General features: G+C 37.8%; 2 protein-coding genes and 1 pseudogene across 2 annotated transcripts; 1 reads left to right on the top strand and 2 right to left on the bottom strand.

Moving 5' to 3' along the window:
• Positions 1–12,779: 12,779 nt before the first annotated feature.
• On the bottom strand, positions 12,780–16,381 carry LOC147760195 (uncharacterized). Its single transcript, XM_086993985.1, has 4 exons — positions 16,231–16,381; positions 15,245–15,449; positions 14,919–15,015; positions 12,780–14,336 (listed from the first exon to the last, which is right to left on the bottom strand). Exons 1-4 carry the CDS (start codon positions 16,250–16,252, stop codon positions 13,434–13,436), a joined length of 1,227 nt encoding a protein of 408 aa, XP_086850111.1. The 5' UTR covers positions 16,253–16,381; the 3' UTR covers positions 12,780–13,433.
• Positions 16,382–26,596: 10,215 nt separating this feature from the next.
• LOC147760194 (uncharacterized) lies at positions 26,597–32,142 on the bottom strand. Its single transcript, XM_086994087.1, has 2 exons — positions 32,022–32,142; positions 26,597–31,907 (listed from the first exon to the last, which is right to left on the bottom strand). Exon 2 carries the CDS (start codon positions 31,742–31,744, stop codon positions 26,597–26,599), a length of 5,148 nt encoding a protein of 1,715 aa, XP_086850213.1. The 5' UTR covers positions 31,745–31,907; positions 32,022–32,142.
• A 1,974-nt stretch (positions 32,143–34,116) lies between these two features.
• Positions 34,117–34,266, top strand: LOC147760193 (U4 spliceosomal RNA; annotated as a pseudogene).
• Positions 34,267–62,029: the final 27,763 nt, after the last annotated feature.

Raw genomic sequence — 62,029 nt, 5'->3', positions numbered from 1 at the left:
TATATTGAATAAAGATCATATCGAAGGTCTGACACTAGGTAGGGCATGACACTAGGAAATGGATTTCATCTTCTATTTCACCAGAATGGCACTTTTTGCAAATTCTGTCAGCTTGGGGAATTTTTTCATGTCTACCTGTTTCAATACCTAGGTTGTGTGCACTTATGCGGAATCTGGTTAAAGTGGTGCATTTATCTCTATCTTTAATTGTATCTAAGTATCTTTCCTTCACACATTTGTTCTTGTATTGACAATAAACTTGTAATTTGGACTTGGTGTTGGTTATGTCTCTCTGCCATTCTGTGTTATTCTGTCCCTGATTCTTTCCCTAAACCGCTGGATAAAGTTTTTATCATATCTTTGGCCTAGCCACACATCACCAAGGCCATTCTCAAAAAGTATTTGTCTCACACCTTCGCACCATGACATGTTTTCCTGCTTTATCTCTGTAAGGTTGGATGTGTTTAAAAGTTTGTAATTTTCTATTTCATCTAGGTAGGCCTGTTTCAACAAACTATTATCTTCCGAGTTTAATATTTTTTGCCAAAATTTTATAAGTTGTGTTTGGATTTTAAAGGACACTGGTAGCCTACCAAGTTCTCCTCTGACAGCTTGGTTTGTACTTTTAGAATGAACACCTAGGAGTTCTTTACAAAAGCGTAAATGGATTTTTTCTACCGGAGATTTGTCGGTGATTCTAGAGGAGCCCCAGACTTCAACAGCATATGTAGCCACCGGTATGATCATAGTGTCAAATAATTTTTCTTCAAGTGAGGATGATATACTACTACAGAGTGGCATATAACTTTTCAGACTAAAGAGCGCTTTCTGTGCCCTTTCGTATAAGTTCAGTTGAGCAGCTGTGAAATTACCTGATCTTGTAAAGAGAATACCAAGGTACATGTAACTGGGAACTATTGTTAACTGACTGTTATAGAGAAAAAATTTTTCTTTGCACTGCACCTGGTTGTTCTGTACCTTTCCCTTGCTATTGAAGATAATAATTTTTGTTTTTGAAAGATTTATAGAGAGTCTCCATGTAAAACAGTAAGCTTCAATACGGTTAAGACTGTACTGTAAACCAGAGGCACTAGTTGACAGCAGTACAAGATCGTCCGCATAGAAGAGACCTGTGACGGGTTTGTTGTTTATTATGGGAGAATCGCTTTTGACATCATCAATGAGCTTTAACATATCATCCACAAATATATTAAATAAAAAGGGGCTGAGAGTGTCTCCCTGCTTGACACCTTTCATCGTTGGAAAACAATCAGTTAAGCCACTGGAAGTTTTTACACAAGCTGTAGCCTGATCATACATTGATCGAATGTTGGCATAGAACACTCCCCCTACATTGAGTTTCAGTAATTTATAGAGGAGACCTTTCCTCCATACACTATCAAAAGCTTTACTCATATCTACAAAGCAGGCATATAAACGTTTCCTAGATCTTGTTAACTTTGTGGCTATAGATTTCAGGACAAATAGGTTATTGGAGGTGCTATGTCCTTCCATGAAACCAGTTTGGTTGGGTTGAGGGACACTCTGTTGTGAGCATATCTTTTTCAGTCTTGAAAGCAGAATGGAATTATATAGTTTTCCTACACAACTTGATATAGAGATACTGCAGTAATTGTCTACATTACTGGGATCACCAGATTTATGGAGGGGAACAATGAAACTTTTATTCCATATTTTTGGGTATTGTTTACTCAAAAATACTGCATTGAATAGTTTATGCAGTACCTGTACTATGATTGCCGTACTCGCTTTCAGCATTTCATTGGTGATTCTATCTTCACCCGGAGATTTGCCTGTCCCTAGAGTTTTGATTTGCTTAAGTATTTCAGCCTGTGTTATTTCATGATCTAAACTGTCAAAATTTGCATTTTCAGCCTCTTTAACTGGCAACTGAGACTCAAGCATTTGTTTAAAGGTGTCGTCATATTTGCCTAAGTCAGCGCTGCTGCTGAGTTTTTTAAAATGTTCAAAAAATGTTAGCGGATCAACATGTTCTGTAGAATTTGATTTGTTTTTACTAGTGTTTAGATCTTGTACAGTTTGCCAAAAAGCCTTTGGATCTTTCCCTTCCATATTTTGAAGTTTTTCGAGGAGGCTCGCCTTATATTCATAAGAGGCTTTTTTGCAGGTTCTTTTGTATTTATTTAGGGATTTATAAAAAGTCCCCACCACAACTGGGTCATTTGGGTATTTACTTCTAGATTTTGCTAAAGTTTTTAGTTCTTGTTTCATTTCTAGCAGAGATTTTGTGTACCACACTTTTTTTCTTACTGGCCGTTTCCTTTTCAATTGCCTAGTGCAACAGAGTGATTTGTCTGCTGCAGATTTCATTATGGCGTTAAATCTAGTTACTAATGTTTCAGGGTTACTGGTTTCATAAAATTTTGAGATCAGTTGTTGGCTTTCTATGCTGGAGAGCGCACTTAAAAATTTTTCACCTGAGTCTTTTGACCACCTATATTTTGATGGTATAGGATGTGCGTTGCTTGTATGTGAATTTTTCTGGGTAATATGACAGGGTAAGATGTATTGAAGTAGGCAATGATCTGAGTAGGGGGTCAGGTCCTCTACTTTAAAGAACAAAATACTTCTAGCAAGTTCGGAGCTACACACCACATAATCTACTGTGCTGCACCCATTAGGCTGGTAACTAGTGTACCTTCCTACCAGATCTCCTATTTTTGTTCCGTTTAAAATTCTCACATTACAAGTTTTGCATAAGTCCAGAAGTTTCTTTCCAAAATCGTTCACCTTGTGAGGGTCCATATTGTTTCTAAAACCTGGTAAATCACAGGAGTAAAACCCATTAGCTATGGGTATATGATTAACAGAGTCCTCCTGCACAAAGTCTGGGTGAACATTTGTATAGGCATTAAAATCGCCTTGAACAATCACATGAGAACTGTTGGCAACTTGAGTTATTTCCTCGTGGAGAGAGTCAAACATGTCTACATTGGTGCGTACACTATAGCTAGAGTTTGCTGGACTGATATATACAGTAAGTAGAGTGATATCCTTGCACGTATGAAAAAAAGACTTTTTAAGTTTAATACTAAGGATGTTTTCACTTCTACATTTTAGTTTTTCTATACCAGCACTAATGCACTTTTTAACAAAAACTAAAATTCCACCCGAGTTTCGGCGCGCAGAGTTTGGCTTTGACTTTCTATAGCTATGGAACATAATATATCCAGGAAGAGATGGGAAATGTGTTTGATCAGTCCAAGTTTCAGTAAGAGCTAGTAAATCGTAGCGTGAAATATAATTGACGAAATCGGGGTCCTGGAGTTTCTGTCCCAGACCCTGTACATTCCAACACCCTATTTGTAGACTTTCCAACGAAGCTGTCTTTTTCATTTTGTCTTTTTTCTGAATAGATAACATACCCGGCGTCTCATTGACTAGTTTCTATCCTTGTAGTATCCAACTGAATATAAATGTGATCCCGTATGACACAACTTGTGTGTATGTGACCTATACTCGTTGACACGCTGAGACATCCTTGGCATTTTTTTTATATCTCAGCTAATTTAACACATATCGCTAATTTGAGGCGCATTTTTGTTGATCCCAGTGAGGGCTCACGAGTCAAGCTGTCTACACATGTCCATTTGTAGTGGACTTCTAGTTTTTAAGGTGTAAAGATCATGTTGAGAACACCTATTAAGCATTATATCTCATTACGTAACAATTACATAATAAAATAAGGATATGAAATGAAAAGCAGTTGAAATAAGCTTTCTATTGATATGTAACATGTTGGTATATCTTGGTCGGTTTAGAAGATAGCTACCCCTGTTATCTACATCCTTAATCTAAAATGCCTATTTACCTAGAAAACCTGTTGAGGGTGGCATAGTGGTGTGGCGATTTAAGAGGATGAAATAGCAGAAGCACAAATAAACTAGAACGCCATTTATTTTCAGCAACCTTAAGAACAAGGTATGGTGAGATATATCATACTATAACCAATATGATAGCACACCTACCGCATTGTAACAATCTTAACACCCCCACCTGATATCATATTACAAATAGAAAAGCACTCCGAGAGCGCAAACCTCCGCCAAGGCAGCAAAGTCTCCACCCAATGCCGTTTCACCCCTAAATTTTCATTCTATAATGATTTTTTTATTATTATTATTGATTACTAATTAATTAATAATCCGTATCACCACCAAAAATCATCTGTTCCTTGGCCCACTGCTGGCAGTTCCTGAAAATTTCATCAAAATGGGTCCAAAGCTTTTTTCTGTAATGTTGCTAACAGACAGACAGATAGACAGACAAACTAACGGTACCAAAAACATAACATCCTTGTCGGGGGTAATAACACTAGCTGATAAGCGTCACATCAAGCATTAAACCATGATAAGAGATTAGTAAATAGTAATATTTTAAAAAAGAAAAACGCAGAACTGAGTGGGAATCGAACTCATCTCGCCCTATTTTCCTTATATATATACAGGTAGACTTGACATTTATTATAGGATATTTCAGTTTCAAAGGTATACCTAGGTAAAATGCATTCTTTTTAAAAAAAACTCAGATCTCATGAGAAGTGTGTAGTCAGGTGTGTCGCTACCAATTAACTGACTACCATGTCTGTTACACTGCTGCATTGTGTAATATGCAGTGATTTAATTGGGTAGTGCTCCTTTGGGCTAGTCAGAACTTGGCTTTGGAGAAGCATGGTTCTGTCATTTAAGTAGCCATATGTCGGCAACTACTGCATAACAGAATTTTAAATTTTTTGCATGCAAGCGGTCGGTTTTGCAGTTCGTAAAATGAATTAAGCAGTGTTTTAAATGGTTGTAAACCTGTGCCAGATAGGACATGCATTGCAACTAATCAAAACCACCCAGTCGGTTCAGAATGAGGGGCAAATTGTCACCAAAACGCGTTTTACAAAGCTCTTAGCGAACACCAAACTGGTGTCAACAGGTTAGGATACAGGCGACCTCTGAGGAAGCTACTGTAAACAGCAAACAATCGTCGCCCGTTTTTTCTAATAAATTGGGGACTTGTATTATTTTTATTCCTGTTACACCTATGACAGTAAACACTTGACTATCATTTGATAGGGAGCACATTAGGACTAATTTTCGGTTGCACGAAGAGATTGCCGGTGTAGCAGTATAATTCAAATCCACCAGGAACCGAGGTCCTGGTAACGTTTATCCGTAGAACGACAGGTCCTGGTAACGTTTATCCGTAGAACCACCTGTACCATTACTTGGGATTAGTAGTCCTACTGGGACTTGGCTTCCTGGCTCATAATTATGGTAGGTAGGACTTGTATTCTTTTTATACCTGTTACACCTATGACAGTAATGTAGGTCCGGTCATTTGAAAGTCCTATCTTTATGCAATAATACGATTAAATAACATTATTATAAGTGTATATGGTAATCCTTCTTTAAGACAAAAAATAGACGGTTTGCAACTTCAGCTCGTCTGTGTAGTGGTCAGCGTGCAAGTCCATAAAGTAAGTATTGATGAATCGGCTTGTAACACCCTTTGGTTCGAGCCCTACCCTTGCCATGACCCCACCCCACTCCTCCCGTATTACTTGTCGTTTTATATGTCTGGTGTTTTACTGTCTATAAATTCCATGATCACTACACGAACAGTACACTAACAGTAGTTCTTCAGTGTTTTTTTTTAAGCGTTAAAGCGCCAATATAGCAAATGAATATTACAAAACATCATATATATTATAATATAAATATATTGCATTTTTCGATTTCTGAACTGTCTTGATTTGTCTAAAATCATCGGCCATACTATCTAAGAGAAACTTTCCATTTGAGAAAAATCAATTTGAGAACGGAGATCCCGTGTTTCGTGAAAAGTGATTTTTTCCTCATCTGAAGAAGAGATGCCTCGGATGGTACCTTATATTGTTAAAATATCGGGCAAAACAGGCTTATACATGTTGTGCGCGGGGGAAGTACGCCAAAAGCATGCGATAACACATAAAAGAAGGGACATGAACGAAAAAGCATTATTTCTGTCTCTGATGTCAAGTTTTAAAAACTGCCTAAAAAGACAACAAAGAGCAAGAGGGGGAGATGGGGAGAGGGGACAAGCCAGGTATGATTTTATACCCTCCCAAAACATCTCAATGCGTAAGATTCCCGTGCAAAGGACAAGCAACAACCGTAAGACTGCCCTACGTCTACTTGTTGTGTTCTGGTCCAAATAAGAACACTCCTCTAGGAAGCTTTTTCATGAATTTTTCAATTGTTTACTTGTGTCACCTTCAATATGTTCTTCAAATTGTTTGTATAATTCTACCGTATTTCAATACCAGGACAAGTGCGGTGTACGTGGCAGTTACATTCATATCCTTTAAAGCATAGACCCCAACTTGAGTTGCGATAAAATGTTAGACGTTCGGCTTTAAATTTAAAAAAGACTACGCGGATGCATTTCACATGTTGTTTAGTTGTATATATTCTTGTTTTTTAGGTGGACAAATGGATACTTCAACAGTATTATTGACCCCAGTCCGTTAGAAAATCGCTTAAGCTTCACAACAATCGACCCAGAGTTGTTCAGTTATGGCAGCTATACCGCTATTATTTTAACGGAGAGAGGGTCATATGACGCAGCAGTTGAAGACGCCCTAGCTGTTGAATTTGAATGTATACCTCCTTGAGCCTCAACAGCGAAATGTGAAAAAACGTGCATGCAAACATACGACGCGTTTTATGATATATTCACAGTTATTTTACTTTTATGTCTGTTCCATCCCAGTGTACTTCAAACTTTCATTGTCCCATTCGCAACAAGAAAGAATTGGCAACAGAGAATATCGATTGTTCGAGATTTGGCCAAACAAGGTCGCTTTTATTTTGTAACCCCTCTATCTTAATCATTTTAACAATATTATTATTGATACAAAGTAACATACACACGACAGAAAAACATCAATTTTACGACAAATTTTGACGGCCAACACATATGAAACTATTTCAATAAACAGATTGTCATATATGTTGTTCTGTTTGAAAACTCAATATATTTTCTTATGTATTTGCGACCCCCCCCCCCCCCCCCAGACTGCAACGTGCCGGTATGTTGTTATGACGATCGAGGCACATTATACCAACAACACACTAAGCATTGACTTTTTTATTTATAACCGCCCATTCCTATACTACCTGTATGGTTGATGCCAGCACATACCTACATGCGTGTCGTGTTTTACATGCATCAATAGCCTCTGTTGCGTAATACCCTTTATCCCTTTTTGGAGCCTCGATTTGAAGTTGGCAGGGGTGGCCATATTGGATTTTCGAAAATTGCAGAGGCTGTCTGTTAACTCGACTAGGCTTCATCCCTGGTTTGATATAAGCATTTATACCGACAGTAGTTCTTTTGGATAGTGAACAATGTCGTGAATACTGGACACGGTCAGCAAGGATTTCTGTGAAGTCACCAGTAAACCTGGTGAACAAGTTGGATGTAATAACGACAATGATTTCAAGTTTCATACTCAGACTAACGCGGTAGGCAGGACATATAGGACACTACTAGTAAAACTGTCATGTGGTTTGTTGTAAGCAGCTTGGCGTGGCGTTTATTTGTATTTTAATCGCGATTTAGTACTGTCAGTAACGGGGTATATGTACATCTTGTGGAACAAAATGCATGGCATCATGAGGGTTTATTGAATGTCAACACTGTACTCATAACAATTGTTTCTTACCCGACTTAGATGTACTCCTGATGTTACATAAGCATTAGGAGCAATTACAAGCATCAGTGATAATTCACATCGATAAAGCTTAAAGGGATATTAACTCTTCTTATGATATATATATTTCACAATAAAAACATTGTGAATAACTCATAGAAATATAATATATTCTGTTTTACCACAAAAAAACCGCAGTTATAGCTATTATTCTGATATCTGAGCTTGTCTTTAGACCACGTGACCTCCATTGATGGCTATACTCTTTACTGGCTTACTCTACCAAGCTTTTTAGAAAAAAACCAGGGACTAACTTTGAATGTAAAAATGGATTCATTAACCATTGGTAAGTATGGGAAAATTGTTGTTTACTCCAGGAAAATTCATTTTTTGGCCGAAACGAAGAGTTATTATCCTTTTAAGGATACGACGTACATGTGCAGTCAACTATAAAGATGTCTACGAGTATAGTGTTTTGATAAGATTAAGGATTATATCTAAAATATAACACAGATGAATATGATATTATTGAATCCATGTGTCATAGATTGTTATGTAATCTAACGATATCTATTTTAGAGCCATACTTTCATAACGGATCTGATTTGGTAGAAAGTTTATATAAGGAGAGCATCGCTTACAATTTATTTTATAATATGTATTAGCAACAGTAGCTGTACGAGCTATCCCGTTTTTAATCTCAGGGATGAGCCGAATAACATTCCTGTATTCATTCAAATTGCTTGGAACAATTCACATTTTTAAATGGAAATTAAAAAGTTATGTATGCGAGTGAGTTTTCTAAAAAGAATGTTAGCATCTCTTTAGATTATGGAGTAGGATAACCTCCGCATGTAAGAGAGGTAAAAGTTTCTGCTGACGGCCAAGTACTTGTAACGCGCCTGGATTTTTTATTCTTAAGTAATGTAAAAGTAACGTCAATACAAACGTTAATGAACATCACCGATTCGCTTTATTATTTCACATTTCAGATACAGATGTAGGTCAGATTAATTTGTATTTTTAGTGACGTCACAATTGACGGTTTCCACTTTTATTATAAATGTGTGTGAGCCATTAGCTTTCAGTGGCGCCAGACCAAATTAAAATGTTGCTTGACGAACATGGTAGACGGCAATGTTTTCCATTTTTTTTCTTTTCGGCAATTGACCTCAAGAAACCCCTCAATGTTATTTTTTTATGTTCCAAAATTGCCCACAGTGTGAAACTATATTAAACAAAGCACCAAACAACAGATCCAAAATTAAGTAGTTACATGCTATGCCAGTTTAACAAAATTAAAATCCGCCCTCTTGATCTGTTCACAGAGAGCCCTCACTCGTTCATCAACTTGTCAATTTTGTCTGGCGAGCAAACTTTTTTATTCATCATACGTATGTATGTATTTTTCTGTAAGTTTTTTCGATGTCTTCTTTTCTAAAGTAAATTAATGACTCTTTTCTAAAAATTAATGACTGTAGTCGTAACATCGACTGTTTTGCATGTTTTATTGCTCATAAAATAATGTGTGGTTATTTTTGCTAGGCATATTTTGCATTAAAATGTAAAATATTAGCTATCGTTTTCATTGTCAACAATTTTGTAACCCGTTTGTTAGCTGGTGTATTTAAAGTGTGAATAAATTTGTAAAATATTTATTTTTGCGTTGTGAGTGATTGTAATGATACTATTCCGACGGTTTTTCTGAATTGTACCAGTTTTTGCAAACATCATAAGAAATCTTTTGAAATTGAATGTTCTTCTCCAGAAGTTGACAAAAGTTAGTAGCAGACTCCAATTTACTCTTATTACCAATGCAAAATTCACTTAACATTTTTTGTAATAACATAGAGAGGGTCCAAGTCATAATTTTGGTCACGGGGTGAAGAGATGAATCGGTAACGTTACTTTTTGGGAAATACCAAAATGATGCAGGGATCTAGTCCCTGGGGTGATACTTTGTCAAAATATAAAAACAAATAATGTCCCAAATTATAAAGAGAAAATCCAAGTTTTAGGGTGGGTGGTTGGGTGAATAGAAGAATCGGTAACGTGCTAGACTGAGAACCACAAGATGACAGGATCGAGTCCCAGAAATCCTATATTTTAAACTTTATTTTGTGAAGTAATAAAAGAGCGTTACACTCAGATAGCAATAAAGGTTTGTTCCGAAGCACCCGCGGTTCTCTGTTGCAATAGCTCAGTCGGTATGACAGCCGACTCCAAACGTATAAGGTAGAAATGAAGGGTTCACAACTCTTTGACTGGTCATTTCTTTTTATTAAATTTGAAGTTGAACAAATGCTTTTTCAACAGTTCTATCCCCAAAATCTTAATTAACTCGAACATTTAAATTCAATATTGTGTTTTTTAGCTTATATAAGACTTATTCAATCATTTGGATAAAATTGATACAGTCTTTTGAAAAACAAAGCGTCGGACAAGTATAAATCAGAATATATTTTACACAATGCGGTGGAAATAATTTTCTTTTTCCTGCAACCAATTATCATTCTACAAAACTACTTGGAAATAGATTCGGATTTCTTAACCAGACAATCAAATAATATTAAGCCATTAATGTTTGCAGTCATCCGTGTGTTCCTCGGGCTACCTATCCTCTAATTTCAATCAGAATCATTAATGGGCTTGGTGACATTAAGTGATATATACAATACGAGTCGCCGAGCTGTACGTGAAATATTACAAGTGTATTGGCGAGCCGCAGGCGAGACAATACACGAGTAATTTTCACGTACAGCTCGGCGACGAGTGTTGTATCTGGCTTAAACCACGGCCTCTGATTGGCTACTACACTAGTAGTGCAACAGACCGTGGAACGCACTCGTACATGACGTGCTTGTATGTCGAATACAGCACGATCGAGTCTTTTGTTCTACGCGTTAGCCGTGGTTTAACTTAGAAATGTCAAGTACGTGTGAAACTTCAGATTCCATGCTTATTGCTTATTGCTGAAAGAAAAGTGTGAACGCTTCTCTGGCATAAGTTGTAACGCAGCATTTTTCGTACAGTTCGTATGTGAATACACCAATTATTTCTCAGTTGAATCCAACATGTGTAGATGAATGAACCTCCAATGAACAGTTTTACTCCAGCTAGGCCATTGTTACCAGACAATTACGCGTTAGAACTGTTATCGCATCATCCCGCAGCAGATACCTCCGTAGTCCGTTGCTTGTGATGGAAGCTGAAATTCAACAGAAAAAAGTATTTAATTATAAACTTGGCAATATAATTACAGTGCCATAATATATATTTATATATGCTCTATATCATAAATATTAATAATTATCCCCAAAAACCACCGGTTGAACAGCGCACACAACAGTATACTTACACATCGATTACCCGGTGTCCGAATATTATAATTATAACCTTCCACTCCTACTACTATGAGAGGGGCCAGAGCATACTTATACTTGTGCGTCTCGATTTTGAATTCTCCACCATCGGCATGTTCTAGATTGTACTATACATGCAAGGCTCAACTCACAGTGACAATTCTGAACAAAAGAGGGCGTCCACCATCATCAATCTAAATATGTGCTAGTAAATTTCATTAGAAGCAAAATACATATAAGAAATAATTATTCACAGTCTACATTGTGTAAACTTAAGCCAGCAGTCGCAAAGAGGTATCATACGATGTGCATCACACGCCCAGGATCGATGCAATGCTTTGTGCAACGTACATGTACGAGACCCGTAGCCAGGGGGTTCTGTTTTTCTGAAAAGAGTGCCCCTTTTACCACGAAACAGTCATGTACGGAGATAAACGTTACCCAGGGGCAACATTTTTTTCCAGCAAAAAGAGGGATCTTTCGACACCCCCAACCCCCCACCCCTACCCCTCCCCCGGCTCCGGCCTGAATTTGTCTGATTAAGGACCCAGATACAAAAAGAGAGTGACGCTAGTTCATAACGGATCCCAGTCTTCAAAGGCCGAGGAAGCGGCGGTTACGGAAAAGGCCGAACCTATCCGGAGGAACAAAATGTTTAGTGTTGAGGTCACTGTGAAACACAAATGGCCACACACCAAACTGTATATGAAACATGTACTTACGTGTGTAACGTTATGGTATACTGTATGTAGCAATTTTGAGCAGGTTATGCTGAACATGTCCAAGCACTTCCCCAGTATATCCCCAGGCAACGCCTTCCCATGTCAACATAACACGTGTCACCATACATGTATATACAAGTACCTGTAGCCTCCTAAACACATGTCACCAAGCACACATCTAGTTGACCTATATCCCTGTCTGTCAACAATCAGCATCTCTATGGCAATCAGAGAGAAATGACCGTCAAGTAATATAAACTCCGCTGACAGTAATAGAAACTCCGCTGACAGAGTTTGGAGAGTGAAAACTCGTGTCGTAACAAAGGATCGCCATATTCTTGAACATGTTAAATGTTCCCGTTGTTATTAAACTCTGCAGCATAAAATCTGACACAGTGCTAATGGCGTGAAGCAGTAGACAACGCTAATTTCCACGCCTCACAAAGACACAAAATAGCCATGGATTGTGTTAGTGAAGACAAATGTAGCTTCTCTGAGTTTTATTGAGTGGAATACAGGTGCCATTTTAGATGAGGTAATTGTTTTTTTTTTTTTATTGTAATCATCTTTCTAACTTGAAGAATGCTAAAAATGAAATACTTTTTTGTGCTAATTATTTACCTCAAATTTCAAAAAAAAAATTCGGCCATAAGGTAATGTTAAAATTAGTTTGATAGTGTTTTTACTGATTTGGATCATCCAAGTTATATTGGTTACATGTAGTGTTTTTGTATTACTAAAAATGCATTATCTTGTTTTTGTAAAACATAATAAGCCACATGGCGTTTAAGCAGACCTCTTCCACGAGCAGACCAAGTGTATTTTGAAATCTGACACCGGTTTAAGACCAAACAAACAATACGAATATTACATAAAAATTTTAGTATTAATTTCACAATTCTTCTAAAAATGGCAGCCAATGGAAAATAGATATGAACTTTCTGACAAATGGACTAAAAACACAAATGATGAGATTGTTTTTATTTATTTCAGTGTTAGTTGGAGGTACTATTATACTAGTACTTCGTTAGAAGGACCCGCCTCAAAACGATTAGAAAAAAGGCTTAAATTAGATATCATATTGTAAGTTTTTCTTATATGTGATTACCCTTTGTAATTCCGAAAGTAATAGATATGTAAATATTACATATATACCCGCCTGAAATAAGGTAATTATCTCCTTTCCAATAAAAACGAACAAACAACGTTTACAATTAGCTTAACACACGGGATGCTTTGGTAACATACCGGTAAATTTAAAACATAAATACATTAAATATATTAAAGGCAACAATTTCGAATTGTATTTCAACACTTGCGTCCTGAAACACATCTGTATAAAAAAGTAAATAAATACAAATACATTCATTCAGATCTAGCGTTCATTTTCATTCCTTAGTTCTCCGATAGATGGCAGTAGAATTAGCAAAAAAGATTAACAAGTACTACAGTAACTATTTCGTAATTTAAAAATCAACGGATAAAATTAACAAATATAAAAAAGACCCACGAATCACAAAGAAAAGGTTCAACAACTTGTTGGGATAACTCCTCCCTAACGAAAAAGTCCTATAGGATCCTATAGGAAATTGGGTCAATTTTCGTAAGGGCTTCAATATGATTTTATACTAGAATCTTCACGTCTATCTCATCGGAACCTTGAAGAAGGGGTTCAGACTCTGGTAAATGGTTTGGAAGCGAAGAACTAATTCTTGTATCGTTTGAACCATTAAATGAAAACGTCAATCCATTGTCCGAATCACTTTCGGTCATTTGTAAAACGACATCGTCATTTCTAGGGCTATCGAAAGAATTATCTACATCCGGGTCACTTAGTAACTTGTCAGTTTCACATGGTTCGATTTCTTCCTCCATCTCCACAAGAACACTATTCATTCGTTTTTGTTTTCCTAGGTGATTATTTGAAATGGAGTTGGTAGAAACGCGATGGGGGTTATTCCCTTTAAAGTTCTCTTTCACAATATCCACGCTAGGAAGATGACTATGCTGCTGGGGCCCCGGCAGGGAGTTCCGTTTTTCAGACCCCTTGAAGTCCATCATCATTTCCATTGACAGATCACGTGCGTTTGACGTCGCTGGCAAACTCGTCGTCCTCCGGATAGGTTCGGCCTTTTCCGTTACCGCCGCTTCCTCGGCCATTGAGGACTCGGATCCGTTATGAACAAGCGTCACTCTCTTTTTGTATCTGGGTCCTAAATCCGACAAATGTTTTTGCATTGGTCTTTTGGGATTCCTCCCTGGGTTGCCATGGTGATTTTGAACTGTTAACCTGTCTTTAGTCTGCTTATCTTTATCGACTAAAATTGACTTGAGCTTAACCTCGCCGTTAGATGTCGCCCCGTTCCGTGTCGGGGGTGACCGCGGGGAGGGCGGGGGTGCGGGAGGGACAGGGCGCGGGCTGTTTGGAGAGGGGCATCCTCCGCATGACGGCTTTCCTTGCTGACACGTCCTGTCGCTCTCGTACATCTCTATGAGTTGGTCCAGTTTAGATTCTATATCATCAACCTAGAGAATTCAAACACAAAAGTACATGTAAATCAGTCGTGGAAGTTTTAATTTACTTTTACTAACATTTATTAGCCATAAACAATTGTTGGACCGTGTGCTATTAAAGATAGAATGTACAATTTTATATAAATGATGAAAATAAAAAACATTTTATTTATAACTGATACGAACCTGTTTGTTAAACGAAATTAAAATTTAAAAACTTGAAAAATAACGAATTAAACAGCGTTAATATATCACATACATGTAGTAACACCCAAACTCATGTGACGCCACATATGGCTTAATACTAAATTTAACGTTTCGATTTCCATATTGTATTTTATGTTAATAAATAATAATAATAAACTTTATTCAAAGAGGGTAAAACATGTTACGTGAATACATTTATTTTACACATGGCCTTGTGTAAATTATTTGATAACCAGGATCCATAATAAGTTAAGGATAAAAAGAAACACATCTTCTGAAAATTAACTATTAATTGACTTACGTTCCGGTCTTTCGTGCAACCAATAAATGGACAATTTAATACTCAATTATTACATTATCTTATATTATTCATATAGCATAGCATACCTGTCTCTCTATTTTAACAACCCTGGAGGCCAGGCTAAACTTGGATTCATAAACGTCCTTTGCCTTTGATCCCTGCTTGCCGAGTATAGTGTCTAATCTGGAAGACGTAAATTGGCCCTAATTGATATTATGGACCAGCATCATTATCTTATGACCCTTGTTTTAAAATGTGCATCACGGTGACTTTCCACAACGTCTTTGACTTTTCTGACTTTTCACATATTTAGCAAAAGACTTCCGAAATTCTGAGCTGAACCAACATCTATGTGAATGTGTCATGTTGATACCCAGTGAACACTGTCTCACCTATCACAATCGCCACCTACCTTCCCTGCAGAGTTTTGATCCTGCCCAGCATGTCGGCGTGCCCCACCGAATACTGCTCGATGACATCCTTGACGTCATACGGCCTGAGCGCCTCTTTAAACTTCCGCCTGGCGACGAAGTATTTGATTTTCCGGATAGCACGGATGGCGCGTTTGTGGACTTCTGTCAACTCGGTGATTTGTCCCGTGCTTTCTAATAAATCCTCTGAAATATGGGTATGAAATAAGAATTCAATGTCATTTCTATAAGATATTTTTCTTTTAATTCAGTCATATGGGAATGATGTTAGAATTTTAGAAAAAAGTTAAGCAAGCTCTCTCTTGGTTTTCATTCCAATAAAAGTACTTCTTTCCATTCAGCCATATGGGAATGATATTAGAATTTTAGAAAAAAAGTTTAGCAAGCTATCTCTTGGTTTTTATTTCCTGCAAAAGTACTTTTTAATTAAGCTAAGACAATTTTTCTCTCAATCTCGGTCGATACTTCGTACAGGTAATTACACTTCCCTTAGCTGCGTTTAATCTTCGCAATAATAGTGAAAGGGGAAATAACGTATCCGACGCCTGTTTATTGCATTGTCTTCAAAACATATTGTGTGCGTGTGTGCTGGGGGGGGGGGGAGGGGCGAACAGGTAAGTTCTTTCCAGTAATAATATATGAAACGACCCTAAATTCTAAATTACATTTTCCGTATTACTATAAAGCCTACACCTGTGTGACAGGAATGGTAATCCTAGGAATGGAAGTGCAGGGTCCCATATGATAAGTTAAGGTAAGGGTTAGTTGGAGTATTGGGAGTGCAGTATATGGGACGAATGTTGCCTATAAAAAGTAACTGGGAACGGGCTACGGTTCCTAGCTGACTGCCATTTCTGTCACATATGCCTTGCGACCGCTTGAAAGACGAATATTAAACCACTCTTTTGAGAGGTCGTAATCCCACTGTAACAGGGAATCAAAATAATGGTTTTAATGTGATCCCTACCGTCAGATTCTTTCCTTGTCATCGTGTTTTCTCTGCTCAGGACGTTGTCACCGACTGTCAAGCTAATGTGGCTCCTAGAAAACGAAAGACGATGAGTCTACAATAAAACACATACTGAAGAAACCCAGACGGTCCGACCTCTACGTTAACGTCCTGCCGATAGATGACACGTACGTGTGGCGGATATAGATAATTGAATTAGGGACAGATTTCTTTTTCAGTTTTACAGGGGATTAATATTTTCTTCTCTGGTGGTTGACAAACGCATGAAATATCGAATGGAAATAGTCTTAACTCTTTAACCCTCATCCACAAGGAAATGGAACCCTACGTAAACCCTGAAACCGGGCCTCAGAGGCCCGGTGTACCATGTAAATTTGACTCCCCCCAAAAAACATTCAAAAATCTAATTTAATTTGAGTTAATGACTATGATATTGTAGTATGCATAATGGAGGACACATTGGCACTTTTTGTTAGTTTGCAGGTAAAAATTTTCATGAAAAAATAAAGAAAAATTAAAGATTTGTATTTTACCACCCAAGGACTCCCCTAAGAAAAAGCTATTTACTTGACATTTGATGACAATTTCAACATCTTTTCTTTGAGGATACTTTATGAGGAATATATTGAAAGTACTTGAAAGTTAAATGGTTAAAAAATTGGGTGAAAAAAAATAATAATAAAAAAACATTAAAAAATAAGAAAAATTAAAGATTTTTATTCTCACACCCAATGACCCCCCTATGAAAAAGCTATTTATTTGATGTTTGATGACCATTCTGACATCTTTTCTTTGAGGATACTTTATGAGGAATATATTGAAAGTACTTGAAAGTTTGATGGTTAAAAAATTGGGTGAAAAAAATAATAAAAAAACACATGAAAAATAAGAAAAATTAAAGATTTGTATTCTAACACCCAATGACTCCCCTATGAAAAGGCTATCTATTTGATATTTGATGATCATTCTGACATCTTTTCTTTAAGGATACTTAATGAAGAATATATTGGAAATATTTGAAAGTTTGAATGGTAAAATACTGGGTATGCTATATAAGAAGAATTCAGTAAAAAGGCGATGGGGCCAATTTCCCGAGGAAAAAAGGTAGCATTTTGACATGGAAGTGCAAAACCTACAGGTAGTAAGATGAATACTTGTTTTAAAAATATTCACCAAAATTTTCACCACCAAACCTTCAAATAATAACAAAAAGTACATCTCTGTGCAAACTATGTAGAAAAACAATGGTATGGTGACTGAATATAAAATAGGTCCTTTTCTTTATGGGAATCCAAGTCTCATGGGTATAAAAATGAAGATTTTCATGATTTATTTTTCATTCTTTCACTCACTATTTAATCATCAAACTTTTAAATATTTCCAATATATTTTTCATAAAGTATCCTAATAGAAAAGATGTCAGAATGATCATCAAATATCAAATAAATAGCTTTTTCATAGGGGAGTTATTGGGTGATAAAATGCACATTTTTAATTTTCTATTTTTCATGTTTTTTTTTAGTTTTTTCACCCAATAGTTTACCATCAAACTTTCAAATATTTCCAATATAATCTTCATAAAGTAAATTTAAAGGAAAGATGTAGAAATGATCATCCAATATCAAATAAATAGCTTTTTCAAAGGGGAGACAATGGGCGGTTAAGTGCACATTTTTAATTTTCATATTTTTTTCATGAAAATATTCACCTGCAAACTTAAAAAAAAAAAAGCCAAAGTATCCTCCATTTTACATACTACAATATCACAGTCATATACTCAAATAAAGTAAGATTTATGAACATTTGTGGAGGGGGAATCAAATTTTCATGGGGAGTCAGATTTTCATTATGAAAATCTGACTGGGGGAGTCAGATTTTCATGTTACACCAGTCCCTTGCTCGCTTTACCTCCACCTGGGTGCATGAGTATACACTGTGTATGGAAAATGCGGAAAAACATTTTTTTTTCTCAAAATGGAAAGTTTCGCAAAGGTAGCGCAGTCTGTCAGGTATGTAATAATGATAGATTTAAACTGATATCTGCATATCAGGTGACCATGCAAGGTGATCGATTACTCATAAATAATAATTTCTCCAGGTCTTGAATCTTTCACAGGCAGATTTCATTGACCATACTGATAGTCATAGCACTCATGATATTGCTTGTGTAAAACATTTTATAGCAAAGATATTTGAGGTAACATGGACTTATTTATCCCATGTGGAAGTAAAATTATCAAGCGACCGGGCCTCAGAGGCCCGGTTTCCAGGAAATGGGACTAACTTTTGGAAAAGTTAATTTCTACATATGTTGTAAATTATTTCAAAACTAATTATTCATCCATTGATGGGGTATAAGTTGCTTGAGGATTACATGAAAGGAACAGGCTCAAAACCTCATGCTAATGAAGAGAGAGCAAAAGATACATGGGTCCGGGCCTGCGAGGCCCCTGAAAGGTGATTGAGGGTTAAATAAGAGGAACATCCCCATCCTTGAAAAGATGGAACAACGCCAACGTTGACGCTCCTTCTATTGACGAGACGGTTAGAGTTGAGGTGGAAAGTTCTGAATTTATTCAAATAAAAAATAACACTTGTTTTGTGCTAAGTTATGACGCATCATCAAAAAAATACAGCTTATGCGCTAAACATCGTTTATATGTAATTGTTAAATAAAAAGCAAAATGGCGAGCTTTATGCAGATACATGTATCTTTCAATTACTGTATAGAATAAGCGAATATAGAACGTTAATATATAGCTCAATCTAAAAAGCGAGTGCAGCAGTATATATTGATTACATTTGAGATTATATTAAGACACTGTAACTGCATGATAATAGAAGCATATTTTTTTCATTTCGTATCAACTTTTTCTCTCTATTTAAAGGATTTGCTTCATACCGTCAGAATGGCTTCAACGGAACATATTCTTCAGAAAACATGCCCAACTAACGATATATTTATCCAAATACACAAATTAAAAGCTCATTTTGTAAATTTTTGGCTTTAAAAAACGTCCTATTTGCTCGGCCTGGGAGTTAATGAGCTACGTGGTCACGTGGTCCGATGACGACAATCGAGCCACTGGAGAACAGAGCGTGCTTAGCTGTCAAACTGAGCTGCATTGTCTACCTGTAAGATGACTTCTCTGGCTTCTGATAAAAGTTTATACTCATTCAAATCTCTTACCCGAGGGGTCTAAATCTTCGTGAAGCTGTGTAAAACCATTTCCCGTCTAGTCATTTCTTTAACAAGCATTTCATTATGGTTATCCCAAGTTGTATAAAACACTGCATTTGAATGTATATGAGGTCCATGTTATTTGTGAAATTCAATTTATTTTATTAAACCGCTGACACTCCGTCTTGCATACTTTTATTAAACTGAGGTAAACAATGCCCGTTACCTTTACAAGTCCTATCTTAATCATCCATCTAACTGGAACTTCCTTTACCTCTTAATTAGAGGGTTAAATGGCATTCAATTTGTCTTGCTTGTATCGAACTCTCTATCTAAGCTTTACTCCAGTTATCTCAGGTAAAAATCTACTTGTGCGTTAGTTACAAAGCGCAGCTCCCGTAGACCTGGGGGCACTAGATAAAATCTGAACACCAGGTTTATCGAGGAGCTAGAGAAAGAAAGGAAGAATTTTTCCTGCACAACTTCATAGGAATTTAACACGGACTTGATCCAGCTTAGACCTCCAAACTAACAGGGTGACATGGGCAATTTTCACAAACAAATCATAAAACTATATTTCAGTTAACCGCCTTTAAAATAGATATACCGTTCTGGGTAAATTAAAATAGTTATTAAATCGCGAGAATATTTTTGACTTAAATGATGATTTTATTATTAATGGAAATTAAGCTACTATATGAGGTACATTTGCTGTGATTACGCTGTCCTTCATGTTTTGCGTAAGTCTACATTTTGCTGTATGTGCTTGTAATTTTTTTAAATATGTGCGTACAATTTTTGCAGGTCTGGTTACCCCCCTGTTATGTGATGAGAGTATAAATTTGGCAATTAGTTCCTTAGCTTATTTGAATAGAATTGCGGTGTAAAATTTTCAACAAGATGTTGGCGAAATAGCCCATTACTCTTTGTAGGTATTTCCCCCGTCAAAGTTTGTCTAAAATTATCTTTCAATCTTTACTCTTTCAAAGACAGTATAAAGTTACCTGACATATTTTCGTGTAAACTTAATGACAAGCCAAGTGTCTCCAGTTCATTCCGTACTCAATTTTACCCAAGCAATTTTTTTTCTTGAGTAGATCTTTATAGCACGGTGTTATAAGCTTACAAATTTGCAAAAAAAAAATTGCGTACTGACGCAGAATTTGCGTTTCAAGTTATAAAATAATCAATCTTTTAAATTATTTAATATTTCAGATGAAATAATCTTCAGAAACAAACCCTCAAAGCATAAACGAATTAGGATAACGAACCATTTTATTACAGCAGTTCCCATTTTTTCTTTAATATAACGCTCTTTTTCCTGTTTTTTCTCAACACGTTTTCTTCCACGGAAGCTTCAAGATACCCTGAGAGCAATTTATTTTATTAATGTTCGCGACCGTGTTTGAACTTAATTGTTTAAGTATTGATATTTAACGTCATTTACAAATACCAATAAAACAACCCCATGAAATAAATGAGATATATTGAAAAAATATGAAAGCCCACCAGGACGAGTTTCATACCTGTTATTACCTGGCTTGGGAATTGCAGCGGTGCATAATTAACATGTTTTATTGTTAACGAGCTCTTGGTCAACTACAATGAATTTAAAAATGCATCAGCAATTAGTAAGCTTGCCAACTGATGACAGTATCTTAAAGACTATCAGCTTTTGATATGATCTAAATCACCTGAGGTGACCGAGATCGCGAGGATCGCAACTATTGTCACCGAAGTTAGTAAGTTAGTCACGGAAGACCGTCACAGATATAGAAAGATAGTCAAGGAGTGCTGCAATTTTGGTGAATCCCACAGCAACACACTGAGGCATAAAGAAAATTGCTCAACTCCGTTCAACACAACTTTCCAAAATTATTCTGTCTGTTTGCACCATGCAGCTCAGTTGAGTCTCATAGACCTTTATCCCAATTGTCGTCACAGTACCGCGTGACCCAGATCTGTTGCTTCATTTATGCATATTGAGGTGAGGTTTACTAAAACGCTTTTTTACTACTAATAGCTTGTTTTTATAATTTTTAAATGGCGGGGATCGATAAAAACATACCTCTTGTGTATAGATTGAGTGTTGAATCTTCAAAATTCGAGAAATGGATTTTTATATGACCATTGTCCTTTAATGGAGCACACAGTATACTGCGGATGGCGGAAAGTTGTGGAAAATTCTGAGGAGAAGCACACAATAATAAAGCAAATGCATTACGAAAGTAAGGGCGCAACTTATGTGCAGACTTATCATATTTTTTATATCATTTGTTTGGCATTATATGCCTTTGTATTTTGCATTTTCTTTCATGTCTCTTTTACCGTTTTAATGTGGTGGTCACATGGGAGTCACAAAGACTCTCCTCAAATTGCAGCAACGTTTCTTTGGCATCGCATGTCAGATGATGTAAAAAAATACATAGCTAGGTGCCATAGATGTCAAATGCAAAATCCAAAAGCTAAGAACACCTCCCCTCCTCTCCACCCAGTACCAGTGTCTAATTGTATATATAAGCCATGAAGCAAGGTAGTTACCCCTTTTTAATAATTACACATTAAAAATATGTAAAAAATGTTTAATAAAAATTATAGAATGGTTATCCATCAATTATTGTATATAACAGGCCAAAATTTAATGCACCCACAATGCCTTTTTCCCTTAACACAGATACTACTTTATTTTTATGTTATTATAAAATATCTATTACAGATTGGAATTGACCTTGTGGCAATAAAAGAATCGTACAATAGAAACAAGTACTTCTGTTCAGTGTTGTGCTATTTGGCAAAACATGCTTCGGCAAAACCCCTTAGGAGCAAATGAGCCACTGAATTGGCTTCATACCTCCTTGAGCTCATGATGATGTAAGTGTTTTATTCTATAGTGCTAAAACGTATTTTGCCTATGAACCATTATTAATGTATCTCGTCATTATTAAATAACACAGTGAGATAACACATTTAATGTTATCTTACATTTTATTTCGTAATGCTTTTAATTACCTGATTTAGATTTGGATTACCGAGTGTGATCATCTCTGACCAGGGGCTGGAATTCAACAACCCCCTTATTGATGAGATTTGTAAAACAACTAAAACAAGAAGGCAAGTAACCTTCCCATATCAACCACAGTCAAACGCCTTAACTGGTGAGTCGATCTGCCTCATTCCAACTAAATAGACGATATTTTTATTATTTAATCAATTTTGAAATTTCCCTATTAGTACCAGTTCGAATTTTAACGCAAATACATAGTAAAAGTAACATATTTTTTTCAAATTCGCCTTTTTATTTACACCTTTACAGTGTTTTATTTTTTTTTCTTAGTAAATTTGTCTTTATTGCTCTTCAAACACAGAGAGATTCAACCAAACCATTTAAAATAGTATGGCAAAGTCATACGACGACCCAAAAAGGTGGGACGAGACCCTAGAGGGCTGTGTATTTGCCTACAACACAGCAATACAAGAATCCACCTAGATGAGTCCCTATTTCTTGAGGTTTGGAGTGTATGCATTTTATTCACAGTAAATTGAAATATATACTGTTATAAATCAATAAAAGAACAATTTAGATATTCGCTTTTATCATAAGTTGCAGTTGTAAAAAATCATAAAGTTTTATAGTTTTATTTCTATGTGCATTAACTGATAGATCAAGAGTGCTTTTTTTCATTCTACGCATTGCTGACAATATGACAGATCAAATGCCAACAACAAATTTAATAATAACAACTGCCAATGCACTTCATTTCATTATTGATCATCAGCTGTCATTTCTTGTCTCGGATATCGTTCTTTTATATGAAAAAATGCATTATTTGATTAAACAAAGGTCTTAGCTGTGTTTTGTTTCTTTTCTTTCTGCGCAGGGTCAGGCTGGCAGAAATGCATTACAGACTTTCTTTGACAACGAACTGTAAACGTATTTTAGAAATAAATGAAAGTATCGCCTGGAATATATACTGTGGATGCATTGGTTTCAAACATTAGAACCGAGTTAAAGTGATAAATGTAATGCTTTTTGAACTGGTTATTTTGTTATGAAGAAAAAGTAAACACCTTGCCGCGACACCTTAAGTATAGCTACTGACATATGAAAACAGTTAAAGGTTGCAAAAAGAGGGCCTCGAATGCTGGTAGCTTAACCCCACGTGATCAGGTATATCAAGGCTGTTAATTAAGATAACTTACGGTACTTAGTGCGAGAAAAATAGAACCAACAACAAAGCAAAACGGCATAAAGAATCTTAACAATCTTTACCATGGTTTTATAGAATGGGCGTAGTACTGCAGAATTGTTTAATATGTTTGCGGACGAGTCACATATTAACCAGCTTAGTTAAATTGTACATTTGTGAACCAGGAAGGTTAAACCCGTTGTTCTTTATGTAAACAAGGACAACAATGTGCATTGTTACTTAACCTTCGGAACGACCCAATTCAGCGTTTTAATTGGAGACAAAATATCGAACAAACACTATTTACGTATGACCTGCAAAATGCGTGTGGCTGCAACGTGACAAGTATAAAGAAGGGGTAGCTACCATAAGCGTACTAGGAGAATGATAAATAATTTTTTCTTTAAAACTTTTTTGTCTTTAGAAATGCGAAATAATCCCTTTTCTTCAAACAAAGATTGTTTTATGATAATGACGGTTGGTAGAATGTCCCGATTAGAAAAAAAATTTACCCCATAACGGGAGGAGCTCTCCTGTCTGTGAGTGGTCCTCTAGCGAATCATAAATAAACTAGAAGGATACTTTAATCTTTATTGCTTCAAATAAATTATCCGTTTACGGCCTTATGTAGTTACCTGAACGATAAACGCATTATACAGTGCCTGCTTAGCTGCAGACGCTTGCGCTCTGAACCGCAATTTTGAGCTGTAAACTGTTGACGTTTAACTAAAAGAAAAAGGTGGGTGACATTATAACTATAGTTATTTATTTATTTATTTATTTATTTATTTATTTATTTATTTATTTTATTGTTCTTTGTGGTATTCTAATTTTTCTTGGATTATTTCTTTTTAACAAATATACGTTTGAATGGCAAAATTGTCATTCAAAGGACTTGGTGCTCGACATGATTGTCATTTAAATTATATGCAATCTTTACAGGATTCTCCAGCCAAAATGAACTTTCCTAAAAAGCAATCTCCTCTTACTCACTCGTCATTTCTCAAGCCATCTCTGCACTTGAATTGGATATTTTATTCTATTTTAATTAAGTCACTTATATAACCGATAATTCATTTAGGACGCCATGTCTTCACGTTTATTTCGGAATGCACCATTGGCGTCAGTTTTATATGAGGGGTTGTATAGATTTGAAGGTTTAAATTTGGGAAAAAGTAGCTTCTAGAATATATGGACATAGAAAATAGAACTTCGGGGGGGGAGAGGGTTAAAAAAAGGTACAGAGTACCTATAATCATTATATCATTTTTAACTTACTCACTAAGTTATATGTATTTAGATGAATAGTAGGAGGCTTCCTCAGTGCAAAAATGCTATGTATAGAATAATATCTTTAATAGACCCCAAGAGGCACGGTGCCCAAAGGTGGATGTACAGCACAGAAAAAAGGAAAATACGTGTACATGTTTTTTAGACTACCCCTAACTTTGAGTCCTTGTCCGCTCGAGATGGTAATGTCTTTATTTCTGGCATACCTGCAGTACCGTACAGCCCACGGGGATATAACACTTAACTGCTAAGTTTCTTTCCTCATAATGGTTGCAACTAGCAGTGACCTTGTGTTAAAAAGGCCTGTGTACCTGATTCCCTTTATGTTAACTACAATACTTGTCAATGAGGTACCGACAAAAATTAATATAATAAAATAAAACTAATAATAAAAGCACTGAGAGGACACAGAACAACTTCAAGACAAATAATTAACTGATTACTTATGTGGTTAATTAATTAATTAAGGATCAGCACCAAAATCTTATTATTTTAAGTTAGCCCAGCCCCGACATGAAAATTAATCAAAATCTATTTTTGATATTTAAACTGGTAATGAACAAGCTAACAATCAAACAAATAGAGGTGTAACATAACAACCCTGTTGATGTTCTTTGGCAACCTTGACGAGGAAAAAACATTTAGTCTATCTTTGAAAATTTAGGTATACTTTCTGTCGAGGTAATTTTCTGTGGAGAGCGATCCAGCATAGCGCTTTCTGGGAAATTTTCTCGGTCAGAGCCGGTGTGACACGTCCGAGATTGTGTTGAAACTAGGCTTCAAAATATATGTTAAACCCTAGGTACAGTAGATATGCAAAGTCCGGTTCCCATTGATTTGTACTACATAGCCTTCCCTCCTCTCCTCCATTCAACCTCTACATATCTAATAGGATTATAAGAACTCGTTAGTTATAAATCTTTTTTGTCAATAGTTTACATTTTGATATCATTGTTAAATGACTTATTGCATCGCAGCGCTTCCCATACGTTTTGGCACGCGTACTTACATCGTACATATATAGTACGTATAGGTGAAAAAGTGGGGAAACATACCTGTACATACACGGTATGTGCTGTATCTGGGGGGCAACGAAGTTGTTACGAATAAGCAAACTTCTTTAGTCTTTTTCACATCTATTTTATTTGCTTGTCATTGAAATTGTCACGTAGAAACTGAAATGAACAAAATACATCAAATTAAGAAATTATCCTTAAATTATGTTACAATTACAACTTATAAAGTTCTTATTAACTGTTTAAATTACTAAATGATTCATAAAGTCTTACCTCATTGCGGGAATTAGTGACTTTTAATGATCAGAACATAACTATGATAAGCGCGTGCTCTAGTAAAAAAAGTAAAACGCTATCTCCACCGATGTGCATAACAGCTAAGACGGGCCAAACCGTAACATGGCTCCCCTAAATTGTGAAAGCAATTTACACAATATACACTGTTTACCTTATCATTACGTATAAAAAATATTTGCTCGGAAATTATTAAGAATTACCGTACCTTAAACACTTTTAAGGAACATCAAAACTTACTGTTAATTACCGTATTAAAACATAAAATACTTTGCAATCTCATAAACACAAATAGCCCAACATGTAACTGTCTTTAGAAAACAAAGTGTTCATTAAATCTACACAAATTGTAGCATAGAATCGTAACAAACTGACATTATTGTCACAGTTAACAGTTATTTTGACTCCTCGACGGGGTCTTCTCCGGTCAATAAAAGAATCAACTTGTGCACTGGTCTCTCATATGTAGAGTCCCTAACTTTCAACTTGACCTTACGCACATATCCATCTGCACTTTGAAAGGTTTCTGCTATGCGACCAAGTGGCCACTGATTTCTTGGTGCACTGTCATCTATCATGAGAACAATATCTCCAACTTGTATATCTCTACATTGTTTGATCCACTTTTTTCTCTCTTGTAATGTAGGAAGAAATTCCTTTCTCCACCTGTTCCAAAATTCATTGGCTAGATATTGAACATGTCGCCATCTTCGATGAAGGTATGTGTCTTTCCTTATGAAATTCCCAGTTGGTGGCATCACGACCTTAGTTTTCAGGGTCAGGAGCTGATTTGGAGACAAAGGCATTGGAGAATCTGGTGACTGTGTATCAATGTAAGTCAAAGGTCTACTGTTAACTATGGCTTCTGCCTCAGTTAACAATGTGGACAAGGAATCATCATCTAAACGGTCACTGTGAGCTGTGAGAAGTCCTGATAAAGCATTTCTGGCTGATCTGATCATCCTTTCCCACACGCCTCCCATATGTGAAGCATGAGGAACATTCATTTCAAACTGAATCCAGTCACAATGGTCTTTCAGAAGTTCTCTCCTGATCTTGTCCTGATCCATATCCATAAAGGCAGTTTCTTGCTCTCCCTTAACTCCAATGAAATTGGTTCCACGGTCTGCTCTGAGTAGACGTACTGGTCCACGCCTGCATACAAAGCGTCTGTAGCAGTTAATGAAAGAATCTGTGCTGAGTGAATATGCAACTTCTATATGAATAGCACGTGATGCTAAACATGTAAACATAGCACCATATCTCTTCATCTGCTTTCTTCCCTCCTTCACATAGAATGGTCCAAAGAAATCTACTGCACTGTAGGTGAATGGAGGTGCTGGTTCCAGTCTGTCAGCTGGAAGATCTGACATTTTCTGACTCTGTGAGTTTGCTCGTAGCTTACGACAGGTCACACATTTCCATATATATGATCCAATCTTGGCACGGCCAGAAATTATCCAATAACCACTAGCTCGGACTTCGTTAAGAGTAATGCCACTTCCCGAATGTCCGCATCGTGTATGATAGTGGTCAATTATGAGATTTGTAACGTGATGATGCTTAGGCAGAATCACTGGGTGTGTAAGCTCTCTGGGTAGATTTGCTCTCTTTATACGACCACCTACTCTGAGTAGTCCATCTTCACATAAAAATGGGTCTAGGCGGTAAAGTGAACTGGTTTTCTTGATTTGTTCGTTGCGATATCTTGCCTGTTTTCTCTCTGTGTGTTCACTGTTATCTTCTCTGTTAATTGCTTTCAGTATTGCAATTTCCTTCTCAAATGTAGCAATCTGTGTTGACTTGAGAATGATCTTTTCTGCCACTTGTATTTCTTGAACATTCAACGGTTCATTGCTGGTCTCAACTGTGTTCTGCTGTGTAGATTTCCTGTTCTTAGCTTGTTTCAGCTTCTGTATGAATCGTAAACACCACGTAACAACTCGTGTTGCTCTGTTCCAGGAAGAAAACCTTTTCAATACATCAGACAAGTGATCGTGGTTGGTTTCTACTTTAGTAGCAAATACATTGACTTCAGATTTGCGTACTTCTGGGTCATCTGGTGCTAGTCTGAATTGGGTATTAGTGGTAGATGGTGGTTCATCAATGAGCAGGAAGTCTGGCCCATTCCACCACTGTTTATTCTGTAGTAGCTCTGTCACACCTGTTCCCCTGGAGGCTATATCAGCTGGGTTGTCACTGGACTTAACATGCCTCCATTGCGATGGCTGACTGACTTCTCTAATTTGTTGTATTCTATTAGCTACAAAGACATGAAATCTCTTAGCATCATTATTGACATACCCTAGAACAACCTTGCTGTCAGTCCAATACACATGGGTGATGTCCTCATACTCTAACTCCTTGGCAAGAAAGGTCCCCACCTTTATAGACATCACTGCTGCTGACAACTCTAGACGTGGGACTGTCACTGGTTTAGAGGGAGCTACCTTGGACTTGCCCATAACTAATGTGGTTGCTATTCTTCCTGTGTTGCTTTTAAGTCTCAAGTAACTACACTGACCTAGGCCTTCTACACTGGCATCTGAGAAGTGATGAAGTTCTGCAGTAGTCACTTCACCAAAATCATTTGGCTTATAGCACCGTGGTATATTCAACTTGGTTAAGTTCAGCAAATCTGAGCGCCATCTTTCCCATCTGCATCTAATACTCTCTGGCACTTGATCATCCCACTCTGCACCGTCTCTGCATAGCTCTTGGAGAATTTTCTTACCGGCAAGGATGAATGGTGAGACAAGGCCTAAAGGGTCAAATATGGAACTTACAGTGGAGAGAATTCCCCTTCTTGTTAATGGCTTATCATTGATCTGGACCTTAAACTGAAAACTGTCCGCTTCTACACACCACTGTACTCCTAAAGCTGGGCATATTGGCAATGTGTCTCTGTTAAGGTCAATGTTTCTCATTTCTTTGGCTCTCTCTGACATTGGGATTGTATTCATCACTTCACGGTTGTTTGATACTAGCTTGTGAAGTCTTAGGTTACCTTTGTTCAGCAGCTCTCTTGTTTCTCTAACAAGACGTATAGCTTCTTCACTTGTCTCGATGCTCTTGAGTCCATCGTCTACATAGAAGTCATTCTTAAGAAAGGCAATGATGTCTGGTGAATACTCATCTTGGTAGTCCTCTGCTAGTTTCCTCAGTCCATACAATGCGCATGCTGGTGAACTTATCGCTCCAAATATATGAGACGTCATTCTGTATGTGATGGGATTACTACGGAGGTCACCGTCTTTCCACCATAGGAACTGTAAAAACTTTCTATCCTCTTCTTTCACTTTAAACCTGTGAAACATGTTATCCATGTCACCCATGATTGCTACTGGCTGCTCTCTAAACCTCAATAAAACACCTATGAGCGAGTTATTCTGATCAGGTCCTTTCAACAGGCAGTCGTTTAGCGCAACATTTTCATGTTTTGCACTGGCATCAAACACCACTCGTAATTTCTCACGTTTCTTGGGGTGATATACACCATGATGTGGTAAGTACCAACCTCCATCTTCATGAGGTGATTCTTCTGCATAGCATTTATCTATGAGGTCCTGCATAAAACTGTTATAGTGTTCATAATACTTCGGGTTGTGGATTAGCCTTTTCTTTAGCTGCTCTAGCCTGATCTCAGCTGCTGGTTTGTTGTTTGGCAATGCTGGATGTCCATCTTTAAATGGTAGTGGCATCTCGTAAAAACCCTCATTGAAATGTATGCCCTCCTCCATAATCTTCATGAACTTCTGGTCTTGAAGGCTTAGCCTTTCATCTTTCCGTTGGTCGAAACCTTGGTCAAAGAGACTGCAAACCTCAGCGGGGCTGATCTCTGTCACTTGTGTTCTAAAGGCAAAGGCATGTGTTGCAAAGCTCTTGTTCTCATCTATGGGTCTTGATTTGTCCACTGGCCCTACTATACCCCAACCTAGGTTACATCTGTATGCATATGGCTCCTCTCCTCTACCATGTACGTATTCCAGACCTCTAATGGCTTTCATGCAGTTTAATCCCAACAGCAGTCCTACCTCTATGTCTGGGCGATAAGGAGTAATCTTATCAGCAATTGAGTGCAAGTGTGGCCATTTCTTAGCAGTTTCTGGTCTGGGTATCTGCGATCGCTTAACTGGAATGGAGTCTCTGGAGTATGTATCTGGGAGCTCAATCAATGTCTCTTGGTTAAGACCTCTCACAACAAGTCCTCCAACTTTCCTGCTCGGGACGGTTTTTTCTCCAAGTATGGTTGAAAGTCTGATGTCTACATGCTTCCCTTTACATTCGAGTTCACTGAGGGTCGAGGACTTTACAAAGCAGGCATCTGACTGCTCGTCTAGCACTGCATATACCACTGAATAAATGTCTGGATTATCCTCGTGGTGTACTACAACTGGCACTATCATGGAATGCACATTCTCAGAACTGTGGGTGGTATTGCATACAGCTGCTCCCACTACTTTACTAGTGTAATTGTCATCATGTAGAATTGTTGGATGATAAGAGTTACATTTTTGGCATTTCATTTTACTTCTGCATTCATGTTTTCTGTGACCATATGCAAGGCACCCAAAACATAACCCATTATTCTTTATAATGCCGATTCTTTCACCCATTGTCTTTTCTTGCATTTCTGGGCATTGGTGAAGTTTATGTTGTTCCTTGCATAATATACACTTGTGAACGTGTCTTTCGTTGCTGGATGCAGAGGTACTAGACAGTACTGTTTGTGCTGGAACTCTTCTCCTTGGTGCTGGTATAGGTCTCTCTGGTGGCGGTGGAACCTTTCCAAAAATGGGGTCAGCCAATTTTCGTGCTTCTTTCTGCACAAAATCGACGAAAACCTGAAAGGTTATCTTCTGTCCCCTTTCCTTCCTTTCATATACTATGCTTCTCCATTTATCATGCAATTTGAGCGGCAGCTTGGTCATTAGCCTCTTAAGGTTATCGGGATACTCGAGGACTGGAATGGCATCTATTTCTTTTACTGCATATTCACATTCCCTTAAAAATATGCCGTATTTGTCTAATGCGACATAATCATCATGCTTTATCACTGGCCACTGTAAGGCACGGTTTATATACGATGTCGCAATCTGTTCTTGGTCCCCATACCTTCTCTCAAATTCCTTCCATGTGGCCTTGAAACCAATGGATGCATCTAAGTGAGCGAATCCTAGCGTAATTTCATGAGGCTCACCTCTGGTGTATTGCAGTAGATAGTTCAGTTTTTCATCGTCAGAGTCGCATGTTTCTATGATTCTACTTTTGAACTGTCTCTTAAACAGCACATATTTGATCGGGTCACCTTCAAATACTTGAATCTGAATTCTTGGTTTACTGAGTTCCTTTGCTATCGTAGTTTGCTCACACAAAGTGAGTGGGGCACAAGATGTTAGTGCATTTTTGGGCGTAGATGTCTTTTTTATATTTGACTTTGTGAAATTAAAATGCTTTTCCAACTCACACATGGTTTGGTCTATATCCGACTCTACCCTTTTCAGTTCTGCTTGCAGCAGTAACATTTCCGCTTGTGTTGCCATCTTTTCTAAATACTATGCTGATCGTCTTTCACTAAATCGTCGCTCAGTTTCTATTATCTTTCACTAAATCGTCGCTGAGTTTCTACTGTTACGAATAAGCAAACTTCTTTAGTCTTTTTCACATCTATTTTATTTGCTTGTCATTGAAATTGTCACGTAGAAACTGAAATGAACAAAATACATCAAATTAAGAAATTATCCTTAAATTATGTTACAATTACAACTTATAAAGTTCTTATTAACTGTTTAAATTACTAAATGATTCATAAAGTCTTACCTCATTGCGGGAATTAGTGACTTTTAATGATCAGAACATAACTATGATAAGCGCGTGCTCTAGTAAAAAAAGTAAAACGCTATCTCCACCGATGTGCATAACAGCTAAGACGGGCCAAACCGTAACAGAAGTACTCTTTTTATTGCACTGTTTGCTTTATGATGACTGAAGAAGTTGTATTTGTGATAAGTCGAGTCACTGGGCTCGAATTATGAAATATTGTACGACAAAATAAAATATGGGATTATGATTTTAAACGCTTGGAAGTTGGCCTAATACTTAATTTGGCACATGATGTTGGAAAACAAGGCATCCATAAGTAATGGGTTGACCATTATTTTTTATTTGGATGACAGTTGATCTTTTATATCTAAATTCATTGCTATTTCTTTATGAACTTTAACCTAGCTCTCGTCCGTGAGAAATATGATGTATGGTGACAAAAAGGTCCATGAGACCGGAGTTATACTTCTTTTCTTCATATATCTACATGTACCATATACAGTGTACGTACTTCTACTGTCTTCTACGTGTATTATCACATCATAGACTAAAAATTGACTTATACTTTTAATGATTTCAGGTGTTGTACAAGACCTAAAGAATACCCAACATGGATGGAAATGCAGACAGTCTAATTCCTGATAAAGGTATTGTTTTGTTTGGAAACGATTTAAACTTAATCGCACGTGTGTGAAGGACAATGATACAGAGGTATCACCTACATGTACATCTCCGTGGTAACTATTAACTTTGATATTTGATTTTTTCACAAAGAGTATACAAATAGCCCCTAGACATGTTAATTACGTAATTAAAAACATACTTAGTATTCTGTATCTACCAGTACAATTTTTCCTGACGATTCATGTGTTACGTGCACGCGACAGATGACATTAAGGGAAAATTCCGTTATAAACATGATAATATGGAATACAATAAACAAAAATATGACAACCTTTTGTATGTGATCGAAGGGCATAATAAGGCGTTTTTTTTTCTTGGAACAAACAAACGTGGCAGCGATCTATGGTATTTTATTTACATGAGTAAGAGAATTCAAATAAATTATATTACGTATGAGTAAGAGAGACTCACCTTCCTGTCCAGGTGTCGTGTATGGGACATGATAGTCCCGTATGCTTGTTAAAATTGCAGATAGTGAGCGTGTATATGGTGTGTTACATATTCTATTCTTTATTTTATTATATTTAATTAATGAAGGTTACAATATTGCAAATGCATTCTGCTTCTAAGATATTATATCCATTTGCCTCACTCAATGGACAAAGAAAAAAATACAAATTTATAAATCTCATTACCACAAAGAATTTTCTTTCACTGCAGCTACAGATGATCTATGTAATTAGATGCACTAATCAAACGTATAGATCTTAGAAAAGGTATGTTTTTCAATGCATTTTCTCATATTTTAATTTTATATTTTATAAAATGTATTCTGCTTCTGGTGCACTGTTTGTCTTGGTAATGGATTAACAAAGTTGGTACTGGTGCATATCGGTAGGCGTATTTATGTTCCGGGGGGGGGGGTTTCGAAAATATATTTTTTCCATGGTTTCACCCTCCCCTTTCTGCTACCAGTAGAGAGGAATGAATTCAAGAAAGCTGGCCTTCGATTATTTTATCCCGTTTCCTACAGCCCCTTAAAACCACACACACATAAAGTTAGGCTAGTAAATGGGCCAGTCGATCATGATGATCTGACCTAAAGATACCATAATGGTAAATATACGTTAAGTAGGAAAGCAACATACATGTGGGCCTGCCGCATACACATGTAGTTGTCCCAGTGACGGCAGGCTCCACGCTCAGCGAGACTGCAGCAAACCAATACTTGACGTTAATTATTTCACTTTTCTCTAAATTTTGCCTTAGTAGAGTGATATTGTCAATTTCTCTCAATGTCAATTTTTAGCGAAAATAGTTTGCTGTCTGATATTTGGTTTTGTTACACTGTTTGATTACATTAGGGGAATTATAGACGTTTCTTCTGTTACCGTGTACCCATGTATAGCAACATTTTGCAAGGTAGGTCGCGTTTCTATAAATATGTAAATGAGCTTGCTATTACTTCAGCTTTGCACAGTGGCAGTGGCAGTAGCCAATGAGGTTTATACGAGGCGTGGTTATTGCTAGTTGAAAACAATGTGGACAATTAATGACCCTTCACAATGACTTGAATCTTTTAACACTATATAACTGTTGGGATATTTCAGTTTCATAGATCATTTATTATTGCATTACTCGATGTGCCAACGATCAATTTTGCTCACAACAACATTCAGCTTCGGACAGACATTGGTATTCGAGATCTTTCCCAGATGATAGCTGAGGTGCTCCGAATGGCCCTCGATGGTCTCCAGTCGAAACAGCGACCTTTTTTCCCCACCGTACACTTCACATAATATTCTAACGAAACTCTTGGCCCATTTTGCTTGTGTTTAGTCCCCGTTCATGTCCCGTGAACTTTTGAATGAAATATGTCCCAAATTCACAATTCTAATGAAATGACTTGCACGGCAGAATGGAGCGGGATCACGGTCAAGGCATCCGAACAGTTTTTGTTCACATTATTGCTGTAAAATTGGGCAAATGTATCATATTCTCACAACCGCGTATACAGATGATATCTCAGTGTAAAAGCGGTGGCTATACCCTGAGTGTCAGTGCGCAGTAAAAGCTAGCTTGTTAAATATTAAAATATACCTTGTGATGGGGTCGCTTTTACTACCTCTGACAAACAGCGACAGTGTACGATTTCCGTCAATCAAAAAGCTACACTGTTTGCTCGATACCACTATAAGGGCTGCGCAATGGCTAGACCAAAATCAGTTTTTAAAGCAAAATGTTGCTTGTGTTGTGGTACTGACCTACGACTGCAAGATATTCTTAGTTAAAACTTCCAACTCCGCGTCAGCCACTTTGCTTCTTGTCTCGTCTGCTCCAGGCGGCCAAACCTATGACGTACGAGACTTAAGACTTCCAAATATGGAGTTCTCAGACGGATACAGCTGTGGCGTACGAGACTTGTGACTTCCAAATATGGGAGCGCCTCAGGCAAAATTTTGACAAACACGCCCTCAATCTGCCGCTAGTGGCTAGAGTTTCGTATTGCTGATATGGGTTATATATGAAATCAAGATCGAGCTGGCAATACGGAAATCTAGAACCTTGGGTAATTGCTATTATCTTTAGCTTAATATTTAACCCTAACCGAGCCAATCTTTCCTGGAAGTGTGTCAATTGAGTAGTGCTTCTCTTCTGTCGATATCATAGATTTACATCATAATCTTACTTAATAACTGTTTATGCCATAATTGTATAATTTTACGGGGTCTTTATGGCGTTTTTTTTTTTTTTTTTTTTTTTTTTTTTACGCAATCTGTCTCTTAAAATGTCACCACGCGCCGTGAACGCGTTTCTTCATAGTCTCACATCACGAGGCTACTGTTAATTGACGGATACCAGCCCAGCACAATGGCACATCCGCATAATTCATACTGCGACACGTACTGTACAAAAATGACGTCAAATAATAAGGTTCAGAGGCGGTGATATATTCGCTCGTGTGAACGTGCATCAAATCTGCTCTCAGTGATAAGCGCCAAGAGAGATACATTTCGGTGTATAAGCATATGTCCAATCGATCTTTACGGTCGTTACGGATAGTTGCTTGCTTGTTTACGAAGATTTCGCTCTGTGGGTAACAGGACGAGAGATCAGGAAGTGACGGAATGCGGTGCGTGGTAAACGTTTGATGAGCTGGATGTGTTAGATGTGCCTTGTGGTGTGACAGCAATGGCACATTAATTAAAGCCTCGGTCAGAACCGGACGCTGGATTTTAGGACCGTACATGTATGTCCCCTACGAATTTTGGGTGCAGTGAAGGTCGTGGGGTTCATAGAGGTAGAGGAAAGTCTACCTTGTGAGTCGCAAAGGCCACATGAGGTGTCCTTTTAAGCAGTGACGCTTACTGCAAGGAGTGATATGGCCGTGGAAAATTTGTCTGGATTCCTGCATACGTGGCACACACTCACCACTTACGAAGGGAATGCAACGCACGTTTGTGGTGACGTACTGACGGCGTACGTCAGTTTTGCTTCCTGTTCTGCCATTCTTTCTTCTTACTGCTCCCTTTTTTCTGCTGTCTATGCTTATTTTATTAGACACTAAAATGAGCAACAATTTCAAAATTTTGTACACGTTACACAGTCGACGTTCATTGTAAAGACACGAGCGTGCGTCGTGAGTACGCCTTTTATACGGGGTGCTCTCGACTTTGTTCGTTAGTATTCAATTTATTTCTGTACTGGTACATAGATTATCATGACCTTGTACAATATAATATACCAAAGACATGGTGCATTACCATTTCTCTAGTTGGTAATTGTGTTGCCTGTTAGTGAATATATATATATATATATATATATATATATATATATATATATATATATATATATATATATATATATATATACAGACTTGACATTTAATATGGAATATTTCAGTTTTAAAGGTATATCTAGGTAAAAATGCGTTCTTTTTTCAAAAAAATCAGATCTCACATAAGATATCTGACTGGAGACGTATGAAGTCAGGTGTGTCGCTATCAATTAACTGACTACCAAGTCTGTTGCACTGTTGCATTGTGTAATATGCAGTGATTTAATTGGCTAGTGCTCCTTTGGGTTGGTCAAAGCTTGGCTTTGATGAAGCATGGTTCTGTCAAAAAAGTATCTATATGTCGGCAACTACTGTATCGAAGAATTTGACATTTTGCATGCAAGTGGTCGGTTTTGCAGTGCGTAAAATGAGCTAAGCACTGTTTTATGAAATTGGTAAGCTGTGCCAGTATGGCGCGAAAAAGACAGACATTGCCAGACAGATTATTGTGTAAAACGTAATGGTCTGCACAGTTTTATAGAGTTATGCCCAGACTGATGCACCTACACAGAGACCACGCCCAATGTATCGACATCTTACCACCAGAGTACAGGACTCATTGTCCTTCAGGATATGCTGCTACAATTAAACCAAAACCACCCAGTCCGTTTTGAATGAGGGGCAAATTGTCACCAAAACGCGTTTTTCAAGGCTCTTGGCGTACTCCAAAATGGTTTCAGCAGGTCTGGATATCAGGCGACCTCTGAGGAAGTCACTGTAAACAGCAAAACGGCGTAGTCTGTCTCTCTAATGAATTGGGGACCATGTCCGTTTCTGGGTAGAACACTGAAACTGCGTGGCTTTCTTTATTGAGGTCAGATTTCACCCGAGCCGCTAAACTGGTCAAAACAGAGTTTACAAACATCCTAAAGAGGTTTACGACAAGGCGTGTGACACACCTTAAATGACTAGGGTCATTGACCGCGTCAACTATTTGGAGTAGATACCACATTGGTGCCAAAAGACTAATGGAAGTCATCGATGAAAATCTGAACCAGATCAAATAAAGGATTACTCTGGGAACCACTTGGCCATCATTTGATAGGGGCCACCTTAGGAACAGTTTTAGGTTGCACGATGAGATTACCGATTCACACAGAGCACTTTTTTTAGCAGATAACTTACAGAACCAAGTGAATGAGCAGCTACCCTGGTCATCAAAATCGCCATATTTGAATCACATACACAATATGTGGGTAGGTCATTAATCTCTGAATTAACGGCCTGCATGTCCTGCGACAAAACTGAACCAAATTGGAGAAGTTTTAACCGGTGCCTGGAATTTTTTTCCAGATTAAACTCTAAAAACCAATCCTAAGGAATGCCTTGCCGTTTGAAAGCTCTGGTAGCAGCAAGATGAGGTCCGGCGTAACAGCGACCATTGCTGTGACTAAACACTGACATGAGGGGCCTTTGTAGGGCGTGTAACTCTTTTAAAGACGATAATTCGGAAAATATGGAGATCTTAAATATCGCTTTCCATGGTTTTCGTGTGACTCAAAATAGGCAATGCATTTTTGTTTGCTTCACTATCGAATTCAGTTAATGAACTGATGTCACAATGACATCGAACAGATTATCAAAAGTTTTTAAAACACGATTTTAATCCTTATTTTCATTTATCAGTCAGCAAAATAGGAAAAAAACTGATTAAATGTGATTTGGAGAAAATATTCCATATTAAATGTCAAGTCTGTATATAACAAGCGTGAGTGTGGAACAGAGTGCTCAACAGTCCGGAGCATTTGTACACAATTAAAATAAATAAATAAATAAATAAATAATAAATAAATAAACAATAGACATGCAATAACCCCGATTCCGTATTTTCAATACGCTAAGAGTTACCAAGCAGAGCAACCACTTCTTTTTTCCTTAAAATTGGAAAGGGAGACTAAAATATCTTTGCCTGCGCTGTTAATAACTTGGCAAAGTTGACTGTCTGGTGATCTTGTATCAGCTTTTAGGGTTGAGATTTTACTTAAAAAGGTGTCTCGGTCTGCTTTATACATTGGGCATTGGAATAGAAAATGGTATTCATCTTCAATTACCCCTTGGGTACAAAGGCTACAGATTCTGTCACACCTTTCAGTTTTTGGTCTGGGGTGCCACCCAGTTTCAATGTGGAATTTATGGTAGATATGACGTAGCTTAGCAAGGGTTGATAGAGTGCTATAATTTGTTATTTTATCAACATAAGTTGCCCTTTCAAATTGGTTAAGTATACGGAAGATAGCTGTTTTACTGTTGGCTTGAAGTTTACTATTACATATTTGGGCATAGCAGTCGATTTGTCTTTGTTTAAAAATTGTGGTGAAATTTTTTGGAGGTGACTGGCTAAGCCACACATCCCCAATGCCAAATATATGTGAAAAGGAGTTTTCGGATCCCGTCAGACCACAACATACAAGCCGGTCCAAGGGTGTGGACTGCAGGTGGAACATACGGTGTCAGCAATTTGTAACTATTTATCTCGTGTACGTATGCTTGTTTCATTAATGTATCATAATACATTTGAATAATTCTACACCATAGCTCTTTTGAAGCAGTCTGTTTTGTGGTATAGAGAAGAAGACGGCCAAGTTCAGTGTATACACCACAGTTTGATACATTTTGATGGAGGCCAAGAATTTAATAACAAAATGTTTTTGTAATTTTTCTGTAGGGCAGTTATCCGTTTACTCAGAGTAGCCCTATATCTCTGAGCAGTATGTTAGGATTGGGGAAATGAGGGTATCAAATAATTTCTCATTCAAGGTTAAAATTAAAGCGTAAGAGATGTGGACAGACTGAAGAATGCCTTTGTAGCACCTTGCATGAGGTTACTTTGGGTTTCTGTAAAGCTTCCTGATCGGTTTAAAAGGAGACATAGATACATGAAGTTGTTGACCTCTTGGATTAGTATTCCATAAAGAAACAAATTTTCAATGCGAGCATTTGATCTTGAGTTGAAAATTACTATTTTGTTTTATTGAATTATTATTCAAAATATTATTATTATTATTATTATTATTATTATTATTATTATTATTATTATTATTATTATTTCACATTTATTTTTAATAACTTTTGATCACGTTTCTCTAAGGTGGCAAATATATAGAAGGCAAACATGCCGGTGCGTATTACCTGAATCCTACTTATGCTGCACATCAAACGGAAACCAGTGCCCACGAGAACTCCTCGGATGATCCTACCTACGAGCAGCTCGAACAAACCGGCAAACAAACCCAACCAATCTACGGCCATATAAAACGGCCGAGCTATGTAGAACACTCTACGCCTCCTTCGGATATAGTAGCAATAAAGCAACACGGAAGAGGGAGACTTAACGCCATTGCTGTCGGCGTTGTTCTGCTGTTAGCAGCTATTGGCCTGGCACTCACGTTAATTGGTGTGTTTGTCATAGCTCCCCAAGGAACAGATGACGCAAGAACTGGTATCAAGGATAATGCTACTCGTGGTAAATATCATTGTCAAATTGCATAAAAGGAACTGCTCTGTTATAAAATTCTTTTATTTTACAGCTGATTTTGTTTGACTTAGTTTTAGCAATTAAATAATGCGTCGATGATATTAGGGACCTAAAACTCCGTATTTCATGCTGATAATCAATCAATCAGTAAATCATATCGAACGCAGTTGACCATGAATATCATCAATTAAACAACAGCATGAATATAATTCCGAATTTATTTATGGCCAATGCATAGGAGAAGGTTTTTAATTGCATATCATGGAAACTGGGTAACTTAAAAATGTTTGATGTGGCCACTTAAACACACTTTCATATGCACTGGCGGCCTTTTTGGATTTTTGCTCATTTGCTATGGGTAGATTCCGGTGGGAAATTATTTGGGTTATAATGGCCCAAACTGGACTGGATTCAGTTAAGAGACCTTCGATAACATTTTTCCAACTCTAATGGGAAAAATTTGTTCGTTTACTGGACTAATGTCTTTTATTACTACGCAAATGTAGTCACAGTAACGGTCCTTATATACTAGCCATATATTCACGTGTTTGTCTTTTAACAAAACAATACCCGTTGAATATTAATTCACTATATTACATATAATTCAGTAGCAATCGACGGCCAATGGTCGGCGTGGAGTGTCTGGACCACGTGTACAGAGACGTGTGGCGGCGGTGTGCAAACTCGACAAAGAACTTGCTCCGACCCAGTGCCACAAAATGGTGGATTGAACTGTTCTGGTTCATCATTGGAAAGTCGACCCTGTTCCAACGAAGCGTGTGCTCCGGGATCAGGTAGGTATACAGAACATGTTCGGAGAAACCAATTATCGGGAGAATTAAAATACCTTGAATGCTACACCTCAATTCTTAACGGCATCCTTTATAATATAATATAATTTATCTTAATATACACCATAACTATGAACCACAATAGTTTATAACATTCATGTTTCATTCAATAATAATGCTTGTCTCTAATATCAAGGAAATTCCGAAATTACGAACTTGTAGATACCAACTTGTAAATCACGGTAGCTTTCTTTTAGTCAAAAAGTGCATTTGCTAAATCAGGATGGGACAACACTCCCTAAAAATATCGTCACAGACCTATTGAGCAAATTGTTTGCTTTCACCGATAGTCTTGACTGGATTTAGAATCGTCTCTTTTTCTCTCCATAATTAGATAAAGTGGTCTTAGGTGAATTTAATCTCCTTTATGATATCAAGACTGATCGTATTTAAAACATTTGGGATGCTATACATTCCAGCCAGAGTTTAGAAATATATTATAATAGAAATAGTATGAGGCGATGGTCCTGGTTTTTAACTCTTTAAATCTTGAATTGATCGGTGCGTGAATTACAGAATCCAAATTCTCCCTCAAATCACATATTTTGTGTATAAAAATACAGATATCTATGCAACTGTGGCTTTTGAGTTGAAGAAAACAATAAAACAACAAAGCTGTTTAAAATATGTCTTGTCTCTTTGCAGTCAATGGGCCATTATGGTCTTTACATCTCTCCAAAACTGCAAGAGTTTTACAAGATTTTTTCTTGAGCTCCTTTTCAGTTTCTTTTCAGATTCAACACTTGCAAGAAAGTCTCCTTCTAGTTTTTGCACTGCTTTCACCTCTTCAGAACAGCCAGCCCATTTCCACCTTCCTTTCATTTCTGCTCTACTCTTTCTTTCAAATTGAAAATGGACCAGAAGACCACCACTTGCAAGCAGATTCTTTCTGGAAAGAGTTTGAACACAAGAACGTCCACCAGTAACTTTATTCCTGTGGTCTAGCTTTTTAATTCAGACTCACACACTTTTGAGCTTTTTTGTTCGCTGCAGATTGTTCTCGCTCATGTTTCCTTTTCTGCTGTTTCTTACAATGTTTTGGAACTGTAGAAGTGCACACAGTTTTGGAACACCCAAAGCAATAATCTTCGTAGAAAGCTTCGTCCCATTTGGCCATCTTTACTCAGGTTCATCTTCAAGCTGCTTCTGATATGCTGGGTCGTTTGTTCTAATATTGTAAGATTGATTTGTCAGTGCGTCATTGAAATCATTGGCTCTTTAAAACTATACATCTGTTCCCTTATTTTCCTTACAATACTACATTTTTCTGAAGTTATTAAACCGCTCATAGTCTGCTTTAATTTTTTGCTACAATTTATCTGGAGAATGAAAATACCTTGAATGATACACCTCAATTCTTAACGGCATCCTTTATAATATAATATAATTTATCTTAATATACACCATAGCATATCGAACGCAGTTGATCATGAATATCATCAATTAAACAACAGCATGAATAGAATTCCGAAATTATGTATGGCCAATGCATTGGAGAAGGTTTTTAATTGCATATAATGGAAACTGGGTAACTTAAAAATGTTTGATGTGGCCACTTAAACACACTCCCCTATGCATTGGCGGCCTTTTTGGATTTTTGCTCATTTGCTATCGGTAGATTCCGGTTGGAAATTATTTGGTTTACAATGGCCCAAACTGGACTGGATTCAGTTAAGAGACCTTCGATAACATTTTTCCAACTCTAATGGGAAAAATTTGTTCGTTTACTGGACTAGTGTCTTTTATTACTACGCAAATGTAGTCACAGTTACGGTCCTTATATACTAGCCATATATTCAAGTGTTTGTCTTTTAACAAAACAATACCCGTTGAACATTAATTCACTATATTACATATAATTCAGTAGCAATCGACGGCCAATGGTCGGCGTGGAGTGTCTGGACCACGTGTACAGAGACGTGTGGCGACGGTGTGCAAACTCGACAGAGAACTTGCTCCGACCCAGTGCCACAAAATGGTGGATTGAACTGTTCTGGTTCACCATTGGAAAGTCGACCCTGTTCCAACGAAGCGTGTGCTCCGGGATCAGGTAGGTATACAGAACACGTTCGGAGAAACCAATTATCGGGAGAATTAAAATACCTTGAATGCTACACCTCAATTCTTAACGGCATCCTTTATAATGTAATATAATTTATCTTAATATACACCATAGCTACGAACCACAATAGTTTATAACATTCATGTTTCATTCAATAATAATGCTTGTCTGTAATATCAAGGAAATTCCGAAATTACGAACTTGTAGATACCATCTTGTAAATCACGGTAGCTTTCTTTTAGTCAAAAAGTGCATTTGCTAAATCAGGATGGGACAACACTCCCTAAAAATATCGTCACAGACCTGTTGAGCAAATTGTTTGCTTTCACCGATAGTCTTGACTGGATTTAGAATCGTCTCTTTTTCTCTCCATAATTAGATAAAGTGGTCTTAGGTGAATTTAATCTCCTTTATGATATCAAGACTGATCGTATTTAAAACATTTGGGATGCTATACATTCCAGCCAGAGTTTAGAAATATATTATAATAGAAATAATATGAGGCGATGGTCCTGGTTTTTAATTCTCTAAATCTTGAATTGATCGGTACGTGAATAACAGAATCCAAATTCCCCCTCAAATCACATATTTTGTGTACAAAAATACAGATATCTATGCAACTGTGCCTTTTGAGTTGAAGAAAACAATAAAACAACAAAGCTGTTTATAATATGTCTAGTCTCTTTGCAGTCAGTGGGCCATTATGGTCTTTACATCTCTCCAAAACTGCAAGAGTTTAACAAGCTTTTTTTCTTGAGCTCCTTTTCAGTTTCTTTTCAGATTCAACACTTGCAAGAAAGTCTCCTTCTAGTTTTTGCACTGCTTTCACCTCTTCAGAACAGCCAGCCCATTTCCACCTTCCTTTCATTTCTGCTCTACTCTTTCTTTCAAATTGAAAATGGACCAGAAGACCACCACTTGCAAGCAGATTCTTTCTGGAAAGAGTTTGAACACAAGAACGTCCACCAGTAACTTTATTCCTGTGGTCTAGCTTTTTAATTCAGACTCACACACTTTTGAGCTTTTTTGTTCGCTGCAGATTGTTCTCGCTCATGTTTCCTTTTCTGCTGTTTCTTACAATGTTTTGGAACTGTAGAAGTGCACACAGTTTTGGAACACCCAAAGCAATAATCTTCGTAGAAAGCTTCGTCCCATTTGGCCATCTTTACTCAGGTTCATCTTCAAGCTGCTTTTGATATGCTGGGTCGTTTGTTCTAATATTGTAAGATTGATTTGTCAGCGCGTCATAGAAATCATTGGCTCTTTAAAACTATACATCTGTTCCCTTCTTTACTTTACAATACTACATTTTCTGAAGTTATTAAACCGTTCATAGTCTGCTTTAATTTTCACGAGACATTGCCCTCTGTCCCTTGGCTGGTCTTTTACAAAGCGCTAGAGTATTCTACCGGTATCGGGGTCCCAGATGGTAATTTGCCAGTTGATCTGAACCTATCTTTTAAGATCATGGTTTGGATAATAGATGGATATTCCGTATTGACTTACTATATTACTTTGCATATATTTACACACATATCATTTCCCGATGGCGTCATAATTGGGATCTTGGGATAAAGATTACATACTCAATTCTTCTTTACCTGAGAGCCTGCAAACGCTGTTTTATAACTCCACTGCTTTATAACTGCACGACAAATAAAAAACACGGCATGGAATTAAAGCCCATACACTTGATAAGATCTTGTTCAGGGATGAATTTACAGCCCATATCTATTGCAATCTCACCTCGAAATTGAACGTTGTCAAATTGACAGTGACTGCTACGAGGTGCTTATGCTTATCAATGAAAAATATGGCTACCGATATTTTATATTTTTGAGGGGGGTTTATTGTTTATGAGTAATCAAAATGTAGATTCATAATTGAATAACTGGATGCATGAAAACCCTCATTTTGGTATGTTGATGATCACAATCCCTGTCAGAAACCATAAAGCATTGCAATCTCGAAAACTGCACCTTGCTGGACAATATTGATGTCTTGTTCTTCTGTAGTTGACTGGAGTCAATGGTCAGAATGTTCCAGTACTTGTGGTACCGGCGTGCAGACACGTCAACGTAACTGCGATCAACATGGCGGACTTAACTGCTCTGGACCCAACAATGAAACAAAGCTATGTTATGATAGACCTTGTCAAGGTATTTATGGATAGAACTATAAATATTTGTACAGGTATGGGCAGAGACGTTATCTAAAAGTGTCAACATTTAGATCAAAAGCACTATTTTTGGACCTCGTACTTTGAATACCTTAACCGTCTGAGGAGCATGTGCAGAAATTATATATACCCGGTAGCTTACATTGTATCATTACGATTCGACAATGAAATGGCAATTTAAAATATGTTCAACAATGACTTAAATAAATCCTACGACGTTTTCAGAAATAATCGACGGCAGATGGTCACGCTGGGATCCGTGGTCCACGTGCACGAAGTCATGTGACAGTGGTGAACAATATCGGCGCCGCACGTGTACAGCACCAGCTCCTCAAAAAGGCGGACAGGATTGCTTTGGCCCTGCCTCTGAGAGTAGAACATGCGCCAACTGGGCGTGTACGGAGCAATTGGGTAAGTACATGTGCATACACGTGCAGTATACCTGAGGCTGTGCATGAGAGCACATGAACAAAACATCGTGCCTCGATGTGAATACCAGACAACTCTGGAACTTTTAGACTCCAAATTCTACAAAATATCAATTAAGCTAATTTATAAAGGTCTCGCATTGGAACTAATTTTATCGTATGTTTTATATTTATTATTATTGAATATCCCAATATTAAACAAGAAGCCTTTTGATGTATGCCAAACTATGACCTTGTCAAGTTGATCTGAAAATATAATTTTTAGAGCTAAATTGAAATCAGCTCAAGCTTACAAATTCTGTCGTTCAGGTATTGTAAGGTACCATTGCCTCGCTTTAAATTATAATTGGCCAATTTTGCCCACGCATAAGAACATCCTCACAGCATTACTTGCAATTAACCTTTCAACGATTTTAAATGCATTATCATTTTTAATCTGCCACGTGGAGCATTTTTATTTATCAAGAGTGGGTGGGGGGATCCCCTTGGAGTCACGTATAACACTATAAATACAATAGGAATCCCCGAATAATGAGTGCAAAATACACGTTACTCTCCGGAAAGTGCTGGATTTATCTTTTAATACAAAAAAATAAACAGGACATTTCCAATATACCTTCTCAAAACGACATCATAGAGCAAATTAGATCAAATCAATCAGAAGGTAAGCACAGGCAGGCTTTGTCAAATTCAAAACTTGTTTATTTCAAACAGCGCGCTTTTTTCGCATGCTCATTAGTTTGAACCCTTTACTGTGCACAAGGCCTCATGCTGCAAATGCCAACCTTTATTTTTGGTCTAAAATCATTCACTTGAAGATAAAGATTGGTTGACTTGGAAATAGAAAATCAGAATTTGACTAAAAGAATGAACATATCCCTATTTCCCACGCTAACAATAAATATAATTAAGCACAAACCCACTTGCGCCCCTCATATTTTAAGAAGTGATAATGAGGAAAGAATACACTTTGATGTAAAAAGCGTGTAATCTGCCTTTGGATCAACATTTTAGAAACATAAATTTGTAAATACCCTTAATTCCCGTCCCTTTATAAATGGTCAGCTTCCATATAGAATCCAAACACATGATCTTCAACACATTTTTATTATCTATTCTGTATTTTATTTTCCTATATAGGTCCGATCGACGGGCAGTGGTCTCGTTGGGACCCTTGGTCACCTTGTTCAAAGACGTGTGGCGGCGGCGAAGAAACTCGTCAGCGTTCGTGTACCGACCCAGCGCCACTTGATGGAGGACTAAACTGCTCTGGCCCTTCTTCAGAGAGCAGAGCGTGTGCTGATTGGTCATGCCCAGGTCAGTATTAGCAGTTCTGATTGGTTATGACCAGTTCAGTAGAAATAACAGTTTTGATTTGTTCAAGCCAGTTACAGCAGCTCTGATTGCTTATGCCCAGGTCAGTAGAAGTTGCCGTTTTGATTGGCAATTACCAACTCAGTATTAGCAGTTCAAATTGGCTGTGCCCAGATTAGTAATAGCAGTTCTGATTGATTACGCCGAGGTCTTCAGAAGCAGTTATGTTTGGCATTGGTATTTTTCGTAAAACGTTGCATTTGTTTGAACAATTATCATTTTGTCCGGTAGAATATTTGTCACATTGGATATAGAATCTCTCTATTTCTCCACGTTTTCACACAGTTGCAAATAAAAATGCAAATTTCGCTTATTTAGATATTTTCATATTAATGTGCGCTTAATAAAAGGGGCTTGACACTGCTCCACTACATTGAAAGAGTATTTAGTTGGCGTCAGATTTGTGGTTCTTCAAAGCTTAGAAAATGACACCCAGGAAGTTATTATCGTATAGTATTAGCATAACCTTACAAAAAAAGGAATGCAAAAATAAAATAGTAAACCTTTTCCTACAAAGCATTATCATTCACTTTCAGATTGTACAAAAACATGTCCAAATGGCGGCAGGTTACAAGACTGTTCCACGTGCGTCTGCACAGATTCTACTCTCCACGGCAAGGTCACGGACATGTTAGGACTTCCTGTTGGTGACGTCAGTGTGTTCCATGAGGACAAACAGTGGGAACCTATAGCCAAAACAAACCAATACGGTCAGTTTCTCGTGCAGGGAATCTGTGCCAACGGGACGGTGTTTGTCTTCAGGCAGTCAGAGTTCAACGATAACCGAGGGATAGCTCTGGGTCAGAATGACACACATGCTTTTGTCAATGTTTCACTTGTGCGAAAGAGTAAGTTTTTTATTACTGTTTTTTGTACATGTAAGCCCATTAACTAATACTGTACCACGCATATGCAGTTATACTTTTCGTTTCGTTTTCTTTTCTTTCATTTGTATTGACTTTGTTTTTAAAGGACCATTCCAATGAAGGTCATTTTGTTTTTGTTTTTTTTTTTTTTTTAATGAGCTGAGTACCAATTTTTCAGCAACAATAAAATACATAAATTCCATTTCAAAAATAATATTTTGTTTCCAAAGCAGAATTTTCATTTTGTTCCAGAACCACCGGAGATAACCATGCACCCAGAAGACAAGGCCAGATTTGTTGGACAATCTGTTACTCTATGCTGCAACGCCACAGGAGACCCGGCGCCACATAATTACCTGTGGTGAGTTGAGGACTAAAGACAAACAAAATAAGTCTATACTGAGAAATATGTTCATTAACTTGGTAGTATGGTTATATATGATAACTGACAATTACAAGCAAAAATAAGTCTGACGAAGGCCTTCATACAGGTTGGTCGTAAGCTGTCGGTACGAAAGAATTTCGGCATAGTCTGATAATTATCACTAATTTAGTTCAGATAGAACATATAACCAGCTTTTCACAGGTTGTCTTGATTTTCAAGATATATTCAACGTATATAGGGATCGAATCTTTCAAATATATTAAATTCCCACACAAATGAAGACATGCAAAAAAGCATAAAGTTTCATGCTCGTCAAAGCCAATACCCTGTATAAGCTAAATTGCCGTTTTCTGTGGATCAGCTTTGATGGCTTTGTCTTCTTCCAGGTTAAAAGACAACAGAATACTCCCGGGGGAACTTCAATCTAATGGAAGCTCTATCACCATAGATAACTTGTTGGACTCTGATGAAGGAACGTACCAGTGCCAAGCTATATCCTTGTCAGGGAAGTCTTTGTCCAAAGGAGGACATTTGTCAGTCAACGGTATGTGCTCTCTTTCTCATTTTTTACTGTAGCTCTGCCATTATTCGAGTTCAGGTACGGGGTACAACTGATTAGAATGCCCTGCAATGTGGAACCTTTGCAAGAATATAATTGCCCTGTTGAGCACGATGAAAACACCCTCAAAGTGCCTGCGTTTCTTACATTGCAGAATTAGACGTCGAGATGTGTTCCAAGCATCTCAAGACCAGCCTGCTCCAATTACCAGAAGGATGCTTCTATCAAAACAATGTAACTGGTGTGCAGGAGAACACTGTTGACATTGGGGGCTGCGAGCCGCAAACGTGTATCAGGCCAGCCAACGCCACCGTGGAGGGAGCCTGTTCTGACCACGTAGTGACCTCTTTCTGCTGCCAGTCCAACACCACAGAATCCTTAACCATAACTTGCTCTGAGGGTACAACGTATGAAGTCTATAAAACAACGTCTTGTGCTTGCGCCGACTGTAAGAAAGAAAATATCGTTGCGTTCGTCAGGGGCAAAATTTACGGCTTATCTGGAACAACAGTTGTTCCGTTGCGGTATGGTATCATTTCATTTAAAGGGGAACAGCTGGCGAGTACAGATGATAAAGGAAAGTTTAATTTCCGCGTCCCAGATAACACAGATGTCCTGTCGGTCAAAATAGAAGATCTATATTTCCGAGACCTATTAACAACTGTTAAGATCCTGCGCTATCAACCAGGCAGAGTGGTTTCCCAAAGTGTTCGAATTCCGCTTAGACCGGCACCAGTGCTGTTCAACAGCAGTGAAAGTCAAGAGTTTACTGTAAATGGTTCCGAAAGTGATCCAATCGGAACAATAAAAATTGGCAAACAATCTTTAATCGACAAAGATGGCAACCCACATGACGGGGATGCGCAGCTTGTGCTGGCATTTCAGGATCTAAGAGACATGGATGCTCTGACCACAACCCCAGGGGAATTTGTTTCAACCAACGATGAAGGAGAGCGGGAGCCTTTACGTACCTTTGGCACATTTTCTGTCAGTGTGGAAGCGTCTAACCGCGATCCTCTCTATTTCTCAAATCCTCCAGAACTGCTTCTTGACCCTGAGAAGGTCAATGTGACCTTAGGAAGTGACGGTCAACCAGATGTTTCTTTGTGGAGGCTGGACGATGAAACTGGGTCATGGGTAGATGTGGGTCCTCTGACGATGGGTGAAACGGCTTCTAGTAATTTTACTTCAAGGAAACTTCTGTCAAGATCCTTTATCGTTGCAAAGCTACCTGTTTCTGACAAACTAACTAGATACTACAATCTAGATAGACGAGAGCCAAACACGGTGCAATGCGACGTCAAAATACGCGCCTACACCGATTTATCCATGTCAGATGGCTTATCTGGAGTAACGGCCTACATTCTTACCAAAAGCGAAACAACCGGCAACTGGGTCGGTTATACATCAAGAAGTACGGGACAGGATGGTGTGGCTTGTCTCAGAACGTATTGTCCAAACGCTACGGGATTTATTTTTTTGCAGAGTCTAGGCGCAAACGGTCATCCCCAAAAACTACTTGTTTCTGATAATCCTAATGGTACGATAATAAATGACACTGTTGTTGAGTACAGATCCCCGTTGCTGTCATCAAATGGCCCATTTTACTATGCATACTCCTGTCGAAGAACTGCCCTGGGGTCGAATCACATAAAGTTCCATCCTCCTCCTAATGAATGTCAAGTGAGCAAGCGCCAACCTGGCGAATGGGAGATGAAAATGAACGGAGGATATCATGCATGTTTTGTCAAAGTAAACATGACGAGTTTTTACCTGTATCGTCATGTAAGTATCATTTGATTTTGTCACTCAGTATTTTCCCGTGAAGTGGTGCTCATGTTACTTGTAAGGTGCTATGTGCTCTTTTTAATAGTATTGTAACGCGACGCGGCCGTCCACCTCGAGTCGGCGAGGACACCCTGACGCGGTGCGGGAATGATGTTACCTGTACCTTGGGGAAAGTTTATCCCAAACCTTCGGAAATAAAAAGACACGTATTACATTTCCAATATAATCATTAAAACTCCAAACATTTAATACGAAAATTCATGTAATATAAACGAGACTTATGGCCAAAATAGTTCATGAATTTCCAAGTATCCTTTGACATACTTAAGGTCATTAAAGTTCATAAATTTCAAATGTTGCACGTGACGACGTTCTCTGGGTCGTCCTTTGGTAGCGTCGTGGTTTGCGTAGTTATCCCAAGGGTAGAGCTTCGGTTCCCATAGATCGTGTATCTTCTCGTATGGGTTATCGTACGTAGTAATCTTATGGTATAGCGTCGTGGCTTGCGTAGTTATCTTATGGGTAGCGCCGCGGTTCCCGAAGATCGCGTATCTCTTCCTATGGGTTATCGTACGTAGTCATCTTATGGTAGCATCGTGGCTGGCGACGAACCCGACGGCTAATAGTGAAGTGATCAAGAAATGATCTCAGCATTCACCGCCAAAGGGCTCAAACACGTTTTTTTTCTTAATGTCACTTACCTCTGTGGTGTTGTCCGTTCTGCAATTCTCTCAAGATGTTGTCCTCAAGGTAGGAAGTTCATACCACATCGCACGGCCGCAGTCGCTAGGAGAATCCAAGTCAGCTCTCGGTGTGCACCCTCTCCCGACAGCCCTATTCCATTTCACCAGCTCTGATGTGGATGCGGCGATACTCTCTACCAGAAATACGCTAGGGTGCGGGTCAAGTGATACCAACTCAATACTGACAATCTTCCCGCTCACCAGTGACGAGGGTGAGGGGGATCGCCGATATGCCTTCAAACCAATTAGTGGAGATCTTGGCGGCGGTAAACCCCTTTGACTCGGGACCAGTGATCGTGGGCACCGAAAGCAGGGGCGGATTGAGACCGTCTTCTGTGTCTTCCAGATTTTAAAGTTTATACTGATGGGTAGGCCCTATCTATTTTATAGGCCCAAGATTAATCTTCGCATATCACATCCCACATCCCACATTTTCCACTCCCTGAGCACCGTCTGTTCCGTGTGAAATCTCCGAACTCGCATGGGCGGGGACGGGGGATTCGCAGGGAAGCACCGTAAGGGATCGGCCCGCTACGGCCTTACGTCCCGTGGCAGGGGTTGGACAATCTTCACCACGTCTCCGTTTCTAAGGTTACAGTCGGCTGGCATCCACTAGCGCCGCGGTTCCCGAAGATCGCGTATCTCTTCCTATGGGTTATCGTACGTAGTCATCTTATGGTAGCATCGTGGCTGGCGACGAACCCGACGGCTAATAGTGAAGTGATCAAGAAATGATCTCAGCATTCACCGCCAAAGGGCTCAAACACGTTTTTTTTTCTTAATGTCACTTACCTCTGTGGTGTTGTCCGTTCTGCAATTCTCTCAAGATGTTGTCCTCAAGGTAGGAAGTTCATACCACATCGCACGGCCGCAGTCGCTAGGAGAATCCAAGTCAGCTCTCGGTGTGCACCCTCTCCCGACAGCCCTATTCCATTTCACCAGCTCTGATGTGGATGCGGCGATACTCTCTACCAGAAATACGCTAGGGTGCGGGTCAAGTGATACCAACTCAATACTGACAATCTTCCCGCTCACCAGTGACGAGGGTGAGGGGGATCGCCGATATGCCTTCAAACCAATTAGTGGAGATCTTGGCGGCGGTAAACCCCTTTGACTCGGGACCAGTGATCGTGGGCACCGAAAGCAGGGGCGGATTGAGACCGTCTTCTGTGTCTTCCAGATTTTAAAGTTTATACTGACGGGTAGGCCCTATCTATTTTATAGGCCCAAGATTAATCTTCGCATATCACATCCCACATCCCACATTTTCCACTCCCTGAGCACCGTCTGTTCCGTGTGAAATCTCCGAACTCGCATGATCGGGGACGGGGGATTCGCAGGGAAGCACCGTAAGGGATCGGCCCGCTACGGCCTTACGTCCCGTGGCAGGGTTTGGACAATCTTCACCACGTCTCCGTTTCTAAGGTTACAGTCGGCTGGCATCCACTCGACTCTTCCGGATGGACACACTGAACTGAAAAAGTACAAAAGTAAAATCTGCCGACCTTGTCCGTCCATAGCCAAACATAGCACATTGTTGCCGTAAAACCGCCCGCCCGTAAACGGACTTAAAACTTAAGATGAATACGGTTAAATCTCTCCCCCGTATACTATCGCAACAAATTATCATGTTATCCCTAAATAAATTACATGCCTGAAGCATGACTGGAATGACGTGGTCATTAGATGACAACATGGAATGACTGACGTTGTCTCTAAAAGAAAACGTGACTTAGCTACGACTGAAATCCCGTGGTATTTAGATGACAATACGGAATAACTGACGTTGTCTCTCAATGACAACAACACTTAGCTATGACTGAAATGCCGTGCTCATTAGATGACAACTGTTGAAAATGGAATGACTGACATTGTCTCTAAAAACAACATGACTTAGCTGTGACTGAAATGACTTGGCCATTAGATGACAACATGGAATGACTGGCGTTGTCTCTAAAAGACAACTGAAAAAATACCCTACGCTTAGCCCTAACTACTCACTGCTGTCAAAGAATTGACGGCTGTGGAAATAGCGTACATAAAACATGTTATTATTTGAAATGGAAAATATTAAGTAGAGGGATTTCATCAAACTTTTTTGGATTTTTACAAACTGCGACACTCAGCTTTGACTCTCAGATGCGACATGCATCTATAGATTCATGTCGCACCCCAGCTTATTTGGACGAACAGGTACTAATAATAGCATTTATAATAATAAACAACAGTTATAATAAAATTGCCCATAGAGCAAGTCTTTGCGAATTTACAATAAGAATAAATTATTCAGAATGTTACGGGCTTTAGAATACTAGGACCCTCACCACAATCACTCTTTCCCACCACCTTATAATTTTGAGTTGAAATCTTGCCGTGCATAAGACAAATGTGATGCACAGCTTAATGCCAGAAGCATTTTTCACATCCAAAAAAGTTATTAAAATCATGAATGCGTCCCTGTAATGGTTGCTGTGGTCAGATAAATGGTCAACGCCTAAACAAAGGCCTTCGCTTCTAGTTCCTGTAAACATTTTGGTTTCTTATAATCAAATAACCATTGCAGAGCCAGCGATGGCGACAGGATACGTTAAATTGCCGAAAAAAGGCATTCTTCTGAACCTGCATATGTCAAACATGCTTGGCCCCCGGTTCACAAAGAATCTTAAATCCGTAGTTGACTAACTCAAGCTGAGTGACCTAGCTAGGTCGACTACGCTGCAGTCGACAAGAAGTGTTTCACAAAGAATCTCACGTCTTAGCTTGGCGTGCTTACCGTAGTCGACGCACACGAGAAACTCTTCAAGAAAAGGAGGTGTAAAATGTCTAAAGTTCCACAAAACATGACGTTTTATCGCCTCTTTCAGACGAGAACGATCGTTAATCAACAATAAAGATCAGTCAAAACATAAACAAAGTTTGTTTTTGAACTTTATTGATTAATTTAACTTCAATACAACTTCAAAGCAACAGTAAAACATAAGCTTATCTTGGAATAATGCCGTCGGACGTCTAGTGGTCAAAAACATAAACATAAACGCGATCGGCTGGGTTAAATTGCATTTTACTTTTTATTTAAAGGATATTAGACACAAACAAATCCATTTCTCGTATTTTGAAGATTCAGCTCTCAATCTATATACAAGAGGTATGTCTTAATCTATCCCTGTCATTTAAAAAATTATAAAAACAATTTATTAGTAGTAAAAAAGCGTTTAAGTAAACCTCACCTCAATACGCAAAAATGAAGCAACAGATCTGGGTCACGCAGTACTGTGATGACAGTGAGGATAAAGGTCAATGAGACTTAACTGAGCTGCATGGTGCAAACAGACAGAATAATTTTGGAAAGTTGTGTTGAACGGAGTTGAGCAATTTTCTTTATGCCTCAGTGTGTTGCCGTGGGATTCACCAAAATTGCAGCACTCCTTGACTATCTTTCTTTGTCTGTGACGGTCTTCCGTGACTAACTTACTAACTTCGGTGACAATAGTTGCGATGCTCGCGATCTCGGTCTACTCAGATGTTTTAGATCATATCAAAAGCTGATAGTCTTTTAGATACTGTCATCAGTTGGCAAGCTTACTAATTGCTGATGCATTTTTATATGCATTGTAGTTGTCTAAGAGCTCGTTAACAATAAAACCTGTTAATTATGCACCGCTGCAATTCCCAAGCCAGGTAATAACAGGTATGAAACTCGTCTTGGTGGGCTTTCATATTTTTCAATATATCTCATTTATTCCATGGGGTTATTTTATTGGTATTTGTAAATGACGTTAAATATCAATATTTAAACAATTAAGTTCAAACACGGTCGCGAACATTAACCCTCAAGTGACCGAGTGGGGTCATTTACGACCCCAGCCATATGATTTAATGTGTCATCTCTTTATTTTTTATTCGAATTTTCTTTCCTTGCATGAGTTTGTCAGTCTACTAATCCTACACACTTTCACAGTTTTTTGTAGGGATCAACCAATTAGTGTGGCGTATACATCAAAAACTCTTGTGGGGTCATTTATGACCCCAAAGAGAAGCATTGGTTTTTACATATTAGTTTTTAAATTTTATTCAAATGTTTTGCCCAAGCAACACTGACAGGAAAATGTCACATGCATGTGCTTCATGCAACCAGCCAGTGTGTCCAAAACATAGGCACAAATAAGTGGTTTGTGAAGATTGTGCTTGAAGTGTTACTAATAGTGCATCGCTGAATCTAATTTCAGTAGCTTTGTTGGAACTTGTTCTCATAACTGGGTCTCTCATTTTGACGGTTACAATTTTCAGGTATTTCTGAAATCTAAATAATTCTGTCGATATCATATTATACATATATTAACATATTGTTTGTATGGATTTTGTTTTATACACAGCTGTGGTAGTAACATACATGTAGGTTGATTGAATGTGTTCTGAGTAGTACGACTTCCTTACCAGCATTAGGGTATTCCCTACTCAGCAAGTCAGCTAATTATTCTTATTGAAGTTAACAGGATGCTATCTCAACATAAATCAAAATATTTTTACTCAAAGTAATTTTGTAATGTACTTTTTTCATTTAGTGTGGCAAATGAAAAGAGAAATATTTCTGCAAGTGGAAACTGACAATGACTGTCTAAATAACGGTGTAATATTGTTCTTAAAATCTGTGCTTGGTTATTTCATGCAATAAAAGTATTATTACCAAATACTTATTACATTAGATCATTATAAAATACTTGTCTTAAATCCTGGGAGTAGTATGGGTGTGATAAAGCCTCAACAGCCTTTTATAATAAGGATCCCTGTACACAGCACAATGGGGTCATAAATGACCCCACTTGGTCATTTCAGTCAGTAAAATAGCTTGGTCTCTTGAGGGTTAATAAAATAAATTGCTCTCAGGGTATCTTGAAGCATGCGTATGCCCAGGGTATACTTCCGTGGAAGAAAACGTGTTGAGGAAAAACAGGAAAAAGAGCGTTATATTAAAGAAAAAATGGGAACTGCTGTAATAAAATGGTTCGTAATCCTAATTCGTTTATGCTTTGAGGATTTGTGTCTGAAGATTATTTCATCTGAAATATTAAATAATTTAAAATATTGATCATTTTATAACTTGAAACGCAAATTCTGCGTCTGTACGCAAAACTATGTGTAAGCTTATAACACCGAGCTATAAAGGTCCCCTAGCCACGAAAAAAATTTGCTTGGGTAAAATTGAGTACGGAATGAACTGGAGACACTTGGCTTGTCATTAAGTTTACACGAAAATATGTCAGATAACTTTATACTGTCTTTGAAAGAGTAAAGATTGAAAGATAATTTTAGACAAACTTTGACGGGGGAAATATCTACAATAAGTAAAGGGCTATTTCACCAACATAGTGTTGAAAATTTTACACTGCAATTCTATTTAAATAAGCTAAGGAACTAATTGCCAAATTTAGACTCTCATCGCATAACAGGTGCGTAACCAGACCTGCAAAAATTGTACGCACAGATTTTAAAAAATTACAAGAACGTTCAGCAAAATGTAGATTTACGCAAAACATGAAGGACAGCGTAATCACAGCAAATGTACCTCATATAGTAGCTTAATTTCCATTAATAATAAAATCATCATTTAAGTCAAAAATATTCTTGCGATTTAATAAATATTCTAATTTACCCAGAACGGTATATTTATTTTAAAGGCGGCTAACTGAAATATAGTTTTATGATTTGTTTGTGAAAATTGCCCATGTCACCCTGTTAGTTTGGAGGTCTAAGCTGGATCAAGTCCGTGTTAAAATTCCTGTGAAGCTGTGCAGGAATCTTCCTTTGTTTCTCTAGCTCCTTAGTAAACCTGGTGTTCAGATTTTATCAAGTACCCATAGGTCTGCGGAAGCTGCTCTTTGAAACTAACGCACAGGTAGATTTTTTACCTGAGATAAATATCGCCAGCGAGAGTGCGTTCGATACTCACAAGACAAAGGAGAACTGAATGCCATTCAACCCTCTAATTAAGAGGTAAAGGAAGTTCCAGTTAGATGGATGTTTAAGATAGGACTTGTAAAGGTAACAGGCATTGTTTACCTCAGTTTAATAAAGTTTGCAAGACGGGGTGTCATCATCCTAACACCGTATTTAAATGCAGAATAAAAAGGCTTTATGTTATAATGAGTGTGAATAAAAACGCAAAGGACCTGGGTAATGTGCTAAAAGGTTTCAAAATTGTAACTTGTAAGAGGAAGGACTAGATTGTTAACTGAATATAATCGCTCACTACATTTGCATGCCAAAACATTTATAACCATACACGATTGTGTCACATTGTGCTTGATTGTTACAATTAAAATAAGAGAATTTGAGGAGAGGGTGGGAGTTGCATTTATTATTATTATTATTATTATTATTATTATTATTATTATTATTATTCATATAATTTCAATTTACTTTTAACTTTTTTTAAACTTTTGAATCTAATAAAATTCTAATACAAATTGAACAAGAAAATGCAATTTGTATTTGCAGCATATTTATTCTTCCTGAATCTAACTTTTTATACTGTATTATACTCTGTAGTTGCATAAATGATTGCCATATTTTAGTCATTTTCAATAGTAAATAATAGTCCTACCATTTTTTAATATAAATAAGTGGCAGTTCAACTTTTTTAAAAATGAATCGTTACACAGTTACTTTTACATGTCAATAACATTGAATAATGATGCTCTGACTAACCTTGTATTATAGGTGAAAGTCTAGCGATTCCTGAATGAATCATTGTACAGTCGCTTTACATTAAAGTTGGATTAAATAAGTGGGTGATAGTGCAGTAATATGTGAGATAGGCCATCTGTTTTTCAAGAATAGATAGTCCAGCTATCCTTGAATAAATCATTGCATAGTTACTTTGCCATTTTTGTTGCATTGTACTAGATAAATAATGACAACTCAACTGTCTTTGTATAAGATAAATGAAAATATATCACTAGTCCAGCTGTCTTTATACAAAAAAATAAAGTCAGACAAGCTGTCTTCCTAGAATAGCAGTCATTTGGGGAGGCCACAACTTTTACTTATGCTAACCTCACAGTTATTGCTGTTTTTGATGCTGCAGTTCTTCGAAGAGTACCTTCATTCGTTCCTCCCGGACCATCTGACTTTCTAAAATGACAGTCATTTCAGTCTAACATATTTTTATTTATGCTATCCTCATTGTTATTGTTTTTTGTCTTGTTGTTATTGTTGTAAGAAAAACCTCATCCGTTCCTTCCAGGCTAAGTACGTTAGGCTCTCTGCATTATGAGGCAGTAGCTATGCCCATAGTAACCAAATACAAGTCGATTTACGACCCATGTGAATGTTGCATAGTTTTGCACATTTTTAGCCACAACTGGAACCGATGTAGTTGAGTGTGGAAGTGGTTGGGACTAAAGTGACAAAACTGCTATTGGAATCAACAGTGACAATGTGAAGGTGGTATACCAGTGCCGATGCTAACTGGTACAGTAAAACACAAGGTGCAAAAAAATCCAGCAACGACGAACACTTCTTTGGACTATGTTACTAGGGTTGGCATCTTCCTCTTCTTCCCATATCTTCTCACCACCACAGTTCCTGTGGTATCTTTAGGCAGGTGCCACTGATTCGGTGCTTATGAGGACACTGACAGCAAGTAGCAGTACTGGTGTTGTTTCTTTTGTTTGAGAGGCAGAAATCACTATGTTCACCCCCCCCCCCTCCATCCCAAATTGAATTTGAAGAGCTTACACTTTGATTACAATGTTGAGTAGGTTTGGGTTTTAAACATAATGGGGCGCCACAGGTCTTCATAAGTTGGGCAGGTAAGCAAGAAGTAAAAACTGAAATAGAGAAGGCTTTTGTTAGCTGGCAGTAAGTTCTATCATCCACTTCTCTTTGTCATTCACCCTGTCAGTTCACATTCCTCCTGTCTCAATATTTTTTTTATTTTTTTGATAGGGGTACACACACCGAGTACCCCGATTTTACTGACTGGCATGGGTTGCATCAAAAATGCCATTCTTAAGTCTAGGTTTTATCTATCCTCCAATTGCCAATAATGCTAGTCAAAGTTGGTATCCACTTCACCATGCAGAGTTAGATAGGAACCATATACGGGGTTTAGAGTTTTTTCTGACCTTTGAAAATTTGAGTACGGGTTTGCTTGGGTACGGGTTTAATTTTAAACAAAGGGTTTACAATTTTGGCAGTTAGCTACTCCAAAGACAGTATAAGCATTCTGTAACGTAGAGTTATTTCGATTAATATAAGCAGTGAATTCGCCGTGTCCCCCCCCCCCTCCCCCACTATCTGATCATAAGCTGGGCAGCTAAGCAGGAAGTAGAAAGTATGAAATAAAGAAGGGTCCAAAATTTCTCTCTGGTAGTTATGCGTATCATCCGACTGCCTTTGCCATTCACCCGTTCAGTCCACAGCCTTGTTATGCTTAATAAATCTTCAAAGGTATGAACGATGGTAAATTTTTTTAAATTTTTTTCTGGCACTAAAGACATTTAAATCTTAGCCACAATACGTTGTAAATGTTTAAAACAACAACAAAGTAATTTGAGAATGTTATAATTTATCTCTTAAAAATAATTGTTAACTGTTCCAATGGTCAAGACTACTCATTTTTAGATATCTTTCAACAATAACTGTCTTTATGATTTTTAAGTCTCTTGATCCTATTGCCTAAGTTAATTTCAATAGTCAAAACCGAAGTTAAAAAAACACTTTTACAAAAGTAGTCTTCAATACAGTTTAAAATGATAATAACTATTCATATGAGATCTCTATTTCACAATAAAAAAAAACATTGTAAACAACTCATAGAAATATAATATATTCTGTTTTACCACAAAAACGGCAGTTATAGCTAATATTCTGATATCTTAGCTTGTCTTTAGACCACGTGACCTCCATAGATGGTTATACTCTATATAAATCTCTTAACAGATTATTATAAAAAACAAACTTTTGTAAAAAAAAACACAGAGACTAACTTTGAATACAGAATTGGATTATTAACCATCGGAAAATATGAAGAAATAGTTATTTACTCCAGGAAAATTCATTTTTTGGCCAAAACGAGCATTTATTATCCCTTTAATTGCAGATTACCGGAGTCCAGGGTAAAGCACTTGCTACTCGTGACCAGCACCAGAAAATAAGCTCCTCTTGGGATTAGTGGAGTAATCCCTAGATTTTATAAGCTTACCATAACACAAAATAAATTCTATAAAAAGTCATTATATAGTATTTATTAGTTTTCACATGCGTACGTAGGACATGAACCCCCAATGTACGTTTAAATGTTATATGTAATTTATAAACTGAACTAAAATTGAAAGAAATCTATTTTGCACAGAAAATCTTATCATCAGTTATGGTCAAGTTATATACCTTTGTGATGGTAATTCTCGCAATAAGTAGTATCCAAATTCCGTCAATGGGGAACAGAGCGGGCTGCATGCGCTTAAGCATCTGTCGCATATATAGGGGAAGCGACTTAGCGGGATAGTGTTGAGGAGAGTAGAGTTGTGTAGAGGAGCGGGATAGAAGAGTGGTTGTTTTACAGTTAGTTTAAGAGTTATCCAATTAGAGGTTTTCAGCCTAAGGGTTAGCCTGAAGTTTGTACAAGAAAACTTTCAGTCGTAAGAAGAAATAAAGAAGACTTATGACTGCCAGATGGTGGCAGCATTTGTTTTTACTGTACATACCGATTGTGTTTCGAACAGTTAAATAAAGAAACACAACAATACCCTGACGCGGTAACGTCAGCAGTCGCGTGGAGCAGGACTCAGCATGAAGTGGTAAACAAGTGACAGCAGTCGCCTAGGGCACGAGCTGCGCGCGCGGTGAAGGTCACATCATTGAGTAGCAAACATGGCAGCTTCCATGCATCGTCAATGCACTGTAGTAGTAGTTTTGTCATTTTAAAATTCAAGTTTCTAATAATTGATGGTAACAACTGTAGTAGGGGGAATCAAATAAAGCTGGGGGTCAGGTATGTAACAGCTAACCGTACCAAAGTGAATTTATAAGGATATTGGGTGGAAATGTGGTTTTGGAATCCAAACGGAGGGGTTAGCGTTACAATATGATATATTTCATGTTCACGCTTACCGTTCTGAGGCAGTCACAGCCCAATAATTTTCTTCATAATAGCATAAAATATACGTGTTCTTTATTTCAGTACAGACAGCCGATCCAATCCGAAATGACTTCCTTTGTCGACAGTGGCATTCATGGCGGCAAACATCTTGGCACAGCTACCTGTTCATCGAGACACCACCAGACAAAACACGTAGCATGTTTACAGATAAGGTGCCCCGGGCCGAGCTTAAACCCTCCATTCCTGGATGAAAACACCAACGTGACTGTACGCGTGGTCGCCAACACCACCGCTGACCAACAACTTGTCTGCAATCACACGTGCGTACTGTTTTTGTTTTCTTCAATTAATTTATAATTCGCTCTCAGGATATGGTCTAAAAAGAGCTGTGCCTTAAGGCGTACCCTTCTTCTAAAAATTTTTCTAAAACTTTTTTGAAATGTCTAGTAAATTAATAATAAAATGAAATTGAATTGGAAATGGACATCTCACGCGGGTTCACCACGCTTCTACTTTATCACAAAGCCTTATCAGGTTTCTTTTTTCAAAGTTGTCACCGGTGTTGCAAATGTAAGTAATGAAAAGTTTATGTTTAACTGACTATTCACAAAAGCTATCGTCGTTATTTTTTCATTTTGTTCAGTTGTATGCATTCTTGTTTGTTTTAGGTGGACAAATCCGTCTTTAGGACGTTTTATTGACCCCAGCCCGACAAATGATCGCTTAAACCT

Source organism: Lingula anatina, chromosome 8 (genome assembly GCF_051362555.1).
Source record: "Lingula anatina isolate TDL-2025a chromosome 8, LinAna3.0, whole genome shotgun sequence".
Lineage (NCBI taxonomy): Eukaryota > Metazoa > Brachiopoda > Lingulata > Lingulida > Lingulidae > Lingula > Lingula anatina.
Note: the sequence above shows the minus strand (reverse complement) of the source record. Positions and strands in the feature narration are given on the sequence as shown.

Bases quoted from the DNA above. Each gene is read 5' to 3' on its own strand.
- LOC147760195 (XM_086993985.1), bottom strand. From the start codon at position 16,252: ATGACAAGGAAAGAATCTGACG. The intron at 15,450-16,230 runs GTAGGGATCACA...CCCATATTTCAG, and splicing joins GACAAGGAAAGAATCTGACG to AGGATTTATTAGAAAGCACG. The intron at 14,337-14,918 runs GTATGCTATGCT...TGAATTCTCTAG, and splicing joins TTGTTAAAATAGAGAGACAG to GTTGATGATATAGAATCTAA.
- LOC147760194 (XM_086994087.1), bottom strand. From the start codon at position 31,744: ATGGCAACACAAGCGGAAATGTTACTGCTGCAAGCAGAACTGAAAAGG.